Source organism: Ochotona curzoniae, unplaced genomic scaffold (assembly GCF_017591425.1).
Source record: "Ochotona curzoniae isolate NIBS_2020 unplaced genomic scaffold, NIBS_Ocur_1.0 scaffold_3208, whole genome shotgun sequence".
Lineage (NCBI taxonomy): Eukaryota > Metazoa > Chordata > Mammalia > Lagomorpha > Ochotonidae > Ochotona > Ochotona curzoniae.
In genome coordinates this window covers 18,268,402-18,340,490 of record NW_024467106.1, presented here as the reverse complement: position 1 = coordinate 18,340,490, position 72,089 = coordinate 18,268,402, and the positions used below count along the sequence as shown (strand labels likewise).

Genomic DNA, 72,089 nt, shown 5'->3' with positions numbered 1-72,089 from the left:
TTACTGGTAACTTAAATGCCTACTGCTCTTAGCTATCTTAAAGCTCCTCTCTGATAGTTTCAACATCTGATACATGTCATCTCTGAGCCTGGGCTTGTTAAGTGCTCTATCTCTGGGAAGTGAATTGTTTCTTGATTTTGGTATAGCTCATAGTTATTTATTATATGGTAGACACTGTGCACAGAAAAAACTAAAGACTTAGTTAATAGTATTTGTGCCCAGAAATGGTTACAGTTATTCTGTTCAAGCTAATGTTTGGGAGACTGGATCAGGGCTGGACTGGTTCAAAGCCAGGTGCTTCTTCTGGGTCTCCCACATAGGGCAGGGGCCCAAGCATGTGGATGTTCTTCACTGCTTTCCCAAACATATTAGCAGGGAGCTCAATCAAGAGTGGAGCGTCCAGGACTCAATCAATGCCCATAAGGGATGCCAGTGCTGCAAGTGGTGGCTTGACTAGTCACTATGCAGCAGCACGGGCCCCTGAAAACACTTTTGCGTTTTCTGGCTCCACTCTCAGCTTACAATAGTTCTTGTATCTATGTCTGTACCTGAGAGATACTTTCTGTCTGTACTCACGCACCTCCCAAACAGCGGACTGTTGTTGCCTGTGGCATGGTCTTAGATTCACTTGAAGAGACAGTCCCATTGTTCTGATCCAACTAGAGTCTTAGGTAGGCCCCGTGCCCCTGTACTCAGACACTGAATTTCCCTGCATTCCTGCCCCGTCTTACTACTTCCACCTCAATTTCATATGTCGATTGACTTTGCCTTGTGTCCATATCTGGTTTGCCTTGGACATGTGTGTCTCATGCCCTGTAAGGTTGACAGAATTCTGCTTCACTCTGGGACAGAATCTTGGGCCCCACAGAGGTTCCTTGTTCCTTCCTTGAGGACAAAGGAGTCTCATTTCTGTTGTTATTCCAGCAGCAGTGGCTCTTCGCCTCTGTTACAGAAGTGACATTTTTCTTTCCTCCTACTCCAAAAACAAACTGGTTTTACTTCTCCTCCTCTTCCAGAGGCAATGGCAATTTTTCTGGCAGTGGTGCTTACCACAGGGCAGGGTGGAGGCGCAGATAGTGGAGGCTCAGACAGGAAAAGGGGAAATACTGATCAAAGGATACGAACTTTTAATTAAACAAGAGGAGTAAACTTTATTGATTGGGCTGACCACCTTTGCAGATAATAATGCATCATGTACTTCAGAACTGCAAAAAGAATATATTTTAAAAGTTGTGCTAGAAAAAAAAAATCATCATAAATATATGAAGTGATGGGCATTTTAATTAGTGATGTAATTGTTCCATAAGGCAAACATAGAGCAAATTATCACATTATGTCCTATAAGTATATGCAACTATTTATTAATTTAAACATAAAAATTTAGGGGCCCGGCGGCGTGGCCTAGCGGCTAAAGTCCTCGCCTTGCATGCGCCGGGATCCCATATGGACACCGGTTCTAATCCCAGCACCTCCACTTCCCATCCAGCTCCCTGCTTGTGGCCTGGGAAAGCAGTTGAGGATGGCCCAAAGCCTTGGGACCCTGCATCCACGTGGGAGATCCAGAAGAGGTTCCCTGCTTCAGACTGGCTTAGTACCGGCCATTGTGCTCACTTGGGGAGTGAATCATCGGATGGAAGATCTTGCTCTCTGCTCTCTGTCTCTCCTCCTCTGTACATCCGCATTTCCAGTAAAAAATAAATAAATCTTTAAAATAAAAAAATAAAATAAAATAAATTTTTAAAGAATAGGGTTTTTTTTTTTTTTTGCCTATTCCTAGTAGCATGAGGCTTTTGTTTGTCTTAAGGAAAGGGTCTAGAACACTGAGTGGGGTTTTATGTCTGGTACCCCAATAGCAGCCCAGCTTATCATGATCTTACCTGCAACCCCTGTAATGAGTGCCATGTCCTGTCCCCATCTTTTTTTATGAATAACCCAGACAGAATATAGGACAGATTGGCAGTGAGTGTGAACTCTCTTGTGTCTGGCCCATCTAGGCATTCCAGACTGACCCACTGGGTCTCAATTGGTCCTTCAGAATGAACATTTTAACCAGTTTCATCTTATGTATTTTTTTACAGTAGTGACCTCCTCTCATGACCTACTGAAGGTGAAAGAGTAGATGTGTCATCTTTCTTCAGAGGTGTTCGTTATTCTAAGTTCACTTTATTTGGTGGTCTCCTAGTCTCAACTATATGGTGGGCCCAGGAATGATTAAGCTGCTTATAGATTATCTGGATTCCTAGGATCCTGCAGTTGAATTCAGGTTCTCTTGAGGCTGTCTGTATCAGGGGCAGAATTCACTCTTCTAGCTCCTTCACCAGAAACATGCTTCTAGAAGGGAAATAATTCTAGGATGGATCTGATTGGCCTGGTCATAAGTGGCCTTCATCATATACTCATGCCTGCACCAATCACAGCTCACAGGAAATGGTGATATGGTTGCCCTCACCTTGAACAGGGACAAGAGTTCCAGAATGTCTCATCAGACGAATGGATGGAAAGAATGCATAACAAGCAAAAAGAGCATTCTGCCATAGGATAAATATCATTTTATATATGAAAAAGGAATATATGCAATAGGGGAAAATATTCAGTCAAGCCCCTCAGAGACAATCACTGTCAGAAATTTTCTCTGCTTAGACAAACACACACACATACACACACAAGCATATACTTCACTTAAAATAGATGTATCCTTAACCAAACCTCCACTTAGCTGACTCATTAGATTAACCAACATCGCTCACATACCCTGTAAGACACACAATGAATACTTAGGGCATCCATATGTCTCCTACCAGGTGAGTTTCACGCTTACCAAGCCAGTCTGTACATATCCTAAGCCTGTTTATACCCGTTTTGGCTATTATCATAGTTAAGTAATTCAATTAATTATTACATAAACTGATGAAAATAAACGCAGTGGCAGGAACTATGGTGCAGTGGTTAAGCCACTGCCTGTAATGCCTGATCTCATATGGGAGTGCCAGTTCCTGCTGGATGCTCTGCTTCCAATCCTGCTCCCTACATATGTCCTGGGAAGGCAGAGGATGATGGCCCAAGTAGTTGGGTTCCTGCCACACACGTAGATCTGGATGGAGTTCCTGGGGCTTGGATCCTGGCTTTAGCCTGGGCCAGGCTTGACTGTTAGGGATAACTGAGGAGTGAACCACCCGGGGAGTGAACCAGCAGATGGAAGATTCTCATTCTCTCTCTCTCTCTCTCTCTATTTAAAATAAATCAATAAATCTTTTTTTTTTTATATAATATTTGTGTTTGAAAAGCAGAGTGACAGAGATCTAGGGAAAGGCAGAGAGAGCTCTTATATCTGTTGGTTTACTCCCCAAGTTGCCATAACAGCCTGGGATAGGGCAAGCTGAGGCCAGCAGCCAAGAATTCCATCTGGATCTCCCATGTGCATGCAGGGGCCCAGGCATTTGGGCCATTTTCTATTGTTTTCCCAGGTGCACCAGCTGGGTAGGAATGGCAGCAGCCAGGAGTTGAACCGGTGCCCATAAAATGTGTCAGCATTGCAGGCCATGGCTTGAACCCACTGTGGCACAATGTCAGCCCCTAAAAAACAAATCTTTAAAAAAAAAAACTGCAAAAAAAAAAAAAAAAAAAAGAGATCATTTATACAGATGCTTTGGGAAGAATTGATAAAGATAAGTTTTTTCTTTTAAAAAATTCTACCAAATTTGAGGCTAGCGTTGTGATACAGCACGTTAGATGCTTGCACAGCAGCATCACAGAGCAGAGGCTGCCTCAAGTCCCTGCTGCTCCTATTCCTTTCTAACTTTGTGATGATATGCCTGGGAAGGCAGCAGAGGCTGGCACAAGTGACTGGGCCCCTGCACACACGTGGGAGCTCCTGGCTTTGGCCTGGCACCATCCTGCTGCTTTAGTCGTTCTGGCAGTGAGCCAGTGGACGGGAGGTTTCTCTCCCTCTCCTGTCCTCCCTCCCTCTCTCTCTGTTTCTGTGCTTTTGGGTAAGTAATTAAGTAAGCAAATAAATCTTTTAAAAAAATCTATCAAATTAGCTGTGGGAGAAACAACTAGAAACTGTTGGGTAAAAAACTAAAAAAAAAAAGTTTGTGCTGAGATTTTGTCAAAGTGGTAAATCTGTATTATAATAGGAAAACCATGAATAGGGGTGGGCATTTGGTGACACGTATACCGCTTGGTTGCATGCATCCTAGTTCAAAGACTCAGGTTAAGTTCTGCTGCTTCTGCTTCCAGACTGGCTTTCTGCTAACATGCGCCCTAGAGGAAGGAAGTGATGCTTCAAGCACTTGAGTCCACATGGGACACCTCAGTTGAATTCTAGGCTCCTGACTTTGATCTGGCCCTCTGTGTGAATGCATGCATGAGATGACCATCACACACACACACACTCACACACGTGCACACACACACACACACAGACACTCATTCTCACACAGTGTTTTAGTAGTCAGTAGTCGGGAAAGACGCCTGTAATGAAATGACATTTCATCAGAAATCTGAAGGAAGTGAGTCAGCCGGCAGATAGCTAATGGCTTCCTGGACAAAGAGAACAAGTGCAAAACTGTAATGTATGCTCTTGATGGTAGGTGACTGATTAAAATCTGGGTCACTTATACACTAGAATGCTACACAGCTATCTACTAAAAACAAAACATAGGTTAGTTACCTTTCTATTCAACTGGAATAATGAGAACTTCATGTTTTATACAATGTTACAAAGTATTTGCACACACACAAACTATGTTGAATACAAAATGAAATGGAAAGAAGCAAGAAGCGTAGTAGTATCTTAATTCAACATTATCAGTTGGTGGTATTAAGTAGACAGCATCTTGGTCCATGGGCTCCCAGCAGAATACAATAGACTTGGGGGAAGGAGTACTGTGAAGAGAGGTGTTTGCTTTTTTTTTTTTTTTCTCAGTTCTGGGAGCTGGGAAGTCCAGGATGAAGGCACCTGCAGGTTCACTTTCTGGGTTCACGGGAGACTGCTGTGTCTTCCAGGTATCCACAGGTGGCAGGAGGTGTGAGGCTTTCACGGGTCTCTTCTAAGGGCATGAGACCCTAATTACCTCCCAGTGTCGCTGCCTCTTAACATCAGCACACTGTGGGGTAGAATTTAAATGTGTGAACTTGGGGAGGACACAGCCCATACCAGACTAAAAATAAAAATAGGTAATGAGGGGGATCTGGATGAATTGATGAATGAGCATTGAAGAATTTGTATAAAATCAATATGGGTGAACTAACAGGAATATAATTTGCACTCTAATATGTATGCTAAAAATAATTATAAATTTCTCTTAGCATTTACTAAAGTTATATTTTATATTTCTATATATATAAAATAAATGTTTATATTTTGCATCTTGCAATGTTGACTAGAACTTACAGATCTATATTAAAATGAGGTTTAAAAATGATTTAAGCCCTAAGTTATTTGACCACTAACACTCTGATCTCATGTTGCATCAATAGACATTCCTATTTCATAACACTGTAATGTTGTTTATGACAAGTTAATGAGGATGGAATATTAACCTAGGCAATATCATTGTATCTGGCCAAAGTTGGGAAATGAAAGAGCAGGAGAAATTGAGCAAATGTAAAGTGAGACAAGAGTTAGGGGTAAGAATCTAAACAAGATGTTTGCTTATTTCTAATTTTTAAATTTTCTATGCTTCTCCTCTAGTTAAAAGTTATACTCTTGTGGTGTAATTTTTTTTAAAGATTTATTTTTTTATTGGAAAGTCAGATATACAGAGAGGAGGAGAAACAGAGAGGAAGATCTTCCATCCGATGATTCACTCCCCAAGTGAGCACAACAGCTGATGCTATGCCAATCTGAAGCCAGGATCCAGGAAATTCTTCTGTGTATACCACACAGGTGCAGGGTCCCAAGGCTTTGGGCCATCCTCGACTGCTTTCCCAGGCCACAAGCAGGGAGCTGGATGGGAAGTGGAGCTGCTGGGATTAGAACCGGCACCCATATGGGATCCTGGCACGTTCAAGGCGAGGACTTTAGCCACTAGGCCACGCCACTGGCCCAATTTTTTTTGTTTTAAATAAAAGGAGGACCATCATGGTAGCATAGTAGGCTAAGCATCTGCCTGCCATGCTGACATCTGAATTGTGTGCTGGTTCAAATTCAGGCTTCTCAGTTTCCAATCCAGCTCCTTGCTTATGGTATGGGAAAGCAACGGACCTTGCATTCACATGGGAGAACAAGAAGAAGCTCCTGGCTCCCCGCTTTGGACTGGCCCAACTCCCAGCCATTGGTGCCATTTGTGCAATGAATCAGCAAATGGAAGATCTGTCTCTCTCTCTCTCTCTTTCTTTTTCTCTCTCTCCTCTCTTTCTGTAACTCTACTTTTCCAATAAAAATAGGCAAATTTTTAAAAAAATTCGTTAATAAAGAAAAGTGAAAAATGATCAAAATGCTGAGAAAGATCCCATCAGGTCTGAGTAGGTAATTTTTTAAATAAAGAGTTACTATTTTTACCTGAAAGGGTTTTACAGAGAGAGGGAGAGACAGAAAGAGATCATCCACCTGCTGGTTCACCCCCCCGACTGGCTGGAAGGCCAGAGCTGTGCCAGTCCAAAGCTGGCAGCCAGCCGATGCTTCCTGTGGTACAGGGATCCAGGGCCTTGGGCTATCATCTGCTGCCTTGCCAGGCCGTTAGCAGGAAGCTGGATGGGAAGTGGAGCACCAGGACAGCATCTGGTGCCTATACGGGATGCCGGTGACATAGGCAGAGGATTAGCCTTCCTGCTCCTGGGATAACTAATTCTATTCATTTGTGATTTATTCATTATTCTAGTGCTTCATTTAGAACTCTTCACCCATTTCCATCAGTAAGTTTTGTGTGGCCAATATTCTTTGTATGTGTCAATTGAGTTTTGGTCTGAGGATTTCGGAATTTTACCAGTGTTTTCAGTATTCATTCACTCATTTGTCAGTCCAATAAATCTTTATATAATACTGGTCAAATATTAGAATTGGAAGCTGCTCTGCATGCTTGTGTTCCTTTCAAATTCATAACTTAAAATAATAATAATAAAAATAAAGATTTATGTCTTTGAAAGACAGAGTGACAGAAGAAAGACAGAAAGAGATCTTCCATCAGCTGGTTCACTCCCAGTTGTCCAAAATAGCTAGAGGCTGGGCCAGGCTGAAACCAGGAGCCAGGAATTCCATCTGCTTCCCCCAAATGGGCAGCAGGGGGCTGAGTGGTTGCACCATCCTCTGCTGCTTTCCTAGGATCATTAGCAGAGAGCTGGATGAGAAACGTAGCCCCCAAGATTCAAACCAGCCCAACACTGGCCTCTCTCCCCAAATTGGTATCTTGAATGCTAATCCTCACTGTGAGAGGATTTCAGGTGGAGCTCTGGGGAGATGATTTAGTCAGTAAGGAGCCCTTATAAATGGAGTTAGTGTCCTTACACATAATAGGCCCAAAGGAGCTCATGCATCCTTTCCACCATGCAAAGACACAGAGAAGGGCAGCATCCAGGGAAATGGACTCTCAGAGACACCAAATGCCTTGATCTTGACTGCCGAGCCTCCAGCGCTGTGCCCATCATGCCTGTTACTCAGCAGCCTCCCAGTCAGGGACACCGTGCTAACAGCAGCCTGAATGGACTGAGAGACAGGCTGCAGCAGTACAAAAGACAGGCAAGAGCCCTGCATCTGCGGAACAGAGCCTTCATTCTGAAGCTGGCAGACAAAGACCAGCGATAAAGTGAGTTTCTGAATGTTTTTTTTAAAAATCAGACATAAGCACTTTGCAGAAAATGAAACCTAAGTAGCTTTCAACTTGATCATCTGAGCAGGTTTCTATGAAGAGGCGATACTGAAGCTGAGAGTCAGCCAATTCAAAAGGCATCAATAGAGAAGCGTGTGACTCCTTCAGTCATACCACTGTTAAACTGTAAAAGTCAACTCAGTGACTCAAAGACCACATATTCTGTATACAAGCACATGACATTTATTCTCCCCACCAAACACACACACACACACACACACACACAATTTCTCTCTAGATGGGGGTATACATTCTGGGATTTTTTGTTGTTGTTGTTGTTGGTCTATTCAGTGTTTAAGCAAACAATATATGGTTATTTTAATATTTTTAATATTTTCTTATTTATTTGAAAGAAACAGAGACATCTTCTATCACTCCCCCCAAATGCTCACAATATCTGGGGATGGACCAGGCAGGAGCCTGGAGCCCCAAACTCGGAGCCCTAAACTCAATCCAAGTATCTGGGTGCTTGAGTTGTCACTGCTGCCTCCCGGGTTGTGAGCGTGCATCGCAGGAAGCTGGAATCAGAAACAGGGCCACGTCCCCAGGAGCATCCTAAAACTGCGCCAAACTCCCACTCCTCTTCCTTTCAAACTTTTTAAGTGGAACCCAGGCACCTAACCTAACAATCAAAGGAGAAAAGCATCTTTGTAACCAGAGTTTACTGGGTGTGATCCAGGTGGTCCCTCTGTCCCCTTTTCGGAGGAAGACATGGGTCTCTTACCTGTAAGATGTGCCTTTGTTTTATCCTTCCCAAAGCATTCACGACCATTACAAATGCACAAGATCAACTTGCTCTAGTGAAAACCAACTGAATTTCAAATCATCACCTATAACTGCAGAACATCTACGTTTGCCACTCACTGTCTAAATGAAACACAGAAAGCTGGGAGCTTTGAAAACCAGGAAGTTCAGGAAACCAGAGATATCCTAGAGGCAAACACTGATTTCCCTTTACCGAACTCCCTGGAAATGTAATCTTGGGATCCTAGGGTGATAGTTCCCATTTGAATTCTCGTTTTTAGTGTCAATTGTGAACATTGTTCAAATGATAAAAATAACAGCTCCAACTGGAACAGTGCCTTTGTTTTGGCTTTTTCTTTTCAGGATTCAAAAGTGATCAAAGATTGACACGGCACAATCCTCATCAAGATGGTTTAGAACAGTGGAATTGGAGTTCCTTTAGAAATAACCGGTAATGCTCCGTATGCATGGACTGTGAGAGTTCATGATGCCGCTAGCCCTGAGCAAGGTAACATGCTTCCAAATGACCCACAGCCACCCTCGAAATGATTTCCTCTTTTACCTTCTACCCTTAAGGAACTAAAATTTGTTCATGTTTGAGACAGTGTTACATACACAGAAGGAAATAACCTAAATCAGTTACTTCAAATGTAAGCACACACCTTAAGTCTTCCTTACTCACCCACGCGCTCATTCAATTATGGCAAAGTTTTTAATCTTTCCATCCTTGAACTCCGTTACAAGGCCTCTGAGCAGGAGAGCTGTAGTTCTGAGCATCCAGGAGCCAAAGTGAATCCCAAGGCTCTGATCTGTCCTGCTGCAAAGTTAACAAAGTGCTAGGAGGAGTAAAAACCAGGTCAGCTGATGGGGCCAGAGGGCCCTGCTCCAGGCTGTGGCAGTGGGAACCATGTCCCCTGCAGAGCGCAGCTCTATGGAAACAGTCTACATCGAGAGTCTACACAGCTATTAATTTTGCATAATTTGTACATAAGGTAAATGTATCAGAAACAACTAATATATATCAAAAGATTATATAAGAATTATTCTTCCCTTAGCATAATAATGCTCGAAGTCTTTATCATTATTATTTTTAACATGCAGGTTAACTTTCCAAAGGTTTATTTGCCTCACAGTGAAAACTGAGACTTTGAGAAGAGTAAAATAAACAAAGCAGATTTTAAACTTAATTGATGACTTTTAAACACTCAGGTGCCATGAGGGAAATTTTTGTCTCCATTTCTTATTGGTGGATAGCTAATAATTTCAAGCCTTTTATTTCAATCTTTTTAAAATTTGATTGATTTGTTTATTTTCACTTTATTTGAAAAATAAAGAGATCTTCCACCTCTTGGTTCAATCCCCAAATGCTCTGAAACTCCATCTGAGTCTTCCTAAGAGTGGCTGAATCCAAGTACTTGAGCCACAATCTGGGGCCTCCCAGAAAGCACACTGGCAGGATCCCGGAATTAGGAGCAGAGCAAGTGAGACTGAACCAGGCCCTCTGACAAGGGATACAGGTGTCCAGGAAGTGCCAAACATCCGCCTCTAAACGTATTTATACATTGTCCCTGCCTGGGGCCTAGTTAAATAGAACTGTAACAAAATGTAACCATGATTTTTTTCTTTTTTAATGCTGTATGCCAAGAAAAATCTAGAAGAGAAGGCTTTGGAATGGCTAGGAAGAGCCTTGGAAAAGCTACCATTATTTTGATAGCAAAATCAAACACTGCAACATCGTTTGTGACTATAGAAATACTAATAAAATATTGGCAAGATGAATCCATTATAGAAAGCTAGGCCATATGACAAAATGGGATTTACTCCAGGAACTCAAAGTTAGTTTATAAAATCATTTTATTTCTAGAATAAAAGGTATCACATCATTATCTCAGAGAAGAAGACAAAGTTAACATCTTTTCATGATTAAAAAAAATATACACCGAATGAATGAATACAAAGGAAATTTCCCTACCCTGTAAGGGGCATTTATGAATAATTCATGGCCAACACAATTTGTGGATGAAGGCAAAAAGCTTTACCCATCATAATCAGGAACAAGGTAATGATGTCGGCTTCTTTCACTTCTGTTTTCATTATACTACAGGTTCTACATGTGACAATTAGTAAAGAAAACCAGCAGAAGATACCCAGGCTGAAAAAGAAAGAAGTAAACCTATTTCTGTTTGAAGATGGCATGATCATATACATAGACAATTTTAATGAATTCACACAAGATTTATTGGAACTAAACAAGTCCCAACAAGACTGCAGGATTTATAGCATCAACTAAAAAAAATCAGCTTTATTTTTATACATCAGCAATAAATAATCCACAGATAAAATCTAAAATTCAATGTTATTTTAATAGCATTGGAGAGAATAAAATACTTGGGAATCAATTTAAGAAGCATGAGACCTGTACACTTAAACCTAGAGAGCATTGCTGGATGAAATTAAAGCTTCAAATAAGTAAAAAGAAATCCCAGGCCTAACGGGGCAGCAATTTAATATTGTTAAGATGACAATATTACCCAAATTGATCTATGTACAGGTTCAGTGTAACCCCTGTCAAGATCACGGCTATCTTTCTAGTATAAACTGACATGCTGTCCCTCAAATTCCTATTGAAAATGAAAGAGAAATAGGAGAATCACAATAATCATGAAAAAGGACTAGAAAGGTGGAGAACTCACACTTCATAATTTCAGACTTATTCCAGATTGACAATAACCATACCGGCATAGACCTGTCAAGAGGAAAGACATGTAGATCAGTGGAATGCAATTGAGAGTCCAAAAATAAATCTATACAATCTGTTTGTTCTTGACAAAGATGCCAGCACCACTCTCTGGAGAAAAAGCAATCTTTTGAACAAAGGTTTCCAGGCCAACTGGATATCCATATGTAAGGGAATGAAGCTGTAACCATATTGCACACTGCACTCAAATGCTAAGTGAAACTGAATCAGACTTCAACGTGGTGCTAAGATCTAAAAATTACTAGAAGGAAATATAGGCATACCTTTGTGACCTTGAATTAGGCAATGATTTCTTTGATATGACACTGAAACACAAGTGACAGAAAATAACTAAGTTGGATTATCAAAATGAAAACCTTTGTGCATCAAATGATAGCATCAAGAAACAAGACAACCCATGGAATGCTAGACAGTCATTGTAAGTCATGTATATGACAAGAGATTTATACCTAGGACATATAGAACTCTTAAAACTAAGGAAAAAAAACCAATTTAAGAATAAATCAAAAATTTAAAGGACACTTCTCTATAGATTATGTACAAATGGTCAATAAACATAAAAATGTGTTCAGTATCATTGGGCACTAAGGAAATGCAAATCAACACATTTCACACTTAAAGATGAAACTGACTGTAGGCAGCGTTTGGCCTCATGATTAAGATGCCATATCAGAGGACTCTGATTTGATACCTGACTCTGGCTCCTGTCTCCAGCCTCTGGTAAATGCAGACCCTGGCAAGCAATGGGGATGGCTTAATTGATTGGGTTCCTGTTACTCATTTGGGATACCTGAAGATTGAATTCCCAGCTCTCAGCTCCAGTTCTGGTCCATTTCTGATCATTGTGGGCATTTGGGGGCGTGATCTCTCTGTCTCTCAAATAAATGGATTTTGTTTGGAAAAAATAAAAATAAATAAAAAGAAGAAGAAGAAGGCAGACCAGACACAAAGAAGGAATAAGCCGACAGAAGAGTTAGAGAATGCAGGACCAGACACAGAGAAGGAATAAGCCGACAGAAGAGTTAGAGAATGCAGGACCAGACACAGAGAAGGAATAAGCCGACAGAAGAGTTAGAGAATGCAGGACCAGACACAGAGAAGGAATAAGCCGACAGAAGAGTTAGAGAATGCAGGAAGGGGCCTGATTGAACCATGCTTGATCCTCGTGTCCTTTAAATAGCTTGTAGCCATGTGACTCGTTTGCCCAAGACAGTTTCATTGCCTGACAGTTGTCCTAACTTAATTGTTAATGCACCTCCTTTCTTTTCAGAGGTGACCTGGATTAGATCATCATTTATATGACTATACTCCCTATAACGAAATGCTCAGATACCTAACAATTAACTAATTAGCTAACCAACATCAAGTATTTCTCCAATAGTGTCCAGTCAGGCTGTTTTCTGGTGCACTCCCGGAATATTCCATATACTCCATCAGATCATTCGGTTGTTTAAAATACTCAGATTAAAAAAATAGTCACAGAGGGTATCCTGGTTTATTATTATATTATTACTATTATTATTAATTCAGGTGACCTTCTCCTTGAAGTCTTCCTAAACTTCTCCAACTCCCACACAACTTTATACATACCTCTACATCAGCACTTACTGCATGACAATGATTTCTTTCTGTCTTTATTTTGTAGTGCCAAGTGTGAACTCCTGAAAAAGGAGGATTAAGTCATTATAATTTTCTATCCAAAGCATGAGAACATTGTGTACCTGGAAGGTAACACATTTTAATATTTGTTGAGAAATAAAGGAAAAGAAATAGCTAGGTGGGAAAACCACCAGTTTGTGTAATTTATCTTAATAATCTGTTCAAATCACTTTGTTCAGTATTTTCCATAGTTTATCAACTGACTATTAATTGGGGTTCACAAGTCCAGATGATTCCACAAATAGATAACATTGGTAACTGAATTTAAATGGGATCTTAGAGAGAATAGCACAAAAGTTCTTTCTGTTTTCTTCAGTGGCAATATGGGTTGTTTTATGCTGTTTTTTTTTTTTTACAATTAAGACAACTTACACCTACAATAAAGCAAAGGCCTTAAAAACAATCATATGCAGAAATCAAGATGACAGAATAGGGTAAGGACACGTTTAAATGGACGGAGAAACATTTAACCAAGATGAAGCAGAAAGGGCACAGTCCAGGAAATAGGAGAGGACAGAACAACAGCAGATGGGTACCTGGAGACTGACAGACACAGGAAAGCAGCAGACACAATGGTGTGGTGTTGCAGTGACTGATACTCCAGCAGCATTCAGCTAACAGCAATATGAACTCCACCAGCAGCCAGAACTCCACCAGCAACCAGGTGGGAAGGGACTTTCACTGGGAGCTTGGGAGGTGAACCCAGACAAAGAATTGTCTGTCCTGCTGGTCTGTTTGATTTGACCTGGAGCAGAGACAGAGCGGCATGTCTCAGACAGCCAGTGCAGGAACAGGGTGGATTTCACAGCCCAGTCAGCCCCCTAGAGCCAAATTGGGCGCCATTTTGCTTAAGGAGGCAAAAGCAAGAGAAAAGACTGAGCATACGCTGAGCTGGGAGTAAACTCATTTCTGACTCAGCAACGTGGCATTCTACAGGTTCCACCCAAGATAGGTCTGGGTAGCCCTCAGACCTGACGGTCAGCACATCAAGAACTCTAGTAGTGGTATGTCAGGTGCCATTTTGTACACTGTGGCAAAAGCTTTAGGACTGCAGGGGACAACAGTGAACTGCACATGTGCTGGGCTCTCAAGAACTCACTGAGTTCAGTAGATTGTACTGGTCCCGCAGGAAAATAATACTGACTGTGGCACTGTACGGGTCAAAATAGGTCCATGTGGCACCCAGACCTAATGTCCAACAGGTTCTGGCAAGATCAGCACCACCAACATCCTAACTGTATAGGACACCTGGTGTCTCTCTAATCCTCGGACCTGCTCCAACCAGAAGTGCGAGAAAGGTTGCAGCGACAACAGTACAACCTTAGCACGGTATCACAGGAGGTGGAGAGTGGTGAGCCAGGAGTTGGGGCTATGGAGTTTTTGGTAGAAATCTAACATAAGAACCCAGACCTGGAATTTGCTGGAGGTTGTGGCACAATTGGCTGCAAGCAAAGAGTTGTGTACCAACTGCAATAAGTAAAATCCAACTGTAGACCTGTGGGTGACAGAGTTCAGAAACCTACCCCAAGGAGAAGAATCTGATAAGCAGAAGTACAATAACCAGGAGCAAAAGAAGAGACAAATGCACAATGAATATTACTGAAAACTCCCCTGCAAAGGAGCAAAACCCTTGCCAACCTCAGAGTTAACTGAGGAAGACATCGAGAAAATGGGGCACACAGAATTCAGAAAACTCATTTTAAAGCTTCTGATCAATAATGAGAAGCTCATACAAGAGTTCAAAGAATTTAAGGAATATTTTACACAAGCAATAGCAGCAACAAAGCAAATCAAGGCTGATATGTCAGAAATTAAGAACACAGTAGAGCAAATTAAAAGTACCATGGAGAGTCTCCAAAATAGAACAAAGCAAGCAGAAGAAAGACCTTCAAAATTGGAAGATACTTCCTGTCATCAGGGGAAGCAAGCAAAAAGCTGGAAGCAGAGCTGGATCAGGCCAAAAAAAATTCAAGAATTGAATGACACTATTAAGAGGCCAAATTTAAGAGTTATGGGAGTCCCAGAAGGTACAGAAAAAGAAACTGGTTTTACAAATATATTTAATGAAATAATAAGCGAAAATTTCCCTAATCCAGAGAAAGAATTGGGAAACAAGATCCAGGAGGGGCACAGAACTCCTAACAGGCCTGATCGAAAGCAATCTTCATCAAGACACATGATCATCAAGCTCTCTTCAATTGAACACAAGGAAAAGATCCTGAAATGTGCACGTGAAAAAAATCAGTTGACATATAAAGGAATGCCAATTAAACTCACAGGAGATCTCTCACAGGAAACTCTACAGGCAAGAAGAGAATGGAGTGACATATTCCAGACTCTAAAAGAAAAAAATTGTCAGCCTAGGATAACATATCCAGCAAAGCTTTCTTTTGTCTTTGAAAATGGAATTAAATTCGTCCACAGTCAAGAAAAGTTACAAGAATTTGCCTCTTCCAAACCTGCCCTACAAATGATACTTCAAGATGTTCTCTTGACAGAGAAGAGGAATAGCACCCCCAAAAACCAAAGGCAAATGGGAAGAACATCCCAGTAAAATGACACCAGAAGACAAAACCAGTGAACAACCCATTCCTAAAATGACAGGACCAGAGTGCCACCCATACACATTAACCCTGAATGTAAATGGCTTAAGCTCAATCAAACATCTAGATTAGTAGACTGGATTAAAAAAAAACAAAAACCATCTATTTGCTGTCTAAAAGAGACACATTTCACCAACAAAAATCAGAGGAAACTATATCGCATGGGTTTTGATGTTTTCTGTTCATTTCATCTCTTCAAAACACTTTCTTCTGATTAAATTCTTCGGTGTCTCATAGATCATACAGTAGCATCATTTTCTTCAAGAAGTTCTTGATTTTCATTCCTTCGGCTACATTTAGTAGCATGTTATTTAACCTCATGGTGTTAATTTCTTTTTTCTCCCTGATGTTGATTTTGTTTTGTGGCTTTTCATTTAAGGGGATGTATAGTAGCTCTGTAATGGAGACTGTCATATCTAGTAACATGTTATTTGACTTCATGGCATTGTAAATTTCTACTTTTCTTTCTATTGTTGATTTTGTATTATGACTTTTCTTTTGAGGGGATGTACAATAGTTGTGTAATGGAGACTAACATATCCAGATGAGGATACAATGCAGTATGCATTTCTACTTCCAGACACAGATGGACTTACAATGAAACTATTTACTATATCTTGTCAATAGGATGCTGGACTCTCTGCCATTGTCCATGCCCGCAATGGTGGACATATGACTGTGTATGAAGAACTATATGTTAATAATGATATAGAGGAACTAGGTGGGGGGGGGGCTGGGGTGGAGATAAAGGAAATATAGGAGCCTATGGAACTGTATCATAAAATGATGATGATGATAATAATCATAAAATATAAAATGCTAATCAGATATAATTTTGGAAAACATAATTATAATATTGGGAGAAGGCTCATATTCTTCACAAATTCATTGTTGGTTTAATATACATTACTGCAAATGATGTAATTCTGAACTAAAATATATTTTCATGTAAATGTGACTCTTAAAACTTTGCCTGTTGCTCTCCTGGTTGTATTTTATTCTGATTACATTCTAAGGCATTTATTACCCAAAATAATTTTTAAACCTGTTTCATACCATGTTTTTTTTCACATATGAAGGCCCATAAATGTGCTTTTCTAATCTCATACTTGGCTTGTAAAGAATATTTTATTTGAAGACCTGAAATTCATTTTCCCATTGACTGAAAGTATCTTTTTTGTGCTGTTTTCTGTTTAATTTATAGTTATTTAATTGTTAACTAATTATACTTGCCTCTGGTTGACTAAGCCAGGTTTATTAGTAACAAAATAGAGTCAGGCTGGACTGTAGCACCCACTAATACACACAAGATCTAGGTATGGGAATTAGGCCTAGTAGAGAAACGTGAACTCCTCTGCTAGGCTACAACTTCTGCTGGTGAACATGAGAGCCAGGGCTAGGGGCAGGCCAGGCTGGGCTGCAGCACCCGTTGGCATATGTGTGACCCAGGCAAAGTGGTAGGCAGGGCTGGAGCAGTCCATAGCACATACTGGCAGAAGTGAGAGCCAGGACAGGCTCTGGCCAGGTTGGGTTGGACCACACCCGCCAGTTCTCATGAAGGTTGCTGCTGGCAGTGGGTCAGTCTGGGCTCAACTGTTGTACACTACAGCAAGAGCTGGGTCTGGGGGCAGGTCAGGCTGAGCTAAGCTGCAGCACCCATGGGTGTGCGTGAGAGCCAGATGGAATGCGAGACAGATTAGGCTAGACAACAATACATGCTGACCCATGCAAAAACTGGAGCTGGGGGCAGCCTGGTGGGAATTATTGGGGGTTGCCTTGATGAGGCCACAGCACACACCAGTATGTGTGAAGACTGGACCTGTGGCAGGTTGGTCTGAGCTAGGCCACTGTACCTGTCAGCTCCCATGAGAGGTAGGGTTGGGGCAGAACTAACCATGCAGCTTTATCTACCAGTATATGCATTGACTATAGCAGGTGACAGACCAAACCTGTCTTTCCGCCAGCTAGTACACACACGAGTCAAGTCTGAGGTCACTCCAAATGAGGTTTCTTGGGGGATTCTTTCAACTAGATGACTGGACTCAAACCCCAGCCACAGAGAAAATCACGGCCTTAGAGTGCCTGTATCAGGCCTTCCTCAGCTGCTGATAGACCTTGGAAAGATTTTTTAACCCTGGTGCAGTAAAGTCAATGAAGTCTCAGAATTACCACAACCACTCAAGGAATACTCTAGAAACACTCATTCCCACATTCAAGTCTCTATGGCATCATCAAAGGACTGATCCCCTCCCCCACCAACTGCCAGGTGCTGATGTAATTTGATAATGAGGAGTGGCCTCTCTTCTTCTCCCATTATGGACACAGGAGAAAAAAACTGAAACATTTATCCCACCCACCTTCCTCCATACCTGATGTTCCTTACCCCAATGGGAGACGCACATAGGCAGGCATCCCTTTCAACCATGTAAACAATATTAAAAATAAAATTAATTAAAAAAAAAACAATTGGGGGGGGGTCCAATGAGATAGCCGAGTGACTGAAGTCCTCACCTTGAACATGCTGAGATCCTATATGGTTGCCGGTTTAATCCCGGCGGTCCCATTTCCCTTCCAGCTCCCTGATTGTGACCTGGGAAAGAAGTCAAGGACATCCCAAGGCTTTGGTACCCTGCACCTGTATAGGAGACCTGGAAGAACTCCAGGCTTCTGATTGGCTCAGCTCCATCCATTGCAGCCACCTGGGGAGTGAACCATTGGAGGGAAGATCTTTCTCTCTCCTCTTCCTCTCTGTATATCTGTCTTTCCAATAAAACTAAAATAAATCTTTAAAAAAAAACAAAAAGCAATTGAGGCCCATTGTGATTGCAAATAAAAGTCCAGTGGACCTCACTTCCAGTGCAGAAGTTTGAAGAGCCAATTAGAAAGAATTTCATGACAGTGAAAGCAAGGGAATAGCAGGCAGAGGCCCTCGGAGTTCACTGGCCTATGAAACCAGCTCTGTACATAGTCCTGCACCTTCCTGATCCCCTAGCCACCATCCCGATTCCAGCTCTCTAACCGTCCAAAGCAACGATCAGTGGATTTCTATCTTTTCTTGACAGTCTACTTTCTTCTTTCTCTTCTAATTTATCCTCTAACTATTTGCCACTTAAATTTTCCTAAAGTAATACATACACACAGAATTTCATACTGCAATCCTTCAGGGAAGCCTCAGGCTCAAATTCTCTAGCACAAATTTCTTGGCCCTAAGTTGTCTTTTTTTATTTTTCTTAAAGATTTTTTTTTATTATTATTATTAGAAAGTCAGATTTACAGAGAGAAGAAGAGACAGAGAGGAAAATCTTCCATCTGCTGGTTTACTCCCCAAGTGGCCACAACAGCCAGAGCTAAGCTGTCTGAAGCCAGGAGCCAGGAAATTCCTCCTGGTCTCACACAGGTGCAGGGTCCCAAGGTCCTAGGCCATTCTATACTGCTTTCTCAGACCACAAGCAGGGAGCTGGATGGGAAGTGGTGCAGCTGGGATATGAACCAGCACCCATATGGGATCCCGGCACACGCAAGGCAAGAACTTTAGCCTATTGCGGTGGGCCCCCAAACTGTCTTTTTAATCTTTTTTTTTTTTTTTCACCTTGGTGCCTTAACCTCAGCCAGATTCATGCAGTCAAAATGAATGAAGGTATTGAGAAAAAATAAAACAAAACAAAACAAAAAAATGGAGAAGAAGGAGGAGAAAGGGAAGAAGGCAGCCACTTCACTGAATTTCCTCATTTTGTATGCTCTTATCTGAATTGTTCTCAAATGACAGCATACTCCATGAAACTTCACTTAACTGAAGAAAATGTTACAATAAAAGTAATACGCAAAAGTGTTTAAGTTTCCAGTGTGACTTAACAAGGTGAACTATTTTCAATATGCTTTCCTATATTTCAGATGGTAGAGTTTATTTACACATAAGACTGGTTAGCACTCTAAATAAGATCAGATAAAAATCTGCTTTGTACACTGAAATTTGTGGGTTGAACATCTACTCCCCATTGTTTAAATCAACTCAATGTTGTATTTACATAGATAGCATTGGCCCTGGAATTTGACAGACCTGGATCAAATTCCATCTCTGTCCCCTATCAGAGAGTGTCACCTGAATAGGAACGCTTGGCTTCCAGTGCTGCATTTCATCACTGTTGCAAAAATCAAGTTAACCTTTTAAAAATTTGCCTGGCATATAACTTTTGCTCTTGTGTTCAATAAAACTCCCCCCTTTTTTCCCTCTCTCCCTTCCTCTCTCTGCCCGCTTTTACCTCTCTCTCTTTGTCTAAACATATACAATAAACTTACAAGTTTTTAATTGTATATACATGAACATTATAGACACATATGTGTGCATGTGCACACACAGAAAGCTGCAGTGATTTTTTAAATGAAGTGCATTCAATCATATTGATTTGTTTTAACTATCTAAAAAGGAATAACGGGTTTTTTTTTTTTAAGTTAGGAAAACTATGGATACTTATACAGGGCCTGTTTAGAACACTTTCCAACTTAGCTTCAACCTAGGAAAAATATGGAGAAAATAAAATCACACAAGAACTTTTAAAAGAAAAATGAACATGTGGCAGAGCAAATTTTAATTAGTCACTTGGCTAAGAGTTGGCTAAGCGGCTGAGAATGACATGAACTCTAGTGACCTCTAACACTCCCCTGATCCACACCCACATACACAAACACAACTAGTCCAGTGGTTTATCAACAAGATCAGATGCTGACCTGACAGTCTGACCAGGACCTTGACATCATTTTAAGGCTGCTCTCAGTACTTAGTACCCTAGCACCTGAAGCCCCTTACAAAGCTGCATTCCATTGGTAGCAAAGCAATGTAAGTTTATCACCTGAGTAGATATTAAATGGACAAAATATTTTTTCTACTAATTCCAAACATGCTTGCTTGTGAAAGAATAAGGGATACGCATCATGCTGTTGGATCCACTGATCTTAACCTTGTCTAATCACAGAGAACTAAATTTCAATCTCTAAAATGTTTAGATGAAAGATCCTTTAAATTTCTCTTTGTATTTCATTTTTATTATTTCTTAAACATCAAAATAAAAGATTTATTTATTTTGATAGGCAGAGTTACAGAAAGACACACAGAGGACTAGGGAGATCTTTCATCCTCTGGTTCACTCCCCAAAAAGGATTGCAAAGCAGCTGCAGCTGGGCCTGCCCGAAGCCAGGAGTTCTTACCACTTCATGTGGATGAAGGCTCCCAAGTTGGCGGGCCATCCTCCACTGTCTTTCCCAGGCACCTTAGCAGGGAGCTGGATCAGAAGTGGAATAACTAAGACTCAAACCATTGCCCATATGAAATCACTACTGCCAGAGGAAGCTACTTTACTTGATGCGACATGTCACCAGTTCCCTGAAAGATTCTTAAAGATGGAAAAATGTGCCTAAAAGTGAAACAAAAGCTATACTGTTGACTCTGTGAAATACAGCACGTGTTTGAGAGGTTTCCAGGTTGTGACCATGTAACCTAAATCATAGCTGTTCTTACCCGAGCTTTTTTTGTGAGTCTTAATTTTGTAAGATGAAATGGGAAGCATTAATGTGTTGTATTTTTTTCCCCTCAAAGAAAAACTAAACCATTTACAAAGGAGAAGTTTGGACAATTTTTTTCTTCAGCGACTTCTGTCAACTAGTTTAGATTGTTTGCTTATTTACTCATTCTGTAAATATTTGGAGTTTCTACAAGGTGCAAAGCCCTGGGCTGTGATAGCACTCTAGTCTGGTTTAGTAATTCAGGCATAGTGTTTCCAATTACATATTTATATATTTATATAAAAAGATCCCATAGGGAAGCACAATGAAGAAACTATTTTCAAAGAATAGTTTTAGATTCATAGGAAAACTGAACAGAAAATTGAGAATTCCTATTTGCCCAGGTCCCCAGTCTCCTGTCCCGCACTAATATATCTGTCACCACCGAGGAACCCACAGCAACACATCCTTACCACCTAACGTCCTTAGTTGACTCCAGCTCTCGCTCTTGGTGGTGTATTTCCTATTTTACAGGATCACACAGAACAGCTTCACTGCCTCGGAAACCTTCTGCCCTGCCCACCTGTGCCCCTTACTCCCTTCTACCCCTTGGAAACCGCTGATCTTTTTACTATCTTTACCCATTTCGTTTTCCATAGTGCTGCGTAACTGAAGTCATACAGTATATAGGCTTTCAGAAGGATATCCTCTAGCGATGTTTTTCTTAGACACAACCCAATCAAGAGTCTCAATTATTCTAAAAATGATGCTTGAACAGAGACGTATATATGAACACATGAATATATGTATAAATTATATACAAGTATATTACAGGTATATATAATATGAATAATATATGTGTGTACATATATGTGTCTATAATGCACCATTATTTTATATTCAACCAATTGGGAAATATTTCACGATTAATTCTAAGATGCCATTGACTGTTAGGTGTACTTCCATTTCAAAAATGTTAAAGTGTGTCCAAGTATTTGTAAAAATATGTGCTAGAACTGCTTATTTTTAAATCTATGAGCGTGAAATTAAAAAAAAAAAAAGGATTCTTTATATATTTGAAAGCTAGAGTAACTGAAAAAAGTGAGATTCTACTGACAGTTCATTCCTCAACAGCCACCTTGGCCTGGGCTAGCCAGGAGCGAAGGACTCCATCGGGTCCCCCACCAACATGGCAGGGATCCGAGCACGTCAGCCATCAGTCACCTGCTGTTCCCAGGGTGGGCACCGCCAGGAAGCTGGGGTGGTAAGAGGAGTCAGGACTAGGACTCGGGCAACAGGGGATGCAAGGTCAAGTGGTGTCCTCACCGCTGTGTCCAACACCTTCCAAGCCATCAGATTCCGGAGTCGCCTTCTTGACCACTAACTTGGGAAGAAGCAAAGGTATGGGGAATCCAAAATTGATTCTCAATCCAGATATTAAACTCTTTTTCTCTAAACTGTATTTTAACATCCAACTGTAGATTGAGGTAAGTCATTCAACCACTATTATCTCTAAGAAACAGCAATAATAAAATAATTTCTTTTCAAAATTGGGTAGAACTTTTTAAATCTCTCAAGATGTCATGAGTTGTTTAGAAGGAAATAACTTGAAATAATAAATATCGTTTAAACATAAAACAGTAGTATAAACTCATCTGGGCTAAAGAAACATTTTGTACCAGCATCTCCCTAGCTGGACATTTTTCAAAGAAGCACTAGTTACTTTACTGTAGTTACTCTCTCCATTTTAGAGCCGTGCCTATTCCACGTGTGCAATTACATTTTTCTCCCACCTAGCCACATCTTAAGTTTTTGAAACGTGAAACTAATTTGCAGCTTAATATATCCAAAAATGTATCGTTTCAATATGTCATCAAGGTGAGTGCTGTTAACCGGATGGTCTTGGACCTCAGTGGCGTTAAGACAGTACAGCTTGGCTAAATTTGCTCCATTCTAGGCGCGCACACGGCCCCAGGTGGCTAATGTCTTGCCTGCCTGGACAGTATCATTTGATTCTTCACATCCTGAGCTTGAGAATTCCTTTTAGAATACACACTACCCTTAAAATGCTTAGAGCTCTGTGCAGTTCCTGGAGATTATTCTGCCCTTGGGTCTGTTGTGATTCAAGATCCCACAGCATTCAAAGCAGCGAGGAAGCGACGGTAAAGGGAAGCCTTGGCGACAGGGAACGTGGCCTGGAGGAGGATCGGGCCGCGGCGATCCGTGCCCAGCTGGCAGGGCAGCAGAATCGCCAGGAGTAGCTCGACAGGCTGCCCGAAACCCCGTGTCTGTCTTTTTTTTTTTTTTTTTTTCTGGGGCGCCCCTGTGCTACAGAGCCAGAGAGAGGGACAGCAGCCTGCAGCGGGACAGGAGCCACCGAGGGACTGCAGTGCCGGTGCCTCCGCCCGACGCGGCGAGGTGCACAGCTGCGGAGACCCCAGCCAGTGGGCAAGGTCGACGTGCGCCCCTGAACGCAGGCGCCCGTGAACGCAGGCCGCCCAGGGGCGCCCTCGGGCCGGGGACGCGGCGAGGGCGCGGGCGGCGCGGTGGGCGGGCAGGAGCGAGCGCACCGCCCCCAGGGGCCGGGCGCCGCGGTTCCAGAAGGCGGGGCGCGCCAGGGAGTCGGGGCGCGGGCAGCTGGTTTCCATTTGTACGCGGAGCTGCGGCGGAGGGCAGTGGAGCTGTGCGGCCCTCAGCCCGGCGGCGAGGCGGTGGGGCGGCAGCGGCGTGCTAGAGTCGGACCCGGGGCCGCCAGCGCCCGGAGAGGCGAGCCCGAGGGAGTGCTGGGCAGCGGCTGCCCCTGACCACAGAGCGCGGCCCCGCAGCGCCGGCAGCCGCGAGCGCGCCCGAGACAGCGAGCCGGGGGAGCGCGCGCGGACGGGGGCGCGCAGGCCCTGCCCGCCCCTTCCGTCCCCACCCCCTCTACCCCTTCCTCTCCCCCTCCCACCTTCTTCTCGCCTCCCGCGCCCCCACACCGGGCGCCCACCCTGTCCTCCTCCGGCGCGAACGCGAGAGCGGGCGGCAGCGGCGGCCGGAGCGGGCCGGGCCGGGCCGGCGGGCCGGGGGATGGCGCTGCTGGACCTGGCCCTGGAAGGAATGGCCGTCTTCGGATTCGTCCTCTTCTTGGTGCTGTGGCTCATGCATTTCATGGCCATCATCTACACGTGAGTGAGAGGCAGCTGGAGGAGCTTGTGGCGGGGGATCGGGGCCGGGTGGGCGGGCTGGGGCGGGAGGCTTTTGCGCTTTGGAGGGTACCGGAATTGGGTGAGGGGTGGAGAACAGCTGATGTCCACGCTGATCACCCCATCCCCTCTCTTAGCTTGCTTGAGCGGGGGATCCCAGAAGGGCAGGATTTGGGGAGAGTGAGGGGCTGCTGGGTTGCTGGCTGCTGGCAGCTCCAGAGCCAGGGCCGAGGAGGCTGCTGTTACGTGTCAAGCGGAAGGCTGCCGGCTAGGTCAGATTGTGTTAGGATCCGTCTGGGCCAAGATGTATGGTGTATTGGGCTTTTTTTGCCTTTTTTCTTTCGACGTGGGCCTCCGTCTGTGCTGTGGTGTTCGTTTCCACTCTTCTGGGAGCTGCTCCCAGCTTCCTGGAGACCTCCTGGTGGCTTTGTCCTGGGAGAAGCTCTCAGTTGATAGGTGTGAAACACCTGTCTCTACTTGGGAAAATGTCCACCAGCCCTCCCTGCTGGCTCTGTCGCTCTGTCGAGTCAGGTTGGACATTCCTGTTTGGCTTTTCTTTTCTGTCTTCAGTTCTCACCAGTGGGCTCGTCTGGATTGGAACTCTGCGCCCTGCCCTCCATATCTTTTCATCCTTCTTTTAACAAATACTTGTGGAGGCCTTCTAAGTACCATTCACCGTTCATGGGCTGGGGACACAGCAGAGAGCCGGACCAAATTCCTGTTCCCCTGGCACTTGTATGAAGAAGCAAAAGACAGGTCACAAAAATCCAAGTGAAGCTATTTCAGATAGTGATATTAAAAAAAAAATCTGTGAATAAAAAAGAAGGAAGGGATGAATGGAGACAGGGAACATTTGGCTAGCTTTGATACTTAAGTAGTTAAGCTGGGTTTAAAATGAAATCTATGTCGGTGAATAGAATTGCATAGGGCCCCTAGACAAGGATGCACTTAACTTTTTAGCCTGCAAAAGAAAAAAAAATTTTTTTTATCAGCAGCTAGAATAGAGTATATGTTAGGAGAAGGAAAGGTTTTTAAAAATTACTTTTAGCTTTTTTTACAGAGACCGTATGATTTTCTTTCTTGAAAATATTGCATTGTGTTAGTAGAGTGGCATTCCTTGGGGCCGGAGGGAGCTGCTGCTTGTATCAGGGGCACTGATTTATCTTTGAGAGTGAAAGAACATGCCTTTTTGGATACTGTTCATCTTAGCCTTTGGAGTTTGTGAGCTGTGGTCAACTGAACACATTCCAGAGTTCATCTGTAATAGAGGAATTCTTTAAAAACAATGTTGTTACTTTTTCAGTGGTAACACACCATAATTTGGACCACATTCTGAGAAGAATGAAGAAATGTATCCTATACATTGAAACTCTATTACTTTGTTCACTTTTTGTAACTATCCTTTGAGTTACTGCTCTGGGTAGTTGGCTGAAGGAACCAGAGAGAGGCTGGGAGAGGAGGAGAAAGGAGTGGTGTTTTAAAAAGTCCTGCTTTTTAAAAATTCCTCTATTTAATAAATGCTGACTGGGAAGCTGTAGGATACACAGCACCGTTTTAGGTCCTGGAAATCAGAGGGAAGACTCGCCAGGCTCCAACTTCCTTAGAACTGCCGTGTAAAATATCATGGTTTTTTTTTTTTTCCTGTCAGTAAGTGAATGATCTGTGCATCATTTTTAATAGGTGCGTGATGTTTTAGTTTATGAGGTTCTGGTGTTTATTGTTGACAGGCAGGTCGGTTGTTTCTGATGAATTCATATGGATGTGTTTTGGGGAGGTGATTTCTGCTATTAGGCCGCAAGTGGTATACATTTTACCTTTTGGTATGTCTCTCGATATATGTTGTTGGTTCTGATAACATTGTATCATGGTACACATTTTTAGTGTCATTCCTTTAATTTCCATTGGATACTTTATCACATGTTCATTTACTATTCACATTTCATTGTAAATTACACATTTAATCTCTTTGCCTGTCCTGCAATCTATTGCTGATTATTCTTGTTATGGAGATCACTTTTCCTGCTTGTCATAAGTTGCAGTTTTTTCCCAGTCTGATTTTTGTCTTCCAACTTTGGATTTAATATTTAAGATAAGAAAATTGCATGTGTACATATGTGTTTTAGATAATCAAGTTCAATGTTTTCTGATTTGTGTAATTTTTTCTTTCCTTTCTCTCCCTCCCCCACTATTAGGTATGCTAATCTGATTCCTTTTAATATTTTGACTTTCTTAACTTTTTAAAAAGCTTATGCTTTAGGTCACCTTATATTTTACTTTTTTGTATGGTGAGATGTGAAGTGTTATTTTTAGTTTGCCCAAAAACTTTAACTTGTCCTTGAGTTACTTACTGATGATTGATTGCTCCATTGTTACGAAATACTATCTTTATGAACTTTAGAATCATTTTTGCAGATTCTTAAATAATCTTGTTGGGCTTTTGTGGTTGAAAATATAAATGTGTAGGTCAGTATGGAGAAATTTTCTTTCCAATGGAATCGTGATGCATGGCTATGGATCTACATGATGAGAAGTGCCATATTTAGTTACGTTAAGCCTGCTTAAATACTTCAGCATTTCAGATAACCATCTGAAAGGGTCTATGCTCTTAGACTTGACTCAACTCCAGAACTGCGGGCTTTTGGAGGGCTTAACAATAACAAGTTCTCTTATAATGAATAAAAATTCTGTATCTTTTATTGGAATTCTTTTCGATATAAGGTATAGTATAAATAATTGAAATGGCCAGATATTGATATTCTCTTCCACAAACTTGCATTTACAGCTGGTAGAGATGGAGCTTGTTGTTAAAAACTTAGGTGGTTTTAGGGCCCGGCGCGGTGGCACAAGTGGTTAAAGTCCTCGCCTTGCACGCCCAGGATCCCATATGGGCGCCGGTTCTATCCCGGCAGCCCCGCTTCCCTTCCAGCTCCCTGCCTGTGGCCCGGGAAAGCAGTCGAGGACAGCCCAAAGCTTTGGGACCCTGCACCCGCGTGAGAGACCTGGAAGAGGCTCCTGGCTTCGGATCTGCATAGGATTGGCCATTGCGCTCACTTGGGGAGTGAATCATCGGACGGAAGATCTTCCTCTCTGTCTCTCCTCTCTGTATATCCGCCTTTCCAATAAAATAATAATAATAATAAACAAAACTTAGGTGGTTTTATATCTGGTAGTCAGATTAAGAAGCATAGTCAATGGACTCCTAATTGTTAAAACTGCTTATGAGAAATACATAATAAAATGACAGAGAAAAACTGGAGCATTTAAAAAGCCGAATGGTTACTTTTGGAAAATTAAATATAGTGTAATGGTGTTTAATTAATTCAGTTTGAGAATTGATTTTGCATTTCTTACAGTGTGATTAAGAGTTAAGAATTGGTTTGTGTTTAAAAAAAAATAGAGCTGATTTGGATTGCTACAGTGAACACCTCTTGCTTAGTGAAATTATTTGTTCTGGTTTCACAGATGTTTTACAATTCCTATAAGCCTGCAGCTTAAAAATGTGTTGTAACTTACGAACTACAGAACCATGATTTTTAATGTTTTGAAACTGTCTCCACTAAGGGTTGCCTCTGCCAGTTGCTTTGCTCCCTTCCAGTTTTGATACTGAACTGGGGCTTAGTCATCCTGTCACATATTGTAGATGGCAGACACTTGCAGAATTTCTATCTATGATGTAAGTGTTCAGATTAGAGCCATCTGAAACTCAGCAGCGGTGGAGAGGGGGATCTTATTCCCCACATTTTGAAATTTCTGAAAATAACAAGTGACGAGAGCCTCCGCAGGCATGTGTCTTTGCTTTCTGTGAGGGCAAGCTTGGTTTGCTAGGGTGGGGACTCAGTGAAGTCACATGAAGTCTAAAACTAGTTGTTTCAGACACTGAAAAGACATATATTACTAGATTGAAAGTGAACCTAGACACAGCACCTTCCTGTTCTCCCCAGTCTGTTCTTTCTCCCCTTTTTGGCCATCCTGCATCTTTTTTTTTTCTTCTTGTGTATAATATCCTAATGTTTGGCCTTAGGCTTTTATCTTTTCTATAATTGACTCCAGTGCCCAGGCTAATGTGGAAATACTACTTGTATCTACAAATACTTACCAGCCTCTAGTGAAACAGAGATCCTTTTCTTGACATTTTTCCTTTGGAGTTAGTTCTGCTTTCTACAAACAGGCTGTTGCTAACCTTTCTGGTATATCCACATTTATTCCTGATGTCTAACTTTAAAGTGGAATTTATGTACTTGCCATATCAGGGTAACTGCAATAAATTACTTGTCAGAAACTAGTTATGTTTCTAATGTAAATGTTACATGTGGAATATTATTTTTGATAGGATGACTTTTGCCTTACATTCATGGGTACATGAGTGTTCTGAGCCTGGTGGAATGTAACTTGAGAGCTTGTTCTCTGGGCTCCGTCTGAAGGGTATTCAGGGAGTGAGTGATCAAATGTTGATGGCTGGGAGCAGTGCCGTAGGACCGCTTTTTTGGCAAGTGAATGAGGCAGTTCAGCAACTGACCCCCTTGCATGTGAGGCTAGGAAACATGGAGTTGGACTACAGTATGATAGCTTTAAAGAGCGAAATGAAAGCTGTGGTTCACTTTTCAATATCTGGTGGTGGTTCTATGGATTCCTCATCTCTTTTTTCCATACACATCGTTGGTCCACTACACCCTGTGTCAACCCTGCATGATTGCATCTCTCCTTGCCCTACGGCTCTTCTAGCTGATTGTTCCTGTTGTAGCCTGATCTTTCTGGAGCACTAATCTTGGGAGATGTTTTTGAAACAATTCCTCAAAGCCTTCAGGTTAAGATTCATAAAGTTAAGGGGACAAGCACAGATTTTTTTTTTTTAGCAGTGTTGCCCTGAATGCTCAGTGAACATTCCATAGAATTGTCTCTGCTTCCTTTCTCTCTTTTTGTCTTTTTCTTTCTTTTCTTTTGGCTTAATGAAACCCTTTTCATTCAAGTCATTTTTTAAAGTTTTTTTTAAAAGATTTTTTTTTTTATTGGAAAGTCAGATTTACAAGAGAGGAAGGGAGACAGAGGAAGATCTTCCATCCGTTGATTTACTCCCCAAGTGGCAGCAGCAGCTGGAGCCATGCAGATCCCAAGCCAGGAGCCCGGAGTCTCTTCCCAGTCTCCCACATGGGTACAAGGCTCAAGTCATGGTAGATTTTAGTTCCTTAGTCTATTGGGGACCCCCTGTGCTGTCCTTCCTTAGCGTTTTGGGTTTATCCATCTGAATTGTAGATGGGGGTTCTGTTGCCGTTTTTCCCAATCAGATGATAAGTTCTCAAGGGTAGTGATACCATCTTATTTTCCATTGTGGTTCTGATGTTTACCAAATACTCAGTTGTTATTTGTTGAATGAAGGTTTCTTCAGTATTAATAGTGGATTTTGCATCTTGAATCATTAGTTCTGTGTTGGGCATTTGAGTTAGATCTCTGGCAGTTGGGGTGCTTGGGAATGGCATTGTGACATAGTGGTTGAGCCACCACTTGCAACGACACTGGTATTCCACATTGGAGAGTTGGGTTCAAGTCTCAGCTGCTCTGCTTCTGATCCAACTACCTACTAATGCACCTAGGAAGGCAGCGGAAAATGGCTTAAATTATTAGACCCTTTTCTCTCTTCTTTTCTCTCTCTCTCTCTCTCTCTGGTTCTCTGCCACTATGCCTTTCAAATAAATAAGCAAAAAAAAAAAATCCTTTAAAAAGAATTTGGGATGATTTCAGCAGTCAAAAATTCAAATGAAATTAATTGGACTGTGGAACTGGTATTTGGTGCAGTCATACTTAAATCATACTTGAAATTCAGATGTCCCATTTGGGAATGCCTGGTTGTTGCACTCCCAATCCTGTTTCCTTCCGACATGCAGCCAGGGAAACAACAGAAGATGACTCAAGCACTGGGGGTCTCTGTCACTCACACAGGACATTCAAATTGAGTTCCAGGCTCTTGGCTTCGGTTTGACACCATCCAGGCTCTTGTGGTCATTTGGGGAGTGACCCAACTAGTGGAAGTGCACTCCTTTCTTGTCCCCTCTCCTCTCTGCTGTTTCAAGCATAATGGAAAAACAAAACAAACAAAAAACCAAAAAACTTACATTACCTGGACCAAATAGAATCACTGTCTTACCACTTCTTTTTTTTTTAAAGATTTATTTTTATTATTTTTTTATTGGAAAGGCGGATATACAGAGAGGAGAGACAGAGAGGAAGATCTTCCTTCCGATGATTCACTCCACAAGTGAGCGCAACGGCCAATGCTATGCCAGTCCAAAGCCAGGAGCCTCTTCCGGGTCTCCCATGTGGGTGCAGGGTCCCAAAGCTTTGGGCTGTCCTCGACTGCTTTCCGGGGCCACAGGCAGGGAGCTGGAAGGGAAGCGGGGCTGCCAGGATAGAACTGGCACCCATAGGGGATCCCGGGTGTGCAAGGCGAGGACCTTAACCACTGCGCCACTGCGCCGGGCCCTGTCTTACCACTTCTAACCAATAGAGGTTAAAATAAAAACAGGGCCACTTCAATAACTTGTTTGTTTTGCTTACATATTCATTGTTAAGTCTGATTTCCCCAGAGATTTTCTAAAGGAGTTGTTTGTCTTGCCGTAAATAATATTGATACCCAGATTTGCTCTTGAGGAATGCAGAATCCAAACCATTCTGAACTGCTTGACAAATGGCAGTCATAAGTGTCTCCACTCTTCATTCATAGAAATTTATTTTAAATACAAAATATTTTTATTTAAATTGTATTCAAGAATATTGGGAGGCTGTTATTAGTTTTCCCATTTCTGTGAAAAGAGTAGATTTTGAGTTTATGGAGCTTTGTGTCCTGCATTTTTGAGCACCACCAGATGTGTTCCTGGCTTCTGCATGCCTGTCCTACTTAGTAGCTAGCAGCAAGCTGTGGTATTCTAACCATTTTCCAGGCACTGGGTCTAATTCTGTTGTCTCTAAAGAGTCGGGCAGTTGGTTTGGTTTGGGCAAGGGGAAGGTGAAAGGTGGTGAGGAGTCTTGTTGCCATGGAAGTTCGGTTTCTGGAAGGAGGAGTCTTTTATGATCTAAGTATGCAAAGCCACTGTCCAGTGCATTTTGTTACTCAGCTAACTCATTACTGATTATTTTTCTTTGTTAAGATTACATCTAGTCAGGGCCATCGCAATAGCCTAGTGGCTAAATCCTTGCCTTACATCTGCTGGGATCCCATATGGTTACAGCCCATCCAGCTCCCTGCTTGTGGCCTGGGAAAGCAATCGAGGAAGACCTGAAGCCTTGGAACCCTGCTCCCGAGTGGGAGACTCAGAAGAAGCTCCTGGCTCCTAGCTTCAGATCGGCTCAGCTGCAGGCATTGCGGCCACTTGGGGAGTGAAGCGATAGACAGATCTTTCTCTCTGTCTCCTTCTCTGCAAATCTTCCTTTCCAATAAAAAGAAATAAATTTTTAAAAATATATATGTTTAGTCAAAGATCTGTTTTGCGCTGCTGATTAAGCATATTTTGATGCAGCACTATTTTAGAAATGCTAACTGCTGTATGGAAGTAACATTAGTCATGACACATTGATCATAAACACCGCAGTTCCAGCCTTGCCAAGCACAGGCAGAAGTAACAACAGCAAAGGTCCTTAGTTCCTGCACTTGCTGGCCTTGGCTATGTGAGGTAGGGACCTACTGATACAGCAATCAGCCTAATTTTTCATGAATTATTAACTAGCTTGGTAACATGGAGCAGAGGAGATAAATTCCTTTGAATCAGATAAATTGGCTCAGCCAACTCTCAGAGCAAAACTATAAAAACATCACAGTCAGGGTGTTAAGCAAGGTGATCTTTGTCCTTCTTATAGAAGCCGTATTATATAAGGAACCTCCAGTGAGCCTCTTGGGCCTTCCTCCTGCGCTGGCTGAGAGCTGTGTAAAGCCGACCAAGTTGATCTAGGAGAAAGAAACCAGCAGTGTTGGCGTCTGCTCAGCATTTACTGCTCAGAGGGGTTTCCCTTCCTCCTGCTGAAGCTGTGTTACAGTACTAAGCTTCAGAAGTCATTTAAACATGGTGCAAAATCCTCAGACTGAAAGAAGAAAGGGATAAAACAATGACTGGGAAACGATCAAAACAGCATGTTTTAGAGTAAGCAGGTGTCAGGAAAGAAAATTCAACCATGGTTAGCCTTGGGCCATGTCATCAGCTCAGAGATGGAAAACCTTCCTGCAATGAGAGAGTTGGGATTCACAGAGCCAGAACTACTGGGAAGTCCAGCAGAAACTCCTTACTGGCATGTGGCAGCATTTTATTTTTATTATTGTTGGAAAGGCAGAGCAGATTCACAGAGACGAGACAGAAGATCTGTCATCCACTGGCTCACCTCCCATGTGGCAGCAGTGGCTGGAGCTGAGCCAATCTAAAGCCAGGAACTTCTTCTGGGTCTCCCATACAGGTGCAGGGTCCCAAGGCTTTGGACCATCCTTGACTGCTTTCCCAGGCCACAAACTGGGAGCTGGATGGGAAGTGTAGCAGCAAGGACATGACCCAGTGCTCATAGTGGATCCCAGTGCTTGCGAGGTGAGGATTTAGCCATTTGAACCATCGAGCCAATCCTGCAGTATTCTTCAACATGTCCCCTGATCAAAAGCAGGGACCCAAAGACCTCTTGCTTTTGCCTGTGATTCAACCCCCTCAACCTTGGACCCTGAGTTGCCCTGGGGAAACCATTATGCTCAGTGAAAGAAGCAATCCCCAAGGGACAAATATATGTTCTCTCAGATATAAGGCAACAGTCATGCAAAATACAAAACAGATGTATAGGTAAACATGTGCTTACATATATTCTCATAGATGGACTGTATAATGGAGACTGACATATTGGGAAGCGAAGAAATGTTGCAGTATACATCTACTCCTGAATAAAGCGAGGACTCACAGTAAAACTGTTAACTATGTCTTGACAATTTGATCATAGATTTCCACCATTAGCAATATCTGCAACACCATGATACATTGAAATAGCAGTGTGTTGGACTTGTGACTGTTGATGGAGGGTTACTATTGTAATAATATGGAGAGAACTGGATGGCTGTGTAGGGAATGGGGGCATAGGGAATGACTCCCTGGCTCAGGCTGGGCTGCCGTGGGAAGGCTGACTTACAGCCCATTATCAGGGGGCCGGGTTGGAAATGGAGCAGGTGTGACACAAACCAGCACTATAATGGGATACTGGTGTTTCAGGTGTTACTTAACCCACTGCACCACAATGCCAGCTCCATCTTTTAAACTTTCTTACTATATAAGGCTTGGTTTTACATTTATAAAAACCAAATTAATGACCTAACGCATTGATGAAAAAATTTTTTTTTAAATATTAGAATTTCCTGTCTTACTATTTTAGTACATAAGTCTCACCACTGTTTAACAACTCCAAGTGTCTGTGTAAGAGAAATTACAGTTGACAAAAAATTTTCTTGGCTGGCATTGTGGCATAGCATATTAAGCTACTGTCTTTGATGCCAGCATCCCATATGAATGCCAACTCAGTTTCAACAACGACTCTCCTCTGATCCAGCACCCTGCTGATGCGCCTGGGAAAGCTATGGAAAATGGCCCAAGTCCTTGGTCTTCTGCACCCATGTGGGAGAGCTGGAAGATACCCCTGGCTCCTGGCTTCAGCCTGGCCCAACCCTGGCTGTCACATATGTTTGGGAAATGAATCAGTGGATAGAAGCTCTCTCTCTCTGTTTCTCTCTTGCTCAGTAATTCTGCCTTTCAAATAAATGTATTAATTATTTTAAAAATAGTAAATGTTCTTAAAATTAACAGGTTTCCCCACCCCTCCAATATAATGACAACTAACAATAGCTGTCATCACATGTTTATTTCATGGCTTTGTCTCCTGCTTCTGACATGTAGCCTTCGAGGTGGACACTATCAGCCACAGTTTACAAAAAGAAAAAAATTGCCTAAGGTAAAGAAGTAGCTTGCCCAAGGAGACACAGCTGGTGACCTGAACAACAAACTAGGCAACATACCACCAGTCCAGGTCTTAACCTGTATGCTACAGGCAGCCAGAGGCAACCCAAAATTAGCCAGGCAGTTACCCGTATCCATATGGGAGTTTAAGGTTCCTATGTATGGAGCCTATGCTGCTGCAAACTCCCCTGCATTCTCACACTTCTGTTGCTGATCTTTTCAAAGGCTTCACATTTTCAGTCCATTCTGTAACTGGTGGTCTTTTCATTGTTTCCACTGTGGCCCTCTTCTATTTCGGCCATGACCCTGTATAGCTAGACCTGTGGTTCTCAACTTTATACTTTGTAGTCACCTGGAGGGCTTTCAAAACATCCCCCTACCTGGATCTTGGTCCTAGGGATTCCGACTTAATTGGGGCTGGCATTGGAAACTCCCTCCCAGGTTTTGACCTGCAGCCTAGGCTGAGAGTGACTGCCCGGGGCTGTTTATCCACAGTTTTATCCAACACCTGCCTACCCTTGGCTGCATTTAAAGCTCCACCTGGCTTAGAACCCACAGTTCATTACTTCTGTCTTGCCCCTTGCCTTGTCTCCAGTCATATCAGTCTGCACTGTTGTACTTTATCCATCCAATAATTTATAGCTTCTCAACTTTCAAAATCCTGCGTAGGGTAGTCACACACCCGTGTGGGTTAGTACTACACCCCATTCATGGTCTCAGGTCTCAGCTAGCCCTCCAGGGCTCCCTGGCAGCACTTTGTTCCTATATTTAGCTCTACTGCCCATTGCTGATGTAACATCTTCAAAATCTTGCCCATTTTACCATATTCTGGCCAGATTACCTGGACTCCTGCTTCTTGCCCTGGACCCTGTCATGCAGTACATTATTTTCTTTTCTCTTTGTGTTTTGCCTGGCTGTTTCCCTTAACCTTGTACATATTCCCAATTGAGAGTGGATGTTTGGTGTGGAAGTCAAGACACCTGTTAGGACACCTCTCCGCACTGCGCCTCCCCCCCCCCCCGCCAAGGGATCCCCTGGGTTCAGGTTCTGACTGTGCTTCCTAGCCAACTTCTGCTAATGCACTTCCGGGGAGGCAACAGCGGGATGGCTAAGTACCACATCACGTGGTCCCAGCCACTCATGTAAGAGACCAGAATTAGGCTCTTGGCTTCAGCCAGGCCTGACACTGGTTGCTGTGGACTTCTAGGGAGTGAATCAATGCATGAAAAAAAAACAGTATCCCTGTCTCTCCAACTTGAATAGAATGAATATGATGAATAAAATCATTTTAAAAATCAAGCCGAGAAGTGTTCTGTTCCTCCTCCTTTCATTTGCTGTCAGGTTTGGGAGAAGCTAGTGTTCATTGTTACCAGGTCACACGTCCATTGTTGTACTTTTCAGCTTGTTTCTATCTGCCTTCTGGTCCAGTGAGTGCCCCATCCCTGCCACAGGTGCTCAAAGGCCACCAGGTACACCCTCAACAGGCATTCAGTTCTTATCCCAATGGTAGCTTTCAGTGATGTTCTTTCTTAAAATCACTGAAAAGGAAAAATAGATCCTTCTGTGACTTGACTTTTACCCTGGCCATCTGCCTATTTCCTTAATTACCATTTACTCTTCCTCGTGCATTGCTGGCTCTGTCATAGTGGTTGTATTCATTCTTAGCCACCTGCAAATAGTGTGTTCTATCTTGGGAAGCTTAATGTATTTACCAAACTCTGAATAGCTCCCATGTATTTTTGTTGTTAAGATTTACTCATGTATTTGAAAGGCAGAGTGATGAGAGAGATTGGGGACAGAAGAGAGATCATCCACCTGCTGGTTCACTTCCAGAATGCCCTCAATAGTTAGGACTGGGCCAGGGCACAGCAAGGAGCCAGGAACTCAATCTAGGTCTCCTGTGTGGGGTGCCAGGAGCTGGTGTGCTTGAGCCATCCTCTTCTGCCCCCAGGTACATAACAGGAAATTGGATAAGAGGCAGAGTAGCCAAGGCTTGAACCAAACTCCTTGATGAAATGGGAGTTTCCCAGCTAATGGATTAATCCACTGTGTTGTGACCCTGACCCAACTGCCATGTTTTTATCTCTAGGCTATTCATGTCTGTTGAACTCCGTGTTTTTATTTACACGTCATTGATTCAGCAATTAAAAGGAACCATTGAAATTGTGCTGTGTTCATCATTGCTTTGATGGGCTCTGGAGAATTGATCGTCTACTTTTGTGTTTCTCTGTGGGGTTCACTGCCAGCGTGCTTCAGTTGTTTGGAATGCTTGTGAAAATGCAGATTCCGAGGCACTTCAACTGGTCAATTAATGCCTGTGAGCGTTATATATTCTAGATGTTGCAAAACAGTAGTCTGCAGGATGAGAGCCATTGCCACTTTTTTTTTTTTTTTTGTTGTTGCAAGTTGAAAATTCATGGTCCGGAGCAATCTGATCCATCACTGTCTTCCATCTTTCCTTGTGCCCAGCTTGAAAGCAGGGCCTTCAGATTCTGGCCAGAGCCACCCGAGTGCCACTCTTACCCCAGGCTCAGTGACCAAGCCCCAGGAACACGGAATTCTCCTGACTTCCCTTCCTTTGCTTCATTCTTCTTTTGGTTTCTGCTCTTAGCTTTGAATATTCCCTCATCTCCCATCTCCCTTGCCTGTGATTTGGTCTCTTCTTTCCCATACAGAAGTGACACTGATGGCTGCCTTTTTGTTTTCCACAGCTTTTTCTTTTGTTTCCTTTTCAGCCACGATTCTGAAGTCATGAAAGAGTTTATAGCAGAGACAGGTTTTGAAATAGTGCCCCTCGAGCTTGAATATGCCTGCGAGCCCCTTGGTAACATGGTGAGGGAGGAAGGGAAGATCCCTGAGCCAATGGAACTGTATCATGAAAAATAAAAAATTTAAAAAAGAAATACAGGCTCTGTTTTTGTAGCTTTTGGGTGGGCCCAGAGATTCTGCATTTCTAATAAGCTCCTGGGTTATATCCATGGGGCCGCTCCCTGGCCCACACTTAGAGTGTGAAAGTCTTGAAGGAACAGCTCCTGGGGAATGCACCCTGGTCTCTTCTCTGTGGGTGTCCTCAGCATGATTTGACTGTGGTCTCTGTCACCCTACCCTCACAGAGGCTCGTAGAGAAGTCACTTCTGAATGAGAGGTGGTCTGTGCCCGTGTAAGAATGGACACTCTTTAAACACGTGGAAATGCTGTAACAATTACACATGTACATACTTGGCCTGAAAGTAAATAAAGGAAATCCGCATGCTCCAGAAATGAAGAGGCAGTGCAAAACAGGGAGCTGGTCTTGCCTGCTCGTTCTTGCCCCACAGACGTTCTAAGCTAGTTTCTATTCACTAATTTAAAAAAAAAAAAAGAATAACTTTTTTTTCCCAAGTTCCTTATGAGTTTGGCACCTTTTAAAAAATTACATACCAAATATTTTGAATCTCACTATTTTGTTGAGCAGCAGATATTGTGCTTCTCAACTCCACCTCCCAGTGCAGAGGGCTCTGCAACTGCAGGACTCCGTCCTTTGTTTTCCCTGGCCCAGGAGGCACTGTCTCCCTTTCCATGATGTCTAGTATCTTAAAAACGGTTGTCTTTTATATGTTGTCTGATTTTTTAAAAGGTTGTTCATCTCACCCAAAAATTGGGTTCCTGGGAGAAAGGAGGGAATACCCTAGGCTATGTGTAATAGCCGCCCGCAACTGTGAACAACCCAAATACTGGTCAACAGCAGGTAGAGTGTGACGTATTGATGCAGAGAATGCCCTACTGTACAACAGTGAGGAAACAAAGTGCAACATAGATAAATCTTTGTACGATAATGTGAAGCAGAAGAAACCATGCCTAGGAGAGTGCATCCTATGGGATTCCATTTGTATGATGTTCTAAACTGGCAGTACTAGTTTGTGATGGGATACACCAGCAAAGCAATTACCCTTGAGAGTGTTAAGCCGAGGGGAATACACAGGGCCTTCCGGGCTTCTGAGAAAACTTTTTTGTTGATTCTAGGAGTTTCACTTTTAGAAAGTTCTTAGTGTTGGGCATGGCTGTGCAACTTTACAATCTGAATATTATACACCAATAAAAAATACTTTCACGGAAGAGACCGAGGCTACAAGCCAAATACATGATAGAAACAAAGAACTGAGTTCCTGGTATAGGACAAGGAACAGAGATAATGCTGTAACCAGAATCCTGGCAGAAGGCACACTAGCCATCTTTCCATTCCAGAAATAGGCACCCATGAGAAGTCCCATGCAGTATGTAGGTGCTTAAGGGTAGAGTTCATGCTGTCTAGCTATTGCAGCAGCCCTGATCTAAGACACTAACTAAAAAATGGCATGAGTTCTTTAGCCCCCGTGGATCTGTCAGAACCTGTCATGAAACTAGCCCACCTGGAGGAGTGTACCACTGAGGCCACTTCCAAAACACCAGGCAGCAGGCTGTTGATGACAAGCAGAACATGGCAGCTATAGACTGGCATATAGCACACTAGCTGTGGCTGAAAGCATCATTTCTCTGGATAACAGCACTACGTTCCTGCTACACTGTAGCTACAACTAGGCTACAATGTAGTACAGTGTATCCACAGTGTAGCTTTGTTGACACCCATAGAAGTTGTGCAAGGAGGAAGAGTGCAAATCGTGCAGGAGCCAAAACCTCGAGAGAGGGAATTTACTTGCCCTTGCTGTTCTATATCCACGACAGTGTTCAGATTAGTGGATAGTGGGAAAGGATTAGTTCTTTTAAATCGTTTAGTCTGCCACCTACTGACCTATGGTAGCCTGAAATAACAGTAAATGGTCTGTCGCTTGGTTGGATGTCACAGCAATGTCAAGTTGCTGTGAAGTTTCTGAAAACTTCCTGTTCATTTCTTCTCTTTGCAGACCAGTACCAAGCAGCTTGGACACCAGACCACAGTTTGAGTAGTATTCTTGTGGTTGGTGTGTCATGATTCTTTGTCATTTATGTTGTCCATCAAAAATTGGTGATACCATATTCCATTTTTTGTTGATTTAATATTTTTGCGTTTTAGGTACTGTGTTTTCTTTCTGTGGCCTTAGTGCAATGTGAGGTGTTTGCCTTCTTTACCTGGGCACAAGCCTGGACCAACTGGTCTGAACGGTGATGCTGATGTGCTTTGAAAAAGTCATTCATAGATGAATAATGTATGTTTTTTAATCTAAGATGCATGGGCCCTAGTGAGTTTTTCATTTTTGCTTTTATCTTCATGTAAAAGGTCTCCTTAGTTGGTTTCCACACTATCAAGTCAGGAATGCTGTCTGGCTGACAGCGGTTGTAGCTGCCATGAATTTCAGAGACATCGCAAGGTGAGGAGACGTGTGTCTTAGAAGAAGACCATGTGGTTCTCGCATCTGGTACCTGGAGACTTGCCAATGGGAAGTCCTCGGGATGCGCTCAGGAAGAGGAAGGAAGTATCTGGAGTATCTGGTGACCTGTTTCCAAAATTTTGCCACTTTGCAGAGTGGCACCTCCTACTGTGACAGCCTGGTGTTGACTGGGGCACAGTCTCTCTTCCCCACTTGGCAGGATTTCCCTCATTAGGACCAACTGCTGTCGTGCGCTTGCAATGAAGCAGTGGGGACAACCTCAGCCAACCTATTTGTGAAATGGTGACACTGGTGTATCTGCCAGAGTGACTGGTAGACATTTGTCTTATCAGCAAGGCTGTTTTCATGCTTGGAGTTGCCTCTGGTCTGCTTCTGTCTTTCTGAGTTTACTAAGTTGGGAAGTTCCAGTTATCCTGTTCTTTGTTTCCCTGGCAGGCTGCTTAACACTTTTCAGTTGCCATGTTACTTGGTCTGTTTGTTATGGGAAGTTCTCCAAAGTTTCTGATTACATTTCCATATTGCTTTGGCACAAATAAAGATTTTATTTAGCCTGTTATTGTGGTTCTTTGGTTGCTGTGATGGCAATTTGAGAGGAAGAGCAGTTTAAGTGTGGGTCCACAGAATTATGTATTTCTCCCTCATGTACTTGTTGAATGTCTGTTTTATTCCAGAGTTCTAAATGCCAATAAAGGCTCGACATAGTTTGTTTACATTCTGGAGGCTAGTTCTGGAAGATTCATTGGGCTTGGTTCTGAGTTTCTTAACCTTTGACTTACTGATTCTATTCTGTTTTGTTTGCAGAGCTCCGCTTACAAAGATGTCAGTTTTATAAAACATTACCCTAGAATTGTATAATTTGGTACATTCTTTGTTTTTGTTTGGCACAAATATATTCTTAAAAATAATATGTAGGTGTGTCCTTTGCTTTTCAGCCGATTACACCTCAACAAGAAGGCAACTGACAAGCAACCGTATAGCAAGCTCCCAGGTGTGTCTCTTCTGAAGCCGCTGAAAGGAGTAGATCCCAACCTGATCAACAACTTGGAAACCTTCTTTGAATTGGATTATCCCAAAGTAAGTGCCATGAACTCACAAGGGATGGGCCTGGGAAACCATGGCTTGTCCTTCCCCGTCATCATAAACTCTCAAGAATTTCAACCCTGTGTAAGGTGAAGCTGTTGCTCACCTGCAATGATGTTGGGCTCACAACACTTAAGCTCTAGCAGGCACAGGACAGAAGTGATTGGGGATGAGCTATAAATTCCCCCTTCTCACTGTATGTGTGTCTGTCTGAGTAGGAATCTCTGAATAAACTTGCTGAACTCAGCTACTATCCGGCACCTGGCAGACGGAATATAAGAATCTCATTTTGTGTGACTTGTGTATATGAACCACAGGAAGAGGAGCAGAGTGAGATTGCAGTGTTGAGTGGTCTGAAGTGGAATGCAGGTCAGCTGGAACTAAACCTGAATCCCTTAAAGAAAGTGGCTTCAACGAGTTGTCCCTGTGGCATAAAGCTGCTCTCTTCCCCACCACTGCCAGATGCCAGCAGCCCATATGGGCACAGATTGGTGTCCTGGCTGCCCCACTTCAGAGCCAGCTCCCTGCTGATGAGGAAAATCAGCAGAAGATGAATCAAGTGCTTGGGCCCCTACACCCACGTGGGAGGCCAGGAAGAAGCTTCTGGGTCCTGGCTTCAGCCTGACCCAAGCCTGGCCTTTGCAGCCATGAATGAATGAATGAATGAATGAATGAATGAATAAAGCCACCTTTAAGGCAAGAATAGGTTACAGTTAGTGAAAAGGTAGGGGTTTGTGTTACCTAACTTGTAAATCCTTTATTGTTCTGATTTTTAGTGCCTAATTGTATCACTTGTGTTATTTGGCTCTGTAAGCTGTGCTCAACTGAGTTTTGAGTCTCTCTGGAGATGGAAATGTTCTTTTTGTAGCCTCTCTGTTAGTATTGTAGCTACAGTTTCTCGAGAAAATTTAGCATTTCTGTATTTATTAGCATTACAGCAGCATTTTAAACGGCTTATTTGGGATATTGCTTTTGGAACTGGTAGATTACTCCTGAAAAGAATGTTTCTGGAAATTTCACCCGGCTTGATTTCCAGTAGGTTTAATGTTCCTTTTGTAGTGCTGCTTGGAGGTTCTTCCCTCCTGTTTCTTTAGGAGAATCAGAGGAAGATCATATGTAAAGCTTCCTTCTCATGCCTGCCGGCTTGTACATCCCTTCCTTAATGCAGCTCTTGTTAAGTGTGTAGACATGAGTATCATTCAGTTATTTTTAGTGTTGTTTTAATATTACTTTTATAGGAGTTTCAGAGCTTAGGTATTGGCAGCTAATTTAAATAAAAAGAACTTTCTAGTTTGTGTGCTTTATGTATTTAACAACTGAATAATATGCATGTGTTATCCATTCAGTCAATTAAATATGTAGCCTTTAAGAATGAAATAATTCTATATAGGTGACTTTATAAAACTGAAATGAATGCTGCAAACAAAGTTATAAAATAAGATATATACGAAGAGAAATGGAAGTTTTTCAAGACCCGTAGTATGTAAAAAGGCAAGGATAGTTCATAAACTATAAAGGTACCTTATGAGGGCAGCTGGGGACCGTAGGCACTTCCCATTGCAGACCTGAGCTCACGTTTCAGCAGTATGACCTCCATCCTGCTCCGTCTCCTTCACACTGCTCCGAACACTTAGAGATGGAGTTCAGGTGTGGCAGCCCCTGCGAGAAGACAATCATAGCATTTAAAACAGTCGAGGAAGGTTCCGCAGGCATAGCTATAGAAAAAAAAATTTTAATTACCTCCATGAACATAGGTGTCCATTAATTTTGGAATCTGGGATGAATTTGTAACTGAGTCCCTCTTCTGAATGAAGACTTTTTTCCCCCCTTAATTGCAGTTCAGCATTCTGGCCTTTTCACTTGGTTCTTCCATTTAAATCGTATCACTGGGGGCATTTAGGTTGGTTGACGTGAAAGCTGTTTTGTTACTGATGATGTTAGAAATAACAGCATGGACAAGGGGTTTGCTTTTACCTTTTTGTACACAGCTTTATTCTGATTATAAAAGTATTGTTAGCTGTGTAAGTAGAAAATTTGGAAAACAGAAGCACAAAAATGCCTTTTCCATGGGAAATTTTTAATGTCACAGTACTTTACTTTCTAAAATCCCCAGGCCCCATGGCAGACATGCCATGAGCGACCCCAGTCCAGCAATTGGAGTTGGAGCAGACAGCGTGTTGTCTGACTGCAGGGGCGGGGCAGGTAATCTCCGAGGCAGCGGTCATGCCCAGTTTGCATATGTTACTCCTGGCTGCTTGGCAGGTGCAAACATCACTTTACAAAAGTATGAAACATTTTCATCCTGAACATAACTTTTCCCTGTTTTACTTGATTTGGAACACTTCAGGCCATTTTGGGGAAGGGAAAAAGGGCCATATGTGGAAGTTTACATTGTTTAATCTAATTTTGGACATAATACAAGATTTACTGCTGGCACTTGTTCTGAACTAGAAGGTTTCAATTCTGATAGAACTAGAATAGCATCCTTGAAATATTTCTGCATCTTAAATATCTTATAAATTCACCGTATTGCAGTCATTGTGGTACAGCTGGTTAAGCTGCTGCTTGGGACTCCTGCATCCTAGATGAAACTGGGATCAAGTCCCGCCTCCACTTGCAGTATAGCTTCCTGCAGCCATGTCAGAAACCCGGAAGGAGTCCCTGGCTCCCTGACTCTGGCCCATCTCCAATGATTGTGGGTGTTTGGGAGTGAGTCAAAGAATGGAAAGTATCTCTCAATCGCTGGCTCTCTCCCCTCTTCTCTGTCTATTCTACTTTTCAAATAATTTTTTTTAAATTTTCTTCATAAATCCTTTTTCTTTTTTCTTAAAGACTTATTTTTATTGGAAAAGCATATCTATAGAGAGAAGGAGAGACAGACAGAAAGGATTTCCATCTGCTGGTTCACTCCCCAAGTGACCGCAACAGCCAGAGCTGAGCCAATTCAAAGCCAAGAGCCTGAAGCCTCTTCTGGGTCTCCCATGTGGGTACAGGGTCCCAAAGCTAAGGCCATACTCTACTGCTTTCCCAGACCACAAGCAGGGAGCTGGATGGAAAGTGAGGCAGCAAGGACACAAACCAGTGCCCATATAGGATTCCAGCACATTAAAGGTGAGGATTTTAGCCACTGAGCTACTGTGCTTGACCCTCAAATTTTTAAAATCACATATAGACAAAATAATAGTCCTGATGTTTTAGACACTTCACCCATAGATTTATTCATTTCTGTAGTCCATTGGGCATCACAGTGTTGAGTATACATTTGGCTTTGGAGAGATTGAGCAGCTGCCTGAAGATTACAGCTACTTACTGTGACTACTGGCTTCAAAGTCTACTCGTATGAATAATTGTTAATCATCAGAGCTATTAACAGGGCGAGCTTATGTAACTTATTTTTCGTTTTTGCAAATCTAGAATTGATTTCGAGTGTCCCAAGCCCAGTGTCATGTTTTAGACCCCTCATTGTCAAGGATAGAGTTGTCCTTAGAGAATCTGGTTTCCTCACTCAGTTGCCTTGTGATCCGAGCAATTAACGGCTGAAGGGCTGGCTTGGCCTCACGCTGCACAACAAAGCCCGCAAGCTTAGGAGTTCACCATGTAACCTCTCTCGTTCATGAGAATAGATAACAGCTATTCAAGGTTGGGTGTCAGCGTTTTGAGATTAGCATTCCCTCTTTCAATTCTGTTACAGAATTTCTATAATCATAACATTTTTTATGTAATCATAAAGTAGTAGTTCTTTATGGGTATTGTTATATACAGTGCATTTGTTTTATATATTAAAGCATTTTTCTATTATACGATGATACATTTATATTTTTATTGTGAGCAGTTATTTGATCAAGAAGATTTTCCAAATACTGATATATGGAGACCTAATCAAGTAACTTGGGTGATTACAGTTTCACATAGGCAGTTTTTAAATATCAAAGAACTGAATGTTCTTAATTTTTGCTTTTCTAAAAATTTTAATTGTATTTATTTGAATGGCAAACTCATGAGGAGAGAGAGATCTTACGCTTGCTGGTTCACTTCCCAAATGACTAGAATGGCCGAAGCTAGGAGCCAGGTGCTCCATCTGGATCTCCCACAGGAGTGACCTGCGCCGTCTTCTTCCGCCTTCCAGATGCATCAGCAAAGATCAGGACTCCAGGGAGAGCAGCTGGGACTCCAGCCTGTGCCCTTAGCACCTCATGTGTTGATATCTTTTAATAATGTACTTGTTTTCAGCCTGCTAATTATTGCAGTACTTAAGAACAAAGAAGGGCCAGACACAATGCCTCAACGAGCTAATCCATCCCCTCAAGCGCTGAGATCCTGTGTGCGCCTCCAGTTCATGTCCTGGCTGCTCCACCTCCTATTCAGCTCCCTGCTTGTGGCCGGGGAGTGTAGGGAAGGATGGCCCAGAGCCTCAGGACCCTGACATATGTGGGAAACCCGGAGGAGGCTCCTTCGGGTTCAGATTGGCTCAGCTCTAGTCATTGCCGCTGCTCGGAAAGGGAACCAGCAGATGGAGGATCTTTCTTTCTGATTCTCCTTCGTTCTGTTGATCTGTCTTTTCAGTAGAAATGAATAAATCTTTAAAAAAAAAAAAAAGAAGGAAAAATTAATCTGTTTAGTCCGTGGTTATAGCAACCTTACTAAAGATTTATTTGGTGAAAGCTAACCTTTAGTATTTAGTTCTCGATTTTATATATCCCTGTTGTGCCAGTTTAGAGTAAAATTTATTGCCCCTTATATCCCGTAAGTGTTCTCTAAAGTATTTAAAAGGTTAATTAAGAAAATTTATTCATGGTTCTGTTCTGCCTGTTTGTTTGTTTGTTTGTTTGTTTTAAATTTGAAATGAAGGGGGAGGGAGAGGCTGTGAGAAATTAATCTTGCAACTGCTGGTTCACTCTCCAAATACCTGCAAGAGCCAGGACTGGGCCAGACTGCTCAATCTGGGTCTCCCACGTGAAGTGGCAGGGGCCCAAGTCATCATTGGCTGCCTTCCAGGGTACCCATTCACAGGAGGCTGACTCAGCAGTGGAGTAGTGGGGACTCAAACCAGGCACTCTGGTTTGGGATGTAGGTATCCCAAGCAATGACATTAACTGCTGTGCCAAATACCCACTCTAAAAGATACAGTATTTTTAATACTCACTGTGCCTTTAAATATATTCATTTGTATTTATGCCTAATGTTCTAAATAGTGTCTGAAATACCGGAAAATTTACTTTTGTGTTGGCTGAGGAAGATTTGAACTGATTTAGTATGTTATGTCTTATCAGTTGACAGTTGGAATGATTGTACCATTTCAATACAAGAAGATTCCTAGCAAATAAAACACTGGATTAAAGTGTAGACAGGAATAATTGTCGTGACTGAAAAATGAAGATTCCTAGTTGAAATGTGGTATTTTAAAAAACAGTCGCAATGCTGCCTTTAATTTGGTATACCTTTCAATATCAGAAGCCATTAAATGAGCACCGTGTATTTACGAGTTTGAATATTTTCTAGGGAGTATGAATTTAATTTCAAATTAGAACATATTTATTTTTAATAAGAAGTTGCATTAGTGGTAATAAAGTTTAAACCTTTAAACTTTACACCTGAATAAAGGTAAAATATACCTTTCTTTTACACCTTGTACTTCCCAAAAGGTTTTTGCTATAATGTAGTATAGCCTTTTTTTTCCCATTGAGTACATTTGTGGTACTAAACTTATACTTTACAACATTTTCTCTTACTAAAGGAAAAAAAGCTAAGATTATTATGTTTTGTGGAATTGCATTGCTTATAAACATGAATTTGCATATGCAAAACAGCACACATGCTAAAAGCAAGAGACGGTGTACCGTGTTTAGAAAAACAAGGGATTCAGAGCAAGTTTGTCTGAGCCATTGGCGAGAATAGGAGAGCTGAGTGTTGCTTTTGCCCTTTGAAAAGTCACTTAACCTCTCTGATTTTAAGGTCACTGCCTTTTGATGGCTCACCCAAACTTTGAGTCAAGAAGGGAGTCATGGCTGCCTCTGTGACTTAGAATTAGGCCTGTGGGAAATGTCAAGGGTGTGGTAGGAGTGGCACTCTTTCCTGTCTCTTGGTTTCAGTCTCCTTGAGTCACACTCCTGGTCCATTCTCACTGGAAGTAGATACTGAACAAAATATGCAAAAGGAGTGGCAGGAAGGAAGTATAAGGAACATAGAATTATTTTTCACAATTGACTAGATTGTGTAGAAAACTTATTTTCACTTGTCTTATTTGCTAAGCCATCTTTGATGACCAGAGTTGTGGTCTCTTGTGCTTAACCCCGGTGTTTTTTAATGGCCAATGTTGGGGGAGATTGTATGTCATAGGTAAAGAATGAGAGTTAACATCTTAGTTCTGTTTTTTTATTCATGGATGTTTATACGAATAGAACTAAATAAAGCAGGGCTGCCTGTTACCTGAGTTACTGCATCCTTAGTTCTTTTTTGGTTTTTTTGAACACACTGCTTTGCTGGTGTTTTCCTGGACGTAACTGTCCTTTCTGTGCTTCAAACTGTCCAGACAGCTTTAGAAAGAGGATTCAGTAGATTTTTCTTGGAGTCAACATGAATGTATTGCCATTGCATGGGCGGGGTGGGCGCGGGGAGGGAGGAAGGAGCGTTATCACTTAGACTGAATATCCCACAAAATCGGAGTAACATCTTGGTGTGTGAAAGGCAACACTTTCAGGATTTAATAGTTTTCTAAATGTTACCTGACATTCACCCAGAGATTCTGACTCAGAAGTATAAGAATAGGGCCCAGTTCTTTTAAAATAAATTTTCTAGGATAATTTTGGTATAGTCAGGTATGGAAAAATGGCTGTCGTAATAGACTCTGAAAGACTAAACATAGTGCTAGGAAAAAGAAAACCCTGGGCTTTTGCATAGCTATAAGGCTAGCTTAACATGCTTTCTAGGATAGTAAGTGTTCACATTTCATTTTTTTTTTTTAAATTATGCAGCCAAATTTGAATGCCACTTTTGTCACTTTTATGTGACCCAGGTGGAAAAATCCTGTGTAAGTTACCATGATGGGATTTTATGTCACTCATAGAGCCTCATGAAGTACATAGGAAGTGCGGACACCAGGCTGCTGGAGGACATAGGCTGTGCCCATTTGGCTTTCTTGGTGCAGGGCTTTTCCTCTGCCAGGCACCTGTAAGCATTTAGTAAACTCTGAGTGATGGAGATCACATACAGATCTGAGATACAGGTACATCCTAGGATGTACCAGCGTGGGCAGGACACAACTGCAGCTACAGGCTGTGCCAGTCTCTCCTGTACCCTGTGCCTGGCAAACGGCCCCCTGTTTTGGGAGTAGTCCCTCTAGGAATTCAGCTCTTTTTTACCCTCATTGGTTTGCACCTGCTATGAAAACTCACTTTTGCAGTTGGTGCGTACCATTGTTTGTTTTTCCTCAGGCTTTTTGATCAGTTCATAAGTGTAAATAGTAAGTATTTGTTTTTTAAGAGGCTGATTTGTGTACAATATGTTCTTTGACTAGTATGAAGTGCTCCTTTGTGTGCAAGATCATGATGACCCAGCCATTGATGTCTGCAAGAAGCTCCTTGGGAAATATCCAAATGTTGATGCTAGATTGTTCATAGGTAAGTAGGCAAACTCCACAAAGACCATTGTGCTCGGTATAATATTTTGCTTTGTATACTCTTAAGCATCAGTAATCCTCTCTGTTAAACTGTAAGGGGTTAGCCATCCATTAAAGTTCCCAGCATGTTTGCCTTAACCATGTTTGTTGGCATAAAGATGTTTCAAAAACATCTTTGAGAAATGTTATAAAAATTAAAAAATGGTTGTAGCCTGTCTAGGATTAATAAAACATGACCACCTGTTATCTTTTTTGTTTGTTTTCAGAGAGCCATTATATTTGAAAGAGTAGTCAGACTTACATAGAGAGAAAGATCTTCCATTCGCTGGATCATTTCCCAAGTGTCACTACCACCAGAGCTGTGCCACTCCAAAGCTAGGAGCCAGGAGCTGCTTCTAGGTCTCCCATGCGGGTGCAAGAGCCCAAGGGCTTGAACCATCCTCCACTTCTTTCCCAGTCCATAAGCAGGGAGTTGGATCAGAAATGGAGGATCCAGGACATGAACTGGCACCCATTTGGAATTCTGGCACCACAGGCAGAAAATTAGCCCACATGCCAATTCAGGTTTCTTTAATGTTTTCAATATGTGGTCTTCTCTGTAACCCATTGACTATGATTGGGCGTAATAAAATTCACTTTTGTAATGTTGCAAAGTGTATTTTTCCCAAAGCCCGTCAGCTTATTGTAAAGACTTGTAAGGATATGCTTACCATTTGTTGTTTTTCTTTTTAATTTAATGTGAGCTATGTGTTTTATCTGACTGGGTCAGTTTCTCTGTGCTGTTTTAACTACCACAGTGTCAAAACAAGTCATGCCTTTTTTTTCTTACTCTTACTTTTTTAAAGATTTATTTAGCAACTGGTGTGATAGCTCAATTGGCTGGTCTTCTTCCTGTAAGTGCTGGTATACCATATGAACACCGGCATATGAACCCAGCTGCTCCACTTCCCATTCAGCTCCATGCTTATAGCTTGGGAAAGCAGTAGAGGATGGCCCAAAGCCTAAGGACTGTACTTCTACATGGGAGACCTGGAAAAAGCTCCTAGCTCCTGGTCTCACATTGGCTTAGCTCCAGTCATTGTGGCCATTTGGTGAATGAAGCAGCAGATGGAAGCTCTTTCTCTTTTGTCTCTCCCTTCTCTCTGTAAATCTGCCTTTCCAATAAAAAGATAAATAGTTATAGAAAGAAGGAGAGATACAGAGAGAGAGATTCTGTCCATTGGCTTCCTCCCCAGATGAATACAATGGCCAGGGCTGGTTTTAGGCCACAGCCAGGGACAAGCAGCTTCTTCCAGGACTCCCACATGAGTAGCAGGAGCCCAAACACTTAGCCATCTTCCATCAGCAGGAAGCTGGATTGGAAGTGGATCAGCCAGGACACAAGCTGGCACCTATTTGAGATGCTGGGGTCTCAGGGAAGACATATGCTATGCCACAGCACTGACTCCATCTTATTATCATTTTTAATTTGACAAAGTATACATCGTGGAATGGCTAAATCAAGCTAATTAGCAAGATATCCATTAATTGACATATTTATTTGTAATGAGTAATCTCATCAGTAATCAAGTCTGTGGTCAGTATTTTGTGCAGTTATCAGATTATCAAACTTAATGCTTAATGTTAGTGCAAGAACTTAAGAAAACTGAGGGGCCAGTGCTGTGCAGGCTAAACCCCCTCCTGCAGTGCCAGCATACACAGAAGTAGCTCTAGGCTGCTGGCATCAGCCTGGCACAGCCGTGCTCATTGTACCCGTTTAAGGAGTAAGCCAGCAGCTGGAGGATCTGTCATTCTTTCTCTGCATCTCTGACTGTGCCTTTTAAGTAAATAAAAAGAAATCTTAAAAAGAAATGAAACTTTGATGAGCATAGTATCCCTCATGTACATGGATTTCAGATTTTTTGAAGCAAAATAAACTTACCTTTTTCAAGTAAAAAAAAAAAGAAATGGAAAACAAACATTACATCTTCAAAGGTAAATTTTGTAGTTTTTCAATGAATTTTTTCTGAATCTATGAATAATAAGCGAAAGATCATGTGAAACTATGTTTTCACAAATCATTAAGTATACAAATTTTTTACTGTGCTCTGCCGTGTGTCTCTAAATAGTGGAAAATATTTTCAGAGTCAAATGAATGTCTTAGTGCTTGCCTTTACATTTTTAGGTGGCAAAAAGGTTGGCATCAATCCAAAAATCAATAACTTAATGCCAGGATATGAAGTGGCAAAGTATGATCTTATATGGATTTGTGATAGTGGAATAAGAGGTAAGATTTTTCTTATTTATTTATAAAACTATTCATTTGCTGGTAAAGACCTCAAAAACAATCTGTTAATATACTTATCAAATCCTTTTGCTCACTACATTTATTTCGTGGTAATAAATGCAGTTTTACCTACAAAGGTTTTTATTTCTTTTAATTCTAACCTAGAGTGTCAGGTTGGTAAAGATGTTTTCATTTTGAAGAGCAAATTCCAGCTATAAAAAGAGATAGTCACAGCCCATTACCCAATCAACAATCCATTACCTTGTATGTGTGAAGTCCTTGATTTTTTTTCTCTTGTGTTTTGCATAATGCAGTGTCTCACACAGAGAGACAGAAATCAGCAGGCATATATTTCACTAGATTACATATGTTTGTTAAGATCTGTACACAGCTTTGCCCTAAGATGAACTGGGCGAGAAGCGTTTTACCTCCAGCCTCTCAGAAACATGGGAGATTTGTTCCGGAACAGCCTTGGGATGCCCACGGATGCTCAAGCTGCTTGTGAAAAGTGACATAGTGTTTCCTATGACCTATGCACATATTTTTAAATTTGCAGTTGATTGAATGTGCTGACATGGAACCCAGGGACTAGGAAAGTCAACTGTACTGAATATATAATCTGCATTTTTGCATGGTCAAATCTTTGTATTTAAAATAGTCTCAGTATTCTGTAATTTTTTGTTAAATTAAAAACTCTTAAATTTCTCAGCTTCAACTTTTTTTGGTTGTGGGGGCTGTGCCATAGGGGAGTTAGCAGAATCCCCGGCCTTGGCCCCCAGATGCCAGTAGTACCCCTTCTTCCCAGCTGTGTCAACCCAAGAATGTTTGCATACACAGCCACATGTCCCCTGTGGGCGACTTGCCCCTAGCTGAGAATCACTAACGCGGAGTATGAACATGTAACGTTCGAATAACACTATTTTGTGTAGTAGGTTTAGTTCTGAAAGGCTTAAAAAATTTTTTTTTTAATGATAACATGTATTTTTTGAAGATAGAGCAATCACTGAATGCTTATTACCTTAAAATAGGAATTTGAATATCTCGTGTAAGTTTAGAACTCATTTGATTTGATTAACACCATTCCATAGCTAGCTATGGATTGATGGACACAGATCGTGGCCGCTCTTCACGTTTGCTGCCTTTAAATTATCTACTGCCATAGATTGGTTTTGCTTTTCGGTAGAAATCTTCTAGCTATGTCTCCTTTTAATCTCATGAGCAGTTCCGTGAGATCAGATGAGGACATTGAGGCTCCTTGCTGGGGCTGGAGTGTTAGAGAAGCCAACACGACACGACCCTTGACTTCTGCCCTCCGACCCAGCCTTGGTCCAGGTTGAAGGCCTTGCCCAGGGGATTGTGTTTTCAGGGCACGGCCCATAGTGAATGTGAACTGGGCTCAGTGTGTGTAAAGGAGCTTACCTCAACACTTTGCAAATGTTGTACTCTGCTCAGAAAGGTGATTAAGCTGGGTATCATTAGACTCAGACGTTCCACGTAATTTCACAGCTTGTAATTGTCGTTGGTGGTATTTTACTAAAAAAAAAAATTTTTTTTTTCTCTTCCCCTCCCCATTTTTCTTTCATTGCAGTAATTCCGGACACACTGACTGACATGGTTAATCAAATGACAGAAAAAGTGGGTTTGGTTCACGGGCTGCCTTATGTTGCAGACAGACAGGGCTTCGCTGCCACCTTAGAACAGGTAAGTGCGGTGACTGTAGCTGATCTCCGTGTGGTCAGATCCCTCATCCCCCAGATGTGCGACTAAGTCAGACAGTTGGAACCGGCTTCTGAAGTTAGCTGTGTTGAGTCCTTTTGGGAACCTGCTGTGTAATTGAATCCTCAAACTGAGAGTAGCTATTTTCATTAGTGAGGAAATTGCTGGGGCCCCGGGTCACTCACTGCTGAGCTGACCGCACCCTGGCTGTGAACAGCTGTGCCCGGGTAACGTCATGGGTCTCCTGCCAGCTGGAAGCAGTGTATTTTTCTTCCACTGTCTTGGCTTCTCAGTTCTCAACTAGTGACTGGATAAAAGAGCATGTTACACCATTCTTTCAAAGGTTCAGTCTGAAAAAAAATTTTTTTTACAGCAAGATTTTAAGCATGCCGTATAGGAAAACGTGTTAAAAGTTTTTATAAAATTGTTATTGTTAATTTTTTTTGAGAAACGTAAGTTTCCCTTGCACTTATTTTGATCCAATTTAGAAATGATTTACTTCTGTGTGGGACAAGCTTAAGAAGCAAAAAACAACCCAGAACCCTACCAATTAGAGGAAGTCTCTATCTTTAAGAATTAAGGTTGGTTGGTTTTGTTTCTTGAAAGATTTATTTATTTGAGTTGAAAGGCAGAGTGACAGAGAAGGGAGAGGATGAGAGAGAAATTGAAATCAGGATCTTCTATCCACTGGTTCCCTTCCCAAATGCCTGCAACAACTGGCATGGAGGTAGGCAGAAGTCAGGAGCCCGGAACTGTGGTCGGCATCTCCCACAAAGATGTCAGGAACCGCTGTCCTTGGGCCATCATCTGTTCGTCTTCCCCAGCACATTAGCAGGAAGCAGCAGTGGGACTTCATCCTAGATATTCTGAAAAAGGATGCAGTGCCCCCAAAAGTGGCTTACCTCACTGAGCCTCAGTGCTGACCCCAAGTTGTGTTTGTTTCAGCATTTTGGCACTTCGGATCTTTTTACTCCTCTAAGCTTTTTACAAAGCATAGATGAAATACAGGACTCTAAAATCAGTTTGCACCTTATTTTTCTTTTCACCTCGTAACATTTTACATAATATTAATAGCTTTTCATAAAAGTAATCCTGTTGGCTTTATAGTCATGTGTATGTTTCATACTGTTAAATATTTACGAGAAAAGCTTGTCTTAATATCCTGCAAGGGAAGAAAAGCTGGTTTCGGTCTTCAGATATATGAACTTCCTCTTTAGCATACTGCATTTTTGTTATTTGGAGTTGCAGTCTTACATGCCATAGACCTGGAAGGCTAACGGTACATTGTGAGAATTTACATTTGACATTTGATCATTTGCACTTGAACCATGGTCTCTTATTGCCTATGTACACAGGACTTGTCCTACTGCAAGAGAGTGGTAGTCTTACATTCCAGAGTTTTTTCCGTGAGTGAAAGGAGTGCTGAGTAGTTCCTGTAAAATAAAATTCTGTGTACTGTTATATGCCACATAGTGTTTTTGTGTTGGTAATACCCAAATTGGTGTACATGTCAATGGCAAACTCCCCAGTGAAGTTTGAACCCCCAAAAGGCTCCATGTTATGCTCCGAGGAAATGGACACAGGCCAGAGGAATCGTGCTCGTCTGCAAAGAAACCTTGCGCATGTTCAGTGAATCATTAGCAACACCTCATTCCCAAGACTACACTCAATAACTGCTTAAGGAATTAAGATGTGTGTTTCGCACCCTAGAAGTTAGGTTTGGTTGACCCCACAAACGTCGGAGTTTTCTAGGAATCTGGGCTTGGCTAGGTGGCAGGAACCGTGCTCTCAATTGTTGCTTGAAATTGTTCTGCACATTTGTGTGAACCCCCTGTTGTTGAAAGATCGTTGCTCTTTATTTCAGAGTAATTAAAAGAGGCAGTAAGAGATAGGAGGTAGAGTTCTAATGTCCATCTAATTCGTGGAAGATACGCTGACAAGCAAAATTGAGAAGAACTGTGAACACAGGGGCAGAAGAAGTAGCTAGCAATGAAAGGATGCAAGAAAAGGAACTGAGCAGGGTTGTCTTAAAAGGTGATATACCTGTAGGTGGTATGTGTATGTACTTTTGCATACGTGTGTATAGGTTCATGCATACAGATATGTGTAAACAACCATGCTAATCCAAGTAAATGCATAGATGTGTGTTCTGTTTAGTGCCCAAATTAAGCTTTAATTACATTCATCTTTGAGTCTTTTACAAAAGTCTCCTTTTTTATAGAATGGAGTTTGATTTTTCTATGAAAGGAAATATTTCATGGTAATGGACAAGGCTCATTGTGAATACCAGCGGTTATTCTCCATAGTGAAACCAGGAATAGGCAACCAAATAATTATTGATTGCTCTCAGTATACACAAGTGTGTACCAGTTTTTACTTAGGTAGTTTATATAAGGAAAATGAGATATTCTCAGTCATATTTAAAGAAACCCATTATACCATACTTTTTAACACAAAATTTAATTTTTGACAGGTGTATTTTGGAACTTCACATCCAAGGTCCTATATCTCTGCCAACGTAACTGGTTTCAAATGTGTAACGGGGATGTCATGCTTAATGAGGAAAGATGTGTTAGACCAAGCAGGAGGACTTATAGCTTTTGCTCAGTACATTGCTGAAGATTACTTTATGGCCAAAGCCATAGCTGACCGGTAAGAAAACAAAAGCCATCATGGTTTTAATACCTCCCTTCTGTTGAACTATTCTTTATCTCAATCTGCTGCTTAAGGGTTTTCTTTATTCTCTTATTTTGCGCTTGTGTAGAAAGAATGATTAATAGTTTTAGCAAGGCAATTCACATTAATTATTTATAGGTTTGTACTAATGAAGCAAATGAATGTTCTGAGACCTTTATCACTCAAATGAATAGGTTAGAAGAGATTAGAAAGAAGCATGCATGGTTATGAATTTTATTACTATAGTGTAAATTCTGTGTACTTTGCAAGAATTCAATTTGTCAATGTAGTTGAAAGCTAGTAGGCAGAAATTTAAAGAATGTCATTTCAAAACTTGAAATTTCTAAGAAAATTATTCAGAGCCTTGCTAAGACACGTACTGATGCATGTTATTGCCTCAGCAGTACTCTATCCTAAAATGTTTGATTTCTATAGAAATCTCTGCCTTATGCTTCTAAAAATTGAAATATGTCTTTAAAATTCTCTTGCAGTAGTATTCATGTGGTTCATGGTTTCCTCTTGTCTCCCATAAGATACATGGTGCCTCTTATTTACATTTCTTAGTGAATGTCTGCCTGCACACACCCTTCTGGTGTTTGGTTAGTCACCATTGCCTCTCGGCCTTTTAGCTAGGAGAAAGAGTAGTAATGATTAGAGGCTAAACTGTTAGGCCTGTTAAGTCTGTTACATTGTGAAGTTGGAAGTTGGTAGCTGCTTTCAACTCGTGGGTGGTACCCACCCTCATGGGCCAACATGATTGCTAGAATGTTTCTAAGGGGTCTGCTGCTGCTGCTGCTGCTGCTGCTGCTGAAGAGGCCACTGGACAGCAGCAGTGTGTCCCTTTCATGGGGATGAGCGACCTCAGACTGCAGCCTGGCTTCCCTGTGTTCAGCATCATGACTCATTTTCCAATTGTCTGAATTTTCAGAGGTTGGAGGTTTGCAATGTCCACTCAAGTTGCAATGCAGAACTCTGGCTCGTATTCAATTTCTCAGTTTCAATCAAGAATGATCAGGTAAACCAGCTGTCTTCTTTTTACAGTCTGTTAAGAGAGATGTGGCGGGGGGGAGGTCAATTTTTACATGGTCTAACTTGATTAAAAAATATCTCAAGGTTAAGATTTTTGTTTCATTCCAGAAAATAGTTTTTGTTTTTTTGTTTTTTTTTTTTTTAGCTCTGCATTAAAATAAGTTTTCTGTCACTGTATTTTTTCTTGGCTGTGTGAAACAATGTTTTCAAAGAGGGAAGAGTCTGAATCTGTGTATTTGTGGACCTCTAGTGATTAAATATCTGCTTTTCACCAAAGAGTAAACTATAGAGATGAATTGACAGTCTTTTAACTTTTTCAGGTGGACCAAATTGCGAATCAACATGCTTCCTGCTACAATCATTTGTGAACCAATTTCAGAGTGTTTTGTTGCCAGTTTAATCATCGGATGGGCAGCCCATCATGTATTCCGATGGGACATTATGGTGTTTTTCATGTGTCACTGCCTGGCCTGGTTTATATTTGACTACATCCAACTCAGGGGCGTCCAGGTATGTGGACAGGCGGGAAAAGGTTGGCTAGACCTAATGTTGTTTTTCATGTAGAAAATATTGAAGGAAAGTCTTACCTGAGTCATTCTTCGGCTTCCTGTTGAGGGTTAAGTTCAGGTTTCAACATTACATTCTTTAGTGGCATGTTGACGACGTAGAACTTGACTTAATTTGCAGCCTTCAGTCACTTTTATTAAGGCTCCCCAAAAAAGGATGTTAAGCAAATTAACAAGCATTCAAGCCTAGAGAACGTTAGGATGGCAGTTATTTTAATGCTTCTTACAATAATTAACATTTTGTTAGATGGCATACAGCAGGTGGCAGTTAGATTAACCAAGGAAGCAGACTTGAGTTAGGCATTACCCTGAGAATAGTACTGTTGTAGGTATAATAATAGCAAAACTCCGTTAAGTACTCTTAATAGAGAATATTCTTTCACTTGTAACTGGTTTTTGAGTCCGACAGTGAGCAAATTAGCATTTTTTTTTCCTTTAATTCCTAGGGAGGCACACTGTGTTTTTCCAAACTTGATTATGCAGTCGCTTGGTTCATCCGTGAATCCATGACAATATACATTTTTTTGTCGGCGTTATGGGACCCAACTATAAGCTGGAGAACTGGTCGCTACAGGTTGCGCTGTGGAGGCACAGCAGAAGAAATCTTAGATGTATAACCACAGCTCTGTGACTGTATATAAAGGAAAAAGGAGAAGTATTATAAATTATGTTTATAGATATACTTTTAAAAAAAATCTACCTTCAGTAGTTTTATCACATGTCTGTTTTGGTATCTGTTCTTTAATTTATTTTGCATGGCACTTGCATCTGTGAAGAAAAAAAAAAAAACACATCTGTAGTCTTGGCCAAATGGTACACTTTATTTTATGGAAGTAGAGAATCAAGAGAATTGGTTCTAGAAACCCGGGTTTGTATTTTTTTGTTGTTGTTTATTTTTTTAAATGAATACACACACACACACACACACACACACACACACATATATATATGAATGTTCTGCAACAGACACTATGACAGTATCCTTCAGTAGAGAAAGTTTCTTATTTGGGAGTAGTACTCTCTTTTAGAACATTCGTCAGTGGGATGGCAACAGCTCTGGGGCTTTAGAAAAGGCAAGAAGAGAGTGACTTCTGATGTCTACAGTGAATAGCAATATGCAGTGAACAACCCACGCAAGGTACTAATGGAGAAACTTTTTCGTGCTTTATGCCTACCTCTTGTAGTTGTTGCAGAGCAAATATAAGTTGTAATAAGGTAGCTAGGCCTTGCAAAAACAAACAAAAACTTTTAAAAATAATAATAATATAAGAGCTGGAATCTAGTATTTATATGAATCTGTGAGAGAGATTTTTTGGTCTCACTGCAATGAACCAAAAGTAGCTGAGTTTGGTTTTTACTTACAGCCATGGACTGAAGGCATGTTTTTGACCAACGCTTGTTGGTTCTGTCTTGAACCATTGTTAATCACTGTGCTGTAATTAGTATAGCTGAATATTTCCTTCCCTGCTCCTCATCCAGCTCACCCCAACTTTCCTCAACTTTTTTCCGGGGCCGGGGGTGGGGGAGGGGGGTTGGAGGGTGGTTTTGTTTTAGCGTGAGTGGATGTTTTGATAGTTGTAAGGAAAAATGCATTTCAGACACATTTCACACATGAGCTATTTTCTTACATAGTACATCTTACTGTTAATAAGAATGTAATTTCATGATACAGGTATTTAATATCTTTTTTAAGTATATAAATAGCCGTCAAAAACTTGCAGTAGAGTTCATTGAGATGGGGATAGGATGAGATTTACTCTTAATCTGTATTGAACTAAGTCTACTGTGTGTTTTTTTTTTACTGTTATAATTTGTCTAGTCTTATTTAAATTGGATTTTTGTATTCCAGTTTCTATGATTACAATAGACTAGATCCAAGCTCATTGTAAATGCATGCTGTGCTTCCTTCTGCTTGTCAGGTTGTACTCAACTTGTGGTGAACTGGACTTGTTTTGTTTTTTAATGTAAGGAAAAGTGCATAAGCCTTTCATTTGATATTCTCTGTGGTCTTTGGCCCTCCCTTGGGGCCTGCATGGCATATTGTCCCAGTAAATGCCTCCAGCAAGGCTCTGTACTGGCAATGCGGCAGCTTTCAACTTTAAGCACCTGCACTTCCCCATGTCCAAGCATCATGTGTGGCATATCAGCAATAACTAGGTATTTATAGAAAACCAACACTTTTTCACTCACTGAGCCAATCCATTTGATTGTCTAACGACTAGACCCATGGTTTAAATTGCAATACATCTATAAATGTGGATATACTATGTATACACATTATATTCAACTTTTTCTCTGGGCCAAACTGCTTTAAGTTTTGAATTTGTTTTTTATGTTTTTTTTTTCTTTTTTGCCTTATGATGAATTTGTTTGAAGGGCATTTTCTTCATGAACAAAGGCTTGGATGCATATTCCTTTTTCTCTGTGAAATGGGTAGCATTGTTCCCTGAGCAAAGTTGCACATTGAAAGCCAGTCTAGTTGTGATCCACTACATGTTTATTTTTGTTAGTCATTGTGTCATGAGTCGCGTTTTGCTGCCCATGTTGGTAACTGATTCATTGGATGAAGTTTGGTTGATGCCATTCCTTGCACTGCCAATGTGAAAATCTTGCTTGTTACTTACTTTTTGCTAATCTCAGTATGGGCAATGTAACAACAAAACTAAAATGGCTGGACAGACTTCTTGTATTTTGTAAATATTTACAAAAAAGTATATATATGTGTGTGCTTTATGTGATAGTGGAGTATTTCCTTTAAGTGAAGCTTCACATGGGCAGACAGAGTGATTCTTTGTTTAGCAAGTTTGGAGTGATGTTAAAATGTCAGGAATAATAAACATGCTAAAGCAAGTATCATGACAGAACCGTAAAAGTCCAAATTTAATAAACTGAAAAAAAATCTCTATACTATGCCATGTTTTATTATTTAAAATCATTGTCTTAAGTTTTTTGTTCAAAAAATAAAAATTTGAATACAATCCAAACATTAGCAGTAGTGTATTTTTTTTACTGTGTTGTCTTTTATTGTATATATTTGTGGATAATCTTTTCCACCATTTAAATCGGAATTGTTGGATTTCTGTGCTGAATTGGCTTTGCCTTGTCTTTGTCTTAGTGTGCTGCAGGCAGCTCCGTGCCATAAAGCCATAAAGTAGGGTTTTCTCCCCTGGGTATCCATTAGAAGCCAGCAGGCAGCCTTGTAAAATGCAGATGCCTGGGTCCTGCCCACAAAGATGTCATCATACTGGGTGAGGCCTGGGCTTTTCTCAGAGTGCTGCTGTGAGAACGGCTAGCCCTAATAACATTTAGAAAGAGCCCAGTGATCCCTCCCTCCCCTGAGCTCACAGTCTGAACCCAGGCTCTCCAATAGCCAAGAGAGGAAGAGGCAGGGAAGGGCTGAAGTGGCATTGCTGCTGCAGAGCAAGACCAAGCTGTGCCCCACTGGCTCCAGCAGCTCCTCCCAGGCTGGAGGCATTCCAAGACCTGTGTTTACCACCAGCCCACCAGACCAGACCAAAATACTCAACTGGGGACCAACCCCAGGGGAGATAGAATCTGCTTCTGACTGAATATGTATATGTCCCCCACCCCCAAATGTGTGTGTGTGTGTGTGTGTGTGTGTAAGGCTGATCCCCAGTGTGAGGATATTTCGGAGAGGACTTGGATGTATACTCAGAGCATGAAGGTTTGGCTTCAGGAAGGAAAAGCCAAAGAGCCCTCCCCTTCCACCATACAAGACTGCTGTCTGAGGGAGCCTTCACTGGACCCTGAATGTGTTGGTATCTTCATCATGGCTTCCACAACCTTCTATACAGTGAGAAGTGTGTTGCTTTAATCAGCTGACCAGTCGTTGGTATTCCTTTACAAAGCAGCCTGATCAGACTATCAGACACTATGACAAGGATCTTGACCGTGGCCACTGGAGGCCTCCTCCCCACCACCTGGACCCAGTAAGCAAGCTCGTTACTCCCCATTCATGTGCTTCTCACCCTGAAGTTTAAAGGCATGATCAACAAATACTGTGTACATCTTACTTTTATAGCTTAGCAGACTTCAAAAGTCCCTCGCCCTTAACTGTATGTGAGTGAAGGAATTGGGCACTCATTCAGAGTTCCAGTCACAAGGTTTAGTAGCTGTGATGCAGTGAGCAGAGCTGTAGTAGCCCCAGGATGAGGGGTCTTCCAGATACAGAAAATGAATATCACCCAAAAAAACTACAGATGAGTTTCAAAACTTTTTTTTGCACCAAAATTTTTCTTCCCATCCCTTTTTTCCATGAGCTTTTAGAACTCCCTCCTAGTTCTGATCTCAGGGCTGTGTGTTTTTTCATGGGATCGTATTAAATTCCACATAGAGGAGTTTTAAAACTTACCCAAGTCCACAGCTTTAACAGCTATTCTAAACCTTAAACCAGCCCAGAGAACCAGATGGAAACCCGTAGAACAAGTATGCCAATAACTATAAAGCCGGTTTAGGTAAAATCCTTTGCAGACATTATTGATGGGGAAGATTAGTACATACCACGAGACTGTGTTCATGTGAAGAGCCAACAGTTCAGGCCTGTCCTGAGGGTTCTCAGGGTCTGGTGCTCATTGACTCACTGCAGGTTACAGTCAGTGACCACACCAGCTTCATTTTGGTGGAAAGAAAACATTGCGACTTGGTGAGCAGCCCTGGCTGCAGAGCTGCAAGGACACGCATTGAACAGAAGGACTTGACTTGAAGGTACTGATACCTGCAGGACTGATGGAAACATCTCAGCAGCTCCTCAAAACAAAACAAAACAAAACAAAAACTAACCTCTCTTAACAGATAATTCAGTGGCTAGCAGCCTGAGAACCCACGTGTGCTAAACCCATTTGTTTGAGCCCTCCCCAGTTGCGGGAAGCAAAAGCAGAGACTAGATGTTGTGGGTGGGGGGTTTCATGGCACTGCTGTGGAGGCCATTTGTTGTCCAGACAACCATGCTAACAGCACAGACTGAACAGTTTAGGGGTGCCGTGTGTTTCTCTACAGGACTTGAAGTATCAAAACACTCCTCCCCCTTCTCTGTGCCCTTGGCATCACAGTCATGCCACCTTCTGGGGCCCTGTTACTGGGGCCCTGTTACTGGCGCAGAACTTCTATCATCTCCCCTCATGACATCGATCTCAGGTCAGCTGGAGGTACGCCGGCAGGCAGAGCGGGACTAACAGGGGCATCTTGGGAGTTGTCCACAGGGATGTGGTGGCTGCAGCCAAGTGACTGTGTCAACCCGTAAGGGAAGGACAGAAACCTGGAGACTTGTTTCAAGATACCGAGGGACCAGAATAGGCAGGAAAGAGGCTACCAAACCTGGCTCAACCTGGGCTTTGTGGTGGCTGGGAGCCTTTGAGCAGCTTGCATAATCTTCCAGAGACTGAGCTAATTACCAAGTTAAGGAATGGGTATAATAGCACTTCCGAGAAGGTGATTCAATGAGATGACGCATTGTGAATGTTACTTCCCTTCTCTTTTCAAAGAAGGAAGCAGTAGAAGAGTGCCAATTGACCTTGGGAAGAGCTATTTCAAGGAAGGGGTTAGGAGAGAGGTCACGGGCGGAAGGAAAGAGGCTGCTGAATTCTGCAGTAGGCATGCTCCTGTGGCATCACCAGTGTGCTTGGAGCCTGGTCCATCAGGCATTGTCACATAAGCCCAATGGGAGGGGAAGCAGCCACGAGGGAAGTACAGTAGAGCTGTTCGTGTCTACAATGGTGACATGTTTTTTCAGAGAGAGGCAATGAATGGGGTGCAACTTGGAGGACAAGAAGCATCCCCTGAGCCTGAGAGTCCTATGTCTTTGGTGCCCAGGAAACATTTTAAGAACAGCCACCTAGGAAGCAGTTCAGTCAAGTGCAAAAGACAGAAACCAGACTGAGTTTAGGTGTAATGGAGAAGAAACTGGCACAGATACTTGGAGATGATAGCAATGATGCATTTCCCATCCAGGGACCTGTGATGAACTTACAAACTAGAGAGCTGGCTTGCATTGCTAAAAGGGTTCAAAAAGGGGAGTTCATCAAGAACTCCTCAGGCCTGCCCACAGAACATATTTTTGTTTTGTTCTTACTTGCTTTTATTACTCATTTTACTTCCTGCTTTGTCTCTGCATTGGTCAGGGACTGAGCCTGATGGTGGCTTCTTTTCAGACCTCATTGTTGAAATAAACAGACTTTTTTTTAGTGACTGGTGACATTGAGGGTTTTTGTTTTGTTTATGTGTAATTTTTCACCATTGTAATTTCCATTTCTTATTTAAGTGCAGGTCTGAATATTTTCCTTCTCAAGAAGATTTTATTTTTTAAGATAGAGAGCTCACATCCCAAATGTTTTCCATGGCGCGGGGCTGGGCCAGGCCAAAGCCAGGAGCTGGGATTCAACCCAGGTCTCCCTCCTACTTGAACCTCCCCAGGGGAGTCTGGAATCAGGAGCTGAGCTTGAGACAACCTGATACTCTAGAATGGATTGTGGCATCCCTCTAGGCTCTTAACCCCTAGACCAGTACCCACTCCCTAATTTTTTTTCCCTTTTTGCTTCATATCTTTTCCTTTTAAGCAAAACAATCCACATTACCAAAGAGAACTTGTCACTTTCCTGAGATGTTTGGGATATGTCACCAAGGCAAGAGGGGGTAGGAATGGCACAATTAATTAGCACCTGTACAACACGGTGGCCTCGTAAGTGATCCAAATCAAAGAACCATCTTCACACTGTGATTTTCCTCCCTATTTCTCAACAAAACCCATTTTCAGCTTTAAAGAAAAAACATTTTTCAGTCTTTATACATTTGCATTTCTAAAAGCTTATTTGGCCTTTGGGTATTATCTCAATACATTTCTGGATTTTATTTTCATAGAGTTAGGTTATGCTAAAAATCAGTTGAGCTACATTTTTTCTTTTTAATTTTTATTTATTTATTTATTTACTTAGGCTCTAGCAAAAAATGATTTAGCTGGGAGTTCACTGTTGCTTAAAAATGGGAAGAAAGTTATCCATAAAAATGTATGGGCCTGGCACTTATATTTTCAATTTATTTTGTTGATAATAATCCATTCTACAGTTTATGTTTTCTTAAAAGTCAGGTTGTGGGACTGACACTGTGGCGTTGAGAGAGGAGTTAGAGTGGGTAGTAGGCAGTTAGGGTATTCTGGGTCCCCGAGTAAAAGAGAACTTCCCCACCATATCTTGAACTCACCAGAACACGTCTCTCCCGAGGAACAGTGGTGCTATTAACATATCAATTCCCCACCAGAAGTATCGGCCATTACCTCTGGCCGCTGTGGGCGGGCCTCAGGCCGATCTCTTTATCATTAAAAAGAGAACAGGAAAAAGTAATACACATCTGCCTAAGGCCTGGAATGTCCCATGTCTGACACCTCTCTGGTCTCTTGCCCCAAAACCGGATACCTGGGGACCAGGAAATTCCTTTGTCCTTAGAAAACCCCCCTTCCGAAATAAAGCCTTAAAAGATCCCAACACTTCCCCTGCACGGGTCTTTTCTATCTCAAACCCCCTCCCGTCGCTAGGACGGGAGTCTTCTCTTCTCAACTTTTCTAATAAATCTTGCTTTAAAACTAAACTGTGTCCGCATGAAAATTCTTCTTTCCTGCGAGACAAGAATTTGAGGTTGCTGCCATACTCGGAGTCAAAATTCCTGCAACAATACGGGTTTTGCTTCTTATTTTCCTGCCACTATGGCAGAGCACTGAGGTCCTTTTCCTCCTGCCACTATGGCAGGAGGTAAGGGTTCTTTCTATCTCAAAGCCCCCTCCCGTCACTAGGACGGGAGTCTTCTCTTCTCAACTTTCCTAATAAATCTTGTGTTAAAACTAAACTGTGTCCGCATGAAAATTCTTCTTTCCTGCGAGACAAGAATTTGAGGTTGCTGCCATACTCGGAGTCAAAATTCCTGCAACAGTGTTGCATGTTAAACCTTTGCCTGCTGTGCCAGGATCCTATATGAATGTCATTTGAGTCCTGGCTGCCCAACTTGCAACCCAGCTCCATGTTCATGGTCTATGGTCTGGGAACACGGCAGAGGATGGTCTGAGTGCTTGGACTCCTATATCTACATGGGAGACCCAAAAGAAACTTCTGGCTCTTGACTTTGGACAGGCCTAACTTCAGCTATTGTGGTCATTTGGGGAATGAACCTATGGATTGAATATCTCTTCCTTCCTCTCTCTAAATCTGCCTTTCAAATAAAAAATGAACTAAAAAAAAAAAGACTCTAAGTTAAAAAAAGAAAGTTACACCACAGAAATGCCCACAGGATTTTCATTATTATCTTTGAGCATTTTTTTCTTTTTCTAATCATATAAGCTGTTGGGCTGGAAGTTTGCAGCCCCTGTGCCAATTGAACTTGAGCCACTGTGACTGAGAGCAGAATTTTAAGCATGGCCATCATATCTGCACCCAACAACACATTCTAATTGTGATACAAATCTTGCCCTGTCACTCCCCCTCTGATGACACCTCCAGGATTGATGCTGTGCCTCGGGCAAAACCCAAGCTTTTCTCAGGCAGAGTAGCCATTGTCAGGTAAGTCCCACCAACCTCTTCCATCTCATCTCTCACTACTTCTCCTCAGCTTAATAAATGCAGTCTCTTCCTGGAACCTGCTTGCATTTCCTGACATCTGGTCTTTCCTACTGTGGACCTTTGTGCAAGTTGCTTCCTCATCACCACCCCATCCCCTTATCAGCTTCCACTCAGCTCTTAGGGTTAGACTTGGAGTCACATATTCCATTGTGCTTCCACAGCCTCGCCCTTCACTTCTGCCTTAACACTTAACACACTCATTGTCTATCGCCAGTTTCATTGTATTCATCTTTCTTTTTGAAACGTCAAGGGCAAAAAGATCAGTAACTTATTTGACTTTGTGTTCCAGGTACCTAGATTCAGCTCTGCACGAGGTCCTTTTCATTGAGTGACTTCATGAACAACACAGAGGTAAGCATGCCTATATCACTAATATTATGTGGATGACCAATCCCATTGTAGTGAGGAGCCAGGCGTGGGTTCACTCTCTGGCTTGCCATTTGCACCCTGTCCAATCTCTGTCCTCAGTGGACACCAGTGTTAGCTACTTGTCAGGGAGATATGAGAATGAACAGGAATATATGGAAAGCCACATTGTTTCTGTGGAAGTTTCATGTTGCTCTGATACGGATCTCAAGTTCTAGGTTGTGCTCACCAAATGAAAATGAAAATATCAAGGCCCATGGACAAAGTAGCTCTCCTCCAGACTTTAGGAAATGATATATTGTTCCCTCTGAAGGACACAGTTGCTGGTCCTCCATATTTAGGAAACTGGTCTTCCTTCTTCAATGGAGAGAAACAGTCTGGCTTACTGAGGTTGTTATAAGCATTACTGTTGTAACCAGTGCTATATTGTCCAAAATGCAATCTTGCAAAATCTGACAATCGACTGCAAGACCTGGTTGCACAGAGCTCTATTCCTGTACACAGAGCCCGCACAACCGGAAGGCTAGCAGTTCCTAGCAGTGCACATCCTACCCAGAATAAGATGCATCCATGCCATTGGCAACATTTAAGGAACTTTACCTGGCTTGAATGTTGCCAGCTGTTACTCTCCAGGGACAATTAGTTCTTTATGATTCAAGGACAACTCCCAGGCGTCTTCTGACTGGCCGTTGGCAGCAGCCAGTTCCAGCTGCTGAGAGCATTGTCGATCACCCATGTGATAGTAATTTCTCCTTTCCTTTTTTAAAAGATTTTTAAAATTGGAAATGCATATTCACAGAGGAGACAGAGAAAGATCTTCCATCTGCTGACTCACACTCCCCAAATGGCCACAATGCCCAGAGCTGAGCTGATGCAAAGCAAGGAGCCAGGAACTTCTTCTGGGTCTCCCCACGTGCTGCAGGGTCCCCAGGCTTGGGCCATCTTCTGCTTTCCCAGGCCACAAGAAGGGAGCTGGATGGAAGTGGAGCAGCCAGGACACAAACCAGCACCCATATGGGATCCTTGCAATGCAAGGCAAAGTTTTAGCCACTAGGCCATCACACCAGGCCCTGATAATATTGTTCTACACATCCTTTAGTTCTGTGGTTGTTCAACCCTAGAATAAATAAGAATCATTTTAAATCCCAACAGCATCTCTAGGCGAGAAAGTCTCTGCCATCTTTGCTTGGGTTAAAGGTGGGTGCTTCCAACCATTGTTCAAAAAACAACAAGGTGGGGGAAGCTGGAAGTTAAGTTTCCCATCTTAAGATGGGGTGTGTTGAGGTTTGTGGGAAGTGGGCCACCAGAATTGTCCACAACACAGGGGTCTGCAAGCCAGGCCCTAGTTCAATAGATATTGATTGCCCAGAAAAGGCCTGATACCAGATAAGGGAAGTGGAAGTGAAAGAAGGAAAACTCACTGAAAAGTGAACCGAACTTCTTTTCTTAGATACTAACATTTTGAATTTTAACACCAGGGTGATGACAGCTTACAATTTTTACTATGTGGGGCCCGGCACTGAGGCCTAGCAGCTAAGTCCCCACCTCGCACGTGCCCAGATCCCATATGGGTATCGGTTCTAATCCTGGCAGTTCCGCTTCCCATCCAGTCCCTCTATTTGTGGCCTGGGAAAGCAGCCAAGGATGGTTCAAAGCCTTGGGATCCTGCACCCACAAGGGAGACCTAGGAGAAGCTCCTGGCTCCCGGCTGTGGATCAACGCAGCTTCACCACTGTGGTCACTTGGGGAGTGAATCATCATACAGAAGATTTTTCTCTCTGTCTCTCCTCTCTCTATATATCTGACTTTGCAATAAGAATAAATAAACCCTTAATTTTTTTTTTTTTTACTATGTGGCTTAGCCCAAGAGGATATATAGACCATTTCTGTCTCGAGACTGATCCCAAGAGGCCTGTGTGGCCATGTGTGTTCTCTGCTCTCACTCTGTAATAATCAACTCCAAAGGGCTCTGTGATCTCACAAAATGGGGGCGTTTCACCCCAGTGGAACACAAGCACTCAGTTTCACAGTGAGCTTCAGTTCTGACATTGTCTACCTGGAAAAGAATGGCAGATCCCACAGTTAAATGCCAAGACCCCAAGGCTGCTCCTCCCCGGTTTCCAATGGCATTACGAGCCTCTAGTTGCTTTACTGATGCTTCTGACCAACCGACTTTCCTCATTCGTCAAAATCCCCTCGACCCCTCCGGGGCTGATTTTCTAGAGAAGCAGACAGAACCCAGGGAGATGCTGGACATTTTTTTTTTTTACTGGTGAAGTGCATTAGGTTCCTTCCTCGGCTTAGTATAGAAATAAAAAGCCGCGAATTGGTTGCAGAAGAGTTTTACTTGCAAAGTGACCAGATGAATGGGAAAATAAGGAGAAAGGGGAAAGCAGCTCTTGGAACGGAGCTGGGAGATGGGGTGTCTCCTGACAAGAGAGGAAATGACTGCGCAATTCCCGGGTCACCCACTTAAAGGTGTAGTTTTTCTGGCCATGATTTGGACAGTTTCAATTTTCAAGTTTATTATAAAGGCTGTCACCAAAGCTACAGATAGAGAGACACAAAGGCCCCCATATGGGGAAAGGGCACAGAGCTTCTCTGACCAGCCCAGGCTCTCCACCCTCAGGGAAGCTCCGCGTGTTCAGCCATCTGGAAGTCCCCCCATTGTGTCCTTCTTAGTCCTTACATAGACATGATAGTTAAATCATTGTGGATCAGCTGAACTCTCCACTTCTCTCTTCTCTGGGACAAGGGGGGACCAGGGCTGAAAGTCCCAACTCACCCTGTGACCAGCTCCCGTGCTCAACCCATCTCGTGGCCAGCATCAATCAACATCTTGGTGTGTAGAAGGGTATTCTCCCTAGGGACATACCAAGGATTTTCAGAATTGTATGCAAGAAACAGGAACTAAACACACACACACACACACACACACACACACGCGCGCGCGCACACACACACGTACTTGCACATTCTTGGGGAATTCTGAGGCAAATGAAAACCTGTACAGTCACTTTTGATCTTAAGTCCCTCTAAACCAGCACGACTCAACTGCAAAACAAATAATCCAGACCCAGTCAAGAGTTCATTGTTTTTGGCATGGAGAGATGAGAACCCTCCCCAGCCCGGCCAGTTGGCTTACCCCCTTGCTATAACCACTCTAGAAGAAACAGGCCGACTCCACCGCTGGCAGCGGGAGGCGCAGTGCAGCTCCCTGGCCTCTGAGAACAGAGACCCTGCCCTCCACAACCACAACAGAGACTGTCCCACTTCCTGTCCTGCTAACTGCTGCCCAGATTCTGATGCAGTCAATCCAGCACTGCTTGAGGGATTTGAGCAGCTGGCTTGCGAATGATCAAGCAAAACATTACAAAGGGAGCATGTAATTTTCAGGCAAGTGCCGCGATGGCATGACCAGGAGATGCGGCTGACATAGAGGGAAAATTAATGGGAGGAGCAGAAGTGAAGTGCAACTCAAACATAATGAGGGGGAGAGCGTAATGAGGACTTCTCAGGAGATACAATTAGAGCATGAAAAATGAAATTAAAAAAACGAAAAAGTATGATTCCTAATTTTAGAACTCAATGTAGAAATTAAAGAGAATTATCAGCACTCTGAAAACTAGATTAATGTTTGGTAAGGCCCCAATAACCCAGAACAAAACAAAGCAAAACTAAATACTAAATATGTATCGATGCCAGACACAGGAGACTGAATAGGTGGAAGCATAGTAGTTAACTCACAGAGTCCAGAGGGAGAAAGGAGAATGTAGGGGAGAAAATGAAATAAAACAAACAAAAACAACTTTCCATCTAAAGCTTCTTTAGACTTAAACGACTTCCCTAGTCATTAACGGAAAATCACCTTGGTGAAAGTTCTTAGCTCCAAGAATAATTTTACCTTTCAACAACCAGAAAGAGGAAATGATTGACAAAAGAAAGGGAATTGGGCCATCATTGGTCTCGCAGCAGCACGAAAGCTCTTAGGTGATGAAGGAATGATGTTTACAGGCTATGGAGGAGAAACCAATGGTATTATGACGTTGTACGCCCAAAGTCTTACTAAATGAAGAGAAATCACTTGGGAGTATATAGGGCCTTAGAAAGTCATGCTGCCTATGTATTCCATATATGGGAATTCGGTAAGAGAATGCTAAAGAAAATAACCCCGCTCCAAGTGAAAATCTCAACACAAGGAAACAATGGCGAGTAATGAAGCTCACTGCAGTCATCATCCAAGCAGGGCTCAGCGCAGCCTGGGATAAAACTCAGATTTTATAATCCAAAGAGACTGGTGGGAAATTTTTTTTCTTCTAAATTTTTATTTCTTTTAGAGTCAGACACAGAGAGGGAAAAAAAAAAGTTGTTGATTCACTCATCAAATGGTCATAAAAGCCAGAATTGAGCCAGGAGGAAAGCCAGGAGCAAGGACCACAGTATAGGAACCCTATTCCCTGAGCTGCTAGACTATTGCGCCGGGTCTGAACAAGGAATTCTTACTGGTGCTTTCTCCCTTTCCTGCTCTGTTCTGATTGTCCGCCTCTCTCCCTTCCAAGCTCCTCACCCCTTTTTGCGCTCCTATCTATAGGGATGAATTAGCTACAGATTGCAAACCTACCTCCTGTGTGGCTCCAAAGTCCACCCAGAGGCTCAGCTAGGCCGAAGGAGCCGTTCTCGTAAAAAGCTGGGATTACAGTCCTTCCTCCTGCAGGAGCCACTCTCTTTAGAAAACTGCATCTGTCAGCACTTGTGCTCTGAACAGGCTCCAGGAGGAAGCCCACGCGGTTGGGCAGCCATAGGATAAGAATGGGGGTGAGAGTGGCGGGGCCAGTGAGATGGGAGTGGATGGTCTGGCAAAGGCAAAGCACACAGAACCTTAGGTGTACAGTTCTGAAAGCACGACTTCATCATGCAGGCAGTAGAGAACTGTTGAAGGCTTCGTGTGTTGAAAAGATTTCTCTTTATGCCATGGTTGAGAGTGAGCTTGAAGACAGAAAAATCAGCAGGAAGGCTGCTGCGCTAACCCTTCTCAGAACGTTGGTTTATTCCTAATTCTCTGACCTAAATGTGACCACGATCTCATTTTCCCTTAATATAAATCAGATGCAAGTGTTGCATGTAGGAACTATTCCCGTTCACACTGGGAATTCCTCCTCGTTTCACACTAACCCTGAGCAGGGTCTGACCTCCCTAAAGCCCTGGGGAGCTGACGGTGGGAGAAGCACGTGACAGGATCACAGCCTGCATCACCTGACTCTGCTTCCCCTGGAGCTGCCTAGGTCACTCTCCAACCCATTTCGACGTGTGACTAGCATTCACTGGCTTGTCTCCCTCGTCCAGTTTTCTACTCACTCTTGAGTGTGAAGACTGCCTTAGCCTTTCCCACTGCTCCTAATACTCAAAGTTAGCACTCGAACAAGTTGAAGTAAACGCTGTAGTCAAATCCACCACCTCTTCAGGTATATTGCAAAAATGATGGCATTGATGAGAAAGAAGCAGGTCCCACAGAATGTGTCTGGGGAATTCCAGAGCCCACTAAGACTCTCCTGAAACACACACAGATCCTTCTCTGCTGTTCCAGATCCCAGAACAATCTTGCTAGGGGGAGTTACTCTGCAAGAGACAGCTGAGTCTCTTCCTACCCCACAGTCTTCTGATCTCTGATTGCTGCCAGACTAGGAGCCAGAGGTACATCCCAGCATGCCCTGAGGCACCCAGATCCAGGTGGAAGGGAAAGACACCAAAAGAATGTTAAATCTTTGCTCCCTTCTTATCAGTAAAAGCCTGAATAATGTGTGTGAGAATGAGAGCTTGACCAAGGACAGTGGAATATAAATAGAGATTAGTTCAAGTTTTCCAATCACTGTTCTTTCTGGAAAAATTGGATTAAAAATCCTAGCTCCTGCAACTGGGAACAATTCTTTTTTTTTTCCTCCATTGGTTCACTAGGAACTGTGAGTCAAAGATGGACCATATCTAAAAGAGATCAAGAGACTAGAATTTCCGGGTATGATACAGAGCAAGAAACACCAAGGCTGTGACCTCAAAACCATGCCTTCTCAATGAAGATTATTAAGATATGGTCATATCATCAATTGAAAGACATATTGGTTCAGGGTCAGTGTTGTAGCAACGTTGGCTAAGCTGCCTTCTGCAATACCAGCAACCCATGGAAGTGCTAGTTTGAGTCCTTGCTGCCACATTTCCAACCCAATTCCCTACTAATGTGCCTGAGAAATCATCAGAAGATGACTCAAGTACTTGGGGCCCTTCTACCCATGTAGGAGACCTGATGGAGTTGTATGCCTCCTGTGACTTTTTGGGAAGTGAGTTAGCAGAAGGAAAATGTCTTGGTCTCTCTCGCTCTCTCCCTCTTTTCATTACTCTGAATTTCAACTTTCAAGTAAATAATTTTTTTTAAAAAATAACACACCGATTGATTCAAAGAGAGCCAGAATCTTTGAAAAGCGTTTATATGCCAAGGATATAAATGAAGAGGGCACTGAAATGGTCTCCTCATTTTCAGTGCGGGGATGAGATGAGGAACAGGGCACACAAGCACAGCTAAATATGTGTGAGTGTGTGTGTGAGTGTGTGTGT

General features: G+C 42.3%; 1 protein-coding gene across 1 annotated transcript; it reads left to right on the top strand.

Moving 5' to 3' along the window:
* The first annotated feature begins 23,677 nt into the window (after nt 1–23,677).
* Nucleotides 23,678–59,480, top strand: UGCG (UDP-glucose ceramide glucosyltransferase). Its single transcript, XM_041004275.1, has 9 exons — nt 23,678–24,232; nt 40,487–40,628; nt 48,148–48,250; nt 50,414–50,515; nt 52,104–52,216; nt 54,705–54,883; nt 55,836–55,922; nt 56,257–56,446; nt 56,949–59,480. The coding sequence occupies exons 1-9, from the start codon at nt 24,135–24,137 to the stop codon at nt 57,117–57,119; spliced, it is 1,185 nt and encodes a 394-aa protein (XP_040860209.1). The 5' UTR covers nt 23,678–24,134; the 3' UTR covers nt 57,120–59,480.
* Nucleotides 59,481–72,089: the final 12,609 nt, after the last annotated feature.

Coding starts and splice junctions, on each gene's coding strand:
- UGCG (XM_041004275.1), top strand. CDS start 24,135: ATGGCGCTGCTGGACCTGGCCCTGGAAGGAATGGCCGTCTTCGGATTC. Junction 24,233..40,486: donor TTCATGGCCATCATCTACAC/GTGAGTGAGAGG, acceptor TTTGCTTTTCAG/CCGATTACACCTCAACAAGA. Junction 54,884..55,835: donor GCCAAAGCCATAGCTGACCG/GTAAGAAAACAA, acceptor CTGAATTTTCAG/AGGTTGGAGGTTTGCAATGT.